General features: G+C 39.3%; 1 protein-coding gene across 1 annotated transcript; it reads left to right on the forward strand.

The window, feature by feature from the left end:
• The first annotated feature begins 21,277 nt into the window (after window positions 1-21,277).
• On the forward strand, window positions 21,278-23,181 carry LOC103981757 (polyamine oxidase 1-like). The gene has a single exon (XM_009398491.3). It carries the CDS (start codon window positions 21,356-21,358, stop codon window positions 23,096-23,098), a length of 1,743 nt encoding a protein of 580 aa, XP_009396766.2. The 5' UTR covers window positions 21,278-21,355; the 3' UTR covers window positions 23,099-23,181.
• Window positions 23,182-72,089: the final 48,908 nt, after the last annotated feature.

Genomic DNA, 72,089 nt, shown 5'->3' on the forward strand with positions numbered 1-72,089 from the left:
GGTAAACTTTCTTTATGTCTTCAAGCTATCGTAGTTAATCCTACACACTTAACTCAATAATATGGATTATATCAATTAACCCCTCAATACGTCGATCGATCCAGCGGCCCGACGTCCAATCTTCTGACATGTTCCTCCGGCACAACATGATTTTCCTGCTTTAATTGTCTCATCCTGATCGAAGCATCCCGCGTCACTCAAAAATACAGATTAAATCATAAACACATATCAAGTCGTTTCATCATCAAAATATGAGATTCAATAATCTCTCCCTTTTTGATGATGACAACCACTTGATAACGGAGTTAACCTTAACTCCCAGAGTTTAAACAAACTCCCCCTATCAATATGCCATATTGATAGAACTTAAATTCAAACTGAATTCATGTCATTGCAATTATTCATCATGAATATTTGCAATACATCATCATACATAACATGATTATACTTCTCCCCCTTTGTCATCAATAAAAAAGAGAAGTTCCACTATCATGTATTTGGAAATACAAGTTCAACGCATTGCATGAAAAACATAATATTCATTTATATTATCATGCAAGTTTGCTATCATCATAGATATACATGGTAGTACAATAGCAAGTTTATAATATACAGGCTAGCAAAAAAATTTTAACATTTTAAGACACACAAGCTAGCAATTTTGAGATGTTCAATAAAGCAACTCTTGCTTCTTGAAATATAAGTTTTGCTAGATATGCAAGTTAACTTTTTGCTTCTTGAGATAGGCAAGATAGCACTCCTTGGTGATGTTCAAGATAGCAATTTCTTCTCTTTTGAGAAGTACAATTTTTGTTTTTTTCTTGAATTATGCGAGCTAGTAAATTAGCTTTCTAACATGTTTTGCTCCCCCTTTGTCATTGTCAAAAACAAGGGAAGACCCTTTACGTTAATTTCTAAATTATGACAAAGGTAAATAGCATAGATGAAAATTTAAGTCTTGAATGTCAAAACAATAATTTTATCATGAATATTTCATCATTGCGTGCATCATTATCATACATTAAAGTATTGCATGCATAATACCAAATCATCATATATATTTTTAAAACATATAAACTCATCATTATATGCATGATTCCAAATCATCATTCATATTATTTCAATCATTGTTTCAATCATCACTATAACTCATCATGCACAAAATGTAAAATCATCTAACATAATACAAACATTTATTTTCAAAATATTTATCACTATTTTCATGTATGATAATAAAGTATTCATGATATCAAATATTAAATCAATATTTTTTAAGTATTTATCACTTCATAATTGTTGGTACCAAATATTTATCATTTAAAGCATTCATGATACACATCATATGCAATAAATCACATACATCATCCAAATCATAAATATTTCAAATCATCATGGTATTAATCTATTAAATTACATCCTACAATGCATGATCATAACTTTTCTCATTTTATCATTGTAAACAAGAAAGAATAAGGGAAGAACAAAATGGTGTAAAATATTTTAATTATTTCAAGGCATACAAGTCATAAATCCAACAACATCATGTCATGAAAAGATAAGACCTCTTGAATTACAAAAGACATGATTCATTTTATCAAATCTTTTCTTTTTATAAATAACAAAAATTATAGGTGTACAAAGAAGAGATCGTGATTGAAAAAAATCTCAAGTAGTAAATCCAAGAAATCAAGATCATGATTTGAATACAAACTCATTCAAATTCAAATCGTCAAATTCATCAAAATCTCAACATTACTTTCAAGAGATTCAAAATGGTATATATAGATTTATTATAATAATCATCAAGATCAGTAAGATAGAGAAAATTAATTTTTAAAAAAAATATTTTCCTTTTTTTGGTTGTTTCAATTCATATGATTTTATTTCATTTATGTCAAATAAAAACATGTATCATATTTAAAACTGAAAGTGTAAGATTTATTATGACAAAGATCAATAAGGCACTTTTATTATGGTAAAAATCAATAATCCATAAATCGTAAGATTCATCATGCATAATTTCGAATTATAAAGCCATTAAACATGATTTCAAATCAATAAGCTCAAGTTTTTTGTATGAGAACATACATCATACTTAAAACCGAAAATGTAACATTGCATTATGATAAAATTCGATAATCCATATATTACTTAAAAATCACTATGCATAATTTCGAAATTTATTAAGCATGATCATTATGCATGACATTAAAATATGGTTTCAAAATGTTTAATATTTTCATTACATAATTTCATCATTATGCATCATCATATTTTTCAAATTCGAATATGCACAATTTCAAAACCATACATTTCATTTTTCATGCATGATATAAATAAATCAATCATCATTATGAGCATATCATACATAATATTCAAACATTCATGATACATCATTTTGGCAACATAATCATAGCTTTTCAATTGATGGTATCTAAATGTCAAAGTTCGTTACATCCTATCATGCATGATCATTAACTTCTCATTTGTATTTCATGCATAATTTCATTTCATCACATTAGTAACATCAAGAAGAATTAATTGGATGATGAGATAAATATTTCATGAATACACGAAATTGTATAAAAATCATATCATGAGTGTTTCATGCATTCATATCATCATATTAAGAATATCAAAAAGAATTTTAGTGATGAGATGCATAAATAGTGAACATAAATTTTAAATATCAAGAGATATATTATGATTCTTTTTAAATAACTCAAATAGTGAAAAGAAAGAATCATAATAGACAATCTTGATTTATAAAATAAATTTTCAAGTTATAATTTTCAGAAATCAAGATAAAAATCGTGGTTAGATGAAACTCATTCAAATCATCAAAATCATCAAAATCACTTTTAAGATGATCAAATAGATTCATTAAAGTCAATAAGATAGAGAAAAAGAATTTTTAAGAAAAATATTTTTCTCTTTTTAGTTGTTTCAATTTAAGAAAAATTTGCACTATACAAAAATATTAAGAAAAATTTCATCATGAAAACCATCAAGATTCTAATCATTATTTCAATCTACACGTCATGAGAACAATAAATTTGCACTATAGACAATCTCATGTTTTATCATTCAAGCTAGCATATATTTTAGCAATGAGCAAGCTAACAATTTCCTTTTTCTTTTATAACAGTGATTCAATCATATCATGCGATAAACCTATCATTTTTTAACCGAAAAAGCCACTTTTATTATCGTGAAAATTGATAATCCATAAATCACAAAAATTAATATGCATCATTTCGAAAGAAAACTCATTAAGCATGATCATTATTACTTCAAATCAAACATGATTTCATTTATTTTTAAAATATTCATCATGATAGGAAATACAAGGCAAAGAAATCATTAAACATACAGGATATTCATCAATCATGGTTTCATTGAGAATAAGGTATTTTTAACCAAAATCATTTTGTTATTTGTTGTAGTCATGCATTTTTCTATTTAGGTGAATCTATCTTTTCATGCTTAGTTTTTCATACAAAAGTCATGCATCATCATTAAGCATGATATTAAACTTCTTAATATTTTCATTAAGACATCAAGCAAGGTTTCAATCAAAATCAAAAATCATCAAGATACACATTTTTTCTTCTTAAGAAAAACATACATATGATCATTAGATTTAAATCTAATATTTTGTTCCATTAACATAAAACATGCAATTTTCAAGAAAAATGATTATTCAAAAAAATAAAATGCATCATGGGAAACATCAAGTAATTTCAAAATAAATTAAGGGGGGTTCGATTACCTCATCATTGAATGCCGTTGAGGCGTAGTTTGCCACCTCGCCTTTCTTGATTTTCTCCTCGGAGGAGCTTGATTCATCCCAATTTTTGTTCTTCTTCTTGCGTTCAAAGCAAGTAGTTTCTTTCTTTTTATTTTTTAATTTTTGTTTCATTTGTAGTTTAAGTTTACCACCACTTGAGCTTATGCTCGAGTGGTCTTCATGTGTTCTATGTCTCAAATCCTTCCTGTCCTTTGGAAGGTTGTTCTCGAGTTCCCTTTTTGTCATATTGTTCATTTCGTAGGTCATTAAAGACTCAATTAGTTCTTCGAGTGGAAATGTTTTAAGATCCTTGGCCTCTTGAATGGCTGTAACTTTTGGATCCCAACTCTTTGGAAGAGATCTTAAAATTTTAGTTACTAGTTCAAAGTTAGAAAAATCTTTACCAAGAGCTTTGAGTCCATTAATGACATCCGTGAAACAAGTGTACATGTCTCCGATGGACTCACTTGGTTTCATCTGGAAAAGTTTGTAAAAATGCACAAGAATGTTGATTTTGGTCTCTTTCACTCAGCTAGTGCCTTCATGAGTGACCTCAAGAGTTCTCCAAATATCAAAAGCCGAATTATAAATCGAAAATGATTAAATTCATTTTTGTCAAGGGCACAATATAAGGCATTCATAGCCTTTGCATTTAGAGAAAACATCTTCTTCTCTAAATCATTCCAATGGTTCATTGGAAGAGAAGATATTTCAAATCTATTTTCGACTATGTCCTATAAATTCAAATTGAAAGAAAGTAAAAAAACTCTCATTCGAGTTTTCTAATAAGTGTAATCCGTCCCATTGAAAAAGGGAGGATGAATGAGAGAGTGCCCCTCTTGAAGGCCGTAAAGAGTCATTTCTCTTGGGTGTTAAACCAACTGAGAAATAACGAGACTCTGATACCAATTGTTAGGATCGGAGCGGCACTAAGAGGGGGGGGGGGGGGGTTAAAACTTGTAAGTTTGAAAACGATTTCATAAATACGTAGAGATTTTGATTCGACAATGAATGACTTGGTGAAAGTAGCTCAAGTAAAGTGAGAAGATAAAAACCAAAAGCTTGCTGCTATGTAAATAACGATTTAAGAAAGGTATGTTAGGATCTGAGCGGTACTAAGAGGGGGGGGGGGTGAATTAGTGCAGCGGTAAAGTACGATAAACTTTTGATGATTTAAACACTTTCAGAAACTTCGTATGATAAAAACAACGTTTCGTTTGAAACCGTGTCGATTACATTTTAACTTGAATAGATACGTAAGGAGACAAAGAAGTAGAGCATTAAAGTGCAAATGGTTTACAGTAATATAAATGACAATAAGTAAATGCAAACTAAAGATCACGCCGATTTTAAAGTGGTTCAGTCAAATGACCTACATCCACTTGCGAGGCCCCTCTTCGATGAGGCTCCCACCTTCCACTAGCAAATCTCTTGAAGGGGAAGGGTAAATACCCCTCTTATAACTTTTTACAAGCGGTTCACTCTCTTACAGATTTTCAGCAAGAAAGAAGGAGGTGAACACTAGCAAATTGAAAACAAGACTAGCTAAGACTTTTCTAAGACCTTTCTCTCAATCAATTGCTTCTCAAAAAGCTATAATCTCAGCTAAGATTTGAGGGGTATTTATAAGCCTCAAGAGGATTCAAATTTGGGCTCCAAAATTTGAATTCTCTTTGGTTCCCGATGCTGGCGGTGCCGCCGCCTGTCAGTGGCGGTGCCACCGCCCAGCTCTCGAGTGCTGGGCGGTGCAACCGCCTAGTCTGGCGATGCCACCGCCAAACCCTTCGGTTCACTAGTTGGGCTTCAAATTTAGCCCAAACCAAGTCTAATTTTGGGCCCAATTGGCCCCTAACCAGAATATAGGATTATCTCTTAATCCTAATCCTAATTAGAAGTGAACTACATAACTAAAAACATCCTAAGCAAGTTTTCAACCGTGAACGTCGAGTCTTGTTCCGGCGAGCTTTCCGACGAACTTCTTCCGACGGACTCCCAGCAAGCTCCCGATCTTGTGATGACTTTAACGAGTAGCCAAGCCTTCTCGGTGATCTCCGTGAACCTCCGACGATCTCTTCGGCGAACTTCCGAAAATTTCGACAGGTTCCCGATTTCTTCTCGGTTGGTTCCGGCAGCATCTCCAACGATTCTTCGAACTCTTAAACGTCCATCGAACTTGACTCCGGTATCCTTGCTTTGTGTTATCGTAGTTAATCCTGCACACTTAACTCAATAATATGGATTAGATCAATTAACCCATCAATTGATTTTATCATCAAAATCCGAGATTCAACAATCTCCCCCTTTTTGATGATGACAATCAATTGATGACGGAGTTAAACATAACTCCCCCTATCTATATGTCATATTATGAGAAGATAAAAACACTTAAATTCCATCCCATTGAATTCAAGCATAAACCGATAAGTTCTAACCGTAGAACTTATCGTTATTCTCATTAAGCATTAGTAAATACGAAACTTCGATGAAAATCATTTTTAAGTCGAATGATAAGGGATGATTTTTACTACGATAGGAGATAAAGATTTTCAACATGAATTTCATGATATAGATGTAAGGCATGCTTTCAATATGATCAATCAATCTTGTGATATTCTCAAGGATTTTGCAAGGCATTTTGCAAGGCATATAAGACATTCATATCACATAAGCTTTTGCAATTCATATAAGTCATGCTATCAAAATGGTACAAGTCATCACTTTTCTCCCACTTTGTCATCAACAAAAAGGGAATAAGACTTGAAGCACATAATTTGTGATTATAACATCAAGAATTCAGCATTGATCATACAAAAATTTTATTATTTAAAATTAAGTATGCTAAAATATTTACGTAAATTTCATCTTAAAGGAAAATTCAGCATTCATCCATTTTATCAAATCTCTTCTTTCTATAAATAACAAAAATTGTAGATGTACAAGGAAGAGATTGTGATAAAAAAAAAAATTTCAAGTAGTAACTCTAATAAGTCAAGATCATAATTCGAATACAAATCCATTCAAATTCGTCAACTTGAAACTCATAATCAAGTCATCAAAATCAATTTCGAGATTCATAAAATATCATAAAATCATTAATCTTGATCAGATGGGAGCGGTGTTTGACTCAAGATAGGATAAGATAATTTAAAATATCATTTAGAATCGAAAGAGAAGGATCAGATTCATTGAGGAACGGAGAGAGGATGAAAACCTTTCGGAAAATCCATTCAAACAAGTTTATTCTTAGGGACAATTTAACATACCTAATTCCCTTCTAATGAATTCAAATTGGTCTTCATTCAAAGCTTTTGTAAATATATCTGCTAATTGATGCTTTATGTCAATGAATTCTAGAACAACATCATTGTTAAGGACATGATCGCGTATGAAATGATGTCTAACGTCGATGTGCTTAGTTCTAGAGTGCTGAATTAGATTTTTAGTAAGACATATGGCACTAGTATTATCACATTTTATGGGAATGTTTTTAAAGTGAATTCCATAGTCTTCTAATGTATTTTTCATCCAAACAACTTGTGCACAGCATGCACTTGCAGCAATGTATTCGGCTTCCGTCGTAGATAGTGCAACTGAATTTTGTTTCTTGGAAGTCCAAGAAACAAGTGCATGTCCTAAAAATTGGCATGTTCTGGATATACTTTTTCTATCTATCCTGCATCCGCTAAAATCGGCATCTGCATAAGCTATTAAATCGAATTTTTTATATTTTGGATACCACAATCCTAAATTTGGAGTTCCTTTAAGATACCTAAATATTCTTTTAACACTCTTAAGATGAGATAATTTAGGATTAGATTGAAACCTAGCGTAAAGTCGTACACTAAACATAATATCCGGTCTAGTCGCAGTGAGGTAGAGTAGACTACCTATCATTCCCCTATATGTTTTTTGATATAGATTTTCACTATTTTCATCCATATCTAACTTAGTCGTAGTACTCATAGAGGTATTTATTGCATTTGAATTATCCATGTTAAATCGTTTTAACAATTCTAATGTATATTTAGATTGGTTAAGAAATATACCATCACTAAGTTATTTGATTTGTAATCCTAAAAAGAAAGTTAATTCACCCATTAAACTCATTTCAAATTCATGACTCATACATTTGGCAAATGATTCACATAGTGATTCATCCGAAGAGAAAAAAATAATATCGTCAACATAAATTTGTACAATAAGAAAATTATTGTCAAAATGTTTGATAAACAATGTAGTATCAACCTTGCCTTTGGTAAAATTATTTAAAATAAGAAAGGAACTAATCCTTTCATACCAAGCTCTAGGAGCTTGTTTCAAGCCATAGAGAGCCTTAGTCGATTTGAATACATGATTAGGAACAAGAGAATTTTCAAATCTGGGAGGTTGTTCGATATATACTTCTTCAGAAATAAAACCATTCAAGAAAGCACTTTTGACATCCATTTGAAATAGTTTAAAATTATTACTACTAGCATAGGCAAGGAGCATCCTTATGGCTTCTAATCGAGCCATGAGAGCGAAGGTTTCTTCGTAATCGATACCTTCTTCTTGGTTGAAACCTTTGGCCACTAATCTAGCCTTGTTTCTAACCACGATACCATTTTCGTCTTGCTTGTTTCTAAAGACCCATTTAGTACCAATGACTAAATGGTCACTAGGTCTAGGAACAAGCTTCCATACCTTATTTCTCTCAAATTGATTCAATTCCTCTTGCATTGCAATAACCCAAAAATCATCTTTTATGGCCTTGTCAATGCATTTAGGTTCGATTTGAGAAAGGAAGGCGGCGTTAGCACAAAAATTCTTGAAAGAGGAACGAGTTTGAACCCATTTTGATGTATCTCCTATAATTAGCTCCTTTGGATGAGCATCTATATACTTCCATTCCTTGGGTAAGGAAATTTCGGAAGAAGGTGCATCCAAGTTGCTATTTTGAGGAGGGGGTTCATTTAAATTCAAATTATCAAAACCAAGATCATCATCAAATTCATTTTTCTTTAAATTAGAAATTTCATTAAAAACTACATGAATAGACTCTTCTATTACTAAGGTTCTTTTGTTAAAAACCCGAAAAGTCTTAGAAACAGAAGAGTAACCAAGAAAGATGCCTTCATCGGATTTAGCATCAAATTTTCCTAAGGCATCACTTTCATTCAAAATAAAGCATTTACAACCGAAAACTTTAAAATAGGAAATATTTGATTTTTTGTTATTCCATAATTCATAGGGAGTTTTTGATAGGGATGGTCTTATTATGACCCTATTCATGATGTAGCAAGCCGTATATTTGGGTAGACTATGTTCATTTAACATTGTTCTTGCCATTTCTTGTAGGTTTCTATTTTTTCTTTCAACTACTCCATTTTGTTGAGGATTCCTCGGAGTGGAGAAGTTGTGATTGTATCCATTAACTTCACAAAAAATTTGAAAGTCATGGTTTTGAAATTCGCCACCGTGATCACTCGGAATTGATGAAATCATGAAACCTTTTTCGTTTTGAGTGAGTTTACAAAATTTAGAGAAACACTTGAAACAATCACTTTTGTGAGCTAAGAAATAGGTCCAAGTGTATCTAGTATAGTCATCCACAATTACAAATGCATATTTACTTCCTCCTAGACTTGTCATGTCAATTGGTCTAAATAAGTCCAAATGAATCAATTGTAATGGTCTAGTGGTGCTAATTTGAGTTTTTGGTTTGAGACTAGTTTTTATTTGTTTACCTAGTTGACATGCATCGCATACTTTGTCCTTAATAAACTTTATATTTGGAATTCCTCGCACTAATTCTCTAGATGAGATCTAAGATATTAGTTTCATGCTTGCATGGCCTAGTCTCCTATGCCAAAGCCAAGCATCATCATTTAAAGCGGAGAAGCACATTTCATTACTTAGTTCATCAAGGTTGATGGTGTAGACATTATTTTGTTTTAATGCAATTATAGTTATGTTATGGTTTGGTTTTTCAATAATACACATATTTGATTCAAATCTAACGATATAACCTTTATCGCATAATTGACTAACACTCAAGAGATTATGTTTCAATCCATCAACTAGTAAGACATCATCAATAGAAAATTTTAATTTGTTACCTATGGTTCCCTTGCCAATGATTTTGCCTTGGTTGTTGTCTCTTAAGGTGACGTACCCTTCTTCTTTACTAGTGAGCATAGAGAAATGAGATGGATCTCCAGTCATATGTCTTGAGCATCCACTATCTAGATACCATCTCTTGCTCCTAGCTTGTGATGGTGTATGTTTCTACAAGAAGGGATTATTTTTAGGTACCCATTTTCTTTTGGGTGCCTTAAAAACTGATTTGAGTTGTTCATCATATTGCATAGAATTGATCATGGTTCCTTTAGGAACACAAATTAGTTTGTTCGGACTAATTTTCTTGAATCGACATTTATAAGTTTTATCTCCATATTTGCAACAAAAGTTGCAATTGCTTTGGTGTTGAACATGTAAGATAGGGCCTTTAATGAAGGTGGTTGGATTTTGGTGAGGACTTCTCACAAATCCGATTCCACTTCTTTTAGGAACGTGACCCTTATTTGTAAAGATCATGTTTAAAGACTTGCTACCAACCTTGAATTTCTTCAAGGTGTCCTTAAGTAGCAAGTTCTCCGTTTGGATAGTTTCTATATCATGGCATTTTATACATGGAGCTAAACTATCATGATATTCAGTCTTTAATTTATCGACATTACAAGTGAGACTATCATGCTCCTTTTTTAGCAATTTGTATTTTCTACTAATTGTCTTACATTCATCAAATAACTCATGAAAGGCATTTAATAATTCATGATAAGGTAAATCTGCATCAATTAAATCCGTTACCTCTTCTCCGATGGCCATTAGGGCATAATGAGCAACTTGCTCGGTGTTGGACTCCTCTTCTTTGGACGCGCTTGAATCATCTCACGTTGCCTTGAGCGCCTTCTTCTTTGATGTTCTCTTTTTGGCTTGAGAACAATCGTTCTTGTAGTGTCCCGGTTTTTTGCACTCATAGCAAATCACTTGGTCCTTCTTGTGTTCGAATTTATTTTTTGAATTATTTTTAAATTTGTTCTTTCTTAAATATTTTTTAAATTTTTGAGTCAAAAGTGTAATGTCATTGTCACTGTCCTCATCACTTGATGTTCCTTTCAAGTGATCTTCTTGTGATGTGAGTGTCATATCCTTCCTGTTCTTTGGAAGGGGGTTCTCGAGCTTGTCATGAGCTTGACATGTCATTTCGTAGGTCATTAGAGACCCAATAAGTTCTTCAAGAGAGAATGTTTTAAGGTCTTTAGCCTCTTGAATTGCCGTAACTTTTGGATCCCAACTTTTAGGGAGGGATCTTAAGATTTTAGTTACTAGTTCAAAGTTAGTAAAATCTTTACTAAGAGCTTTGAGTCCATTGATGACATCCGTGAACCGGGTGTACATGTCTCCGATGGACTCACTTGGTTTCATTCGGAAAAGTTCGTAAGAGTGCACAAGGATGTTGATTTTGGACTCTTTCACTCGGCTAGTGCCTTCATGAGTGACCTCAAGAGTTCTCTAAATATCAAAAGCCGAATCACAAATTGAAACACGATTAAATTCATTTTTGTCTAGTGCACAAAATAAGGCATTCATAGCCTTTGCGTTTAAAGCAAAAACCTTCTTCTCCGATTCATTCCATTCGCTCATCGGAATAGAAGATTTTTGAAATCCATTTTCAACAATAGTCCAAAGCTTGAAATCCATGGAAATGAGGAAGATCCTCATACGAGTCTTCCAATAAGTATAATCCGACCCATTAAACAAAGGTGGACGTGTGATAGAATGACCCTCATGTATGCTAGAGTAAGCCATCTCTCTTGGGTATCAAACCAAATATGAGAGTGAGCCTAGCTTTGATACCAATTGTTAGGATCTGAGCGGCACTAAGAGGGGGGGGGTGAATTAGTGCAGTGGTAAAGTACGATAAACTTTTGACGATTTAAACACTTTCGGAAACTTCGTACGATAAAAGCAACGTTTCATTTGAAACCATTTCGATTGCATTTTAACTTGAAGAGATACGTAAGGAGACAAAGAAGTAGAGCATTAAAGTGCAAATGGTTTGCAGTAATATAAATGACAATAAGTAAATGCAAACTAGAGATCACGTCGATTTTAAAGTGGTTCGGTCAAATGACCTACATCCACTTGCGAGGCCACTCTTCGATGAGGCTCCCACCTTCCACTAGCAAATCTCTTGAAGGGGAAGGGTAAATACCCCTCTTACAACTTTTTACAAGCGGTTCACTCTCTTACAGATTTTCAGCAAGAAAGAAGGAGGTGAACACTAGCAAATTGAAAACAAGACTAGCTAAGACTTTTCTAAGACCTTTCTCTCAATCAATTGCTTCTCAAAAAGCTATAATCTCAGCTAAGATTTGAGGGGTATTTATAAGCCTCAAGAGGATTCAAATTTGGGCTCCAAAATTTGAATTCTCTTTGGTTCCCGATGTTGGCGATGCCACCACCTGTTAGTGTCTGACACTGACAGTGGACTGGCGGTGCCACCGCCCAGCCAAGCGGTGCCACCGCCCTGCTCTCGGGTGCTGGGCGGTGCAACCGCCCAGTTTGGCGGTGCCACCGCCAGACCCTTCGGTTCACTAGTTGGGCTTCAAATTTAGCCCAAACCAAGTCTAATTTTGGGCCCAGTTGGCCCCTAACCAGAATATAGGATTATCTCTTAATCCTAATCCTAATTACAAGTGAACTACATAACTAAAAACATCCTAAGCAAGTTTTCAACTACGACCGTCGAGTCTTGTTCCGGCGAGCTTTCCGACGAACTTCTTCTGACGGACTCCTAGAAAGCTCCGGATCTTGTGATGACTTTAACGAGTAGCCGAGCCTTCTCGGTGATCTCCGTGAACCTCCGTCGATCTCTTCGGCGAACTTCCGAAAATTCCGACAGGTTCCCGATTTCTTTTCGGTTGGTTCCGGCAGCATCTCCAACGATTCTTCGAACTCTTAAACGTCCATCGAACTTGACTCCGGTATTCTTGCTTTGTGTTATCGTAGTTAATCCTGCACACTTAACTCAATAATATGGATTAGATCAATTAACCCATCAATTGATTTTATCATCAAAATCCGAGATTCAACAAGGTAAACACTTACACATTCAAGGAACACACTAATTTAAAGTAGTTCGATCAAAATGACCTACATCCACTTGTTAAGCCTTCTTCGATAAGGCTCCCAACTTCCACTGGCAAATCACTTTAAAGGGGAATGACAAATACCCCTCTTACAACCTTTTACAAGTGGTTCACACTCTTATAGATTTTCAAAGAGAAAGAGGGAGGTGAACACTTAAGCTATTAAAAATAAGACTTGTTAAAATCTTTGCTAAGGCTTTATCTCAATCTCTATCTTCTCAAAGGTTGTCTTCTCTGCTGAGAATTGAGGGGTATTTATAGGCCTAAAGAGGATTCAAATTTGGGCTCCAAATTTGAATTGCTTTTGGGTTTCTCGGTGCTAGTGGTGCCACCGCCTGTTAGTGTCTGACACTGACGGTGTATTGGCGGTGCCACCACCAGACCTCTCAGGTTCTGGGTGGTGCCACCGCCTAGTCCGATAGTGTACTAACGGTGCCACTGCTGGACCTCTTGGGTGATGGGTGGTGCCACCACCTGGACTTTTCAGATCACTAGTTGGGCTCCAAACTTGCTCAAACTAGTCCAAACTCGGGCCCAATTGGCCCCTAGCCGGGTTATAGGATTAATTATTAATCTTGACCCAAATTATATGCAAACAACGAAATTAAGACATAGCCCTAAGCAAATTTTTAACCGGCAACGTCGAGTTTCCTTCCGACGAGTTTTTCGATGAACTTCCGGCGGACTTCCGATACACCCTCGGATTTCTTCCGGCGGACTCCTAGCATGCTCCCAGTCTTGTGGTGAGTTCAACGAGTCTTTGGCAAGTATCCGAACCTTCTCGGTGATCTTTGCGAACCTCCCACGATCTTTTTGGCGGACTTCCAAAAACATCGGCAAGTCCCCGATTCTTTCTCGGTTGGTTTCGATAGCACTTTTGACGATTCTTCGTACTTTCGGTGGACTCTCGAACACCCATCGAACTTGACTTCGGTAAACTTGCTTTATGTCTTAAAGCTATCGTAGTTAATCCTACACTTGTAAAACAAAACTTCGATCGAGACAATTAATCATAAGCAATTAATTAAGTTGTCCGGCATGTCATTGGTCCCTCGACGCTTCGTCCGATTCTTCGGCACATCGTCCTCTCTTGCGGCCTATTGCCTAATCGGCTAGTTGACTCCACAACTCTGATATCCTTGGCACAATCTCCACTCTTCTTGGCCCGATGCCCGAATCCACGGCCCGAAGCCTTTTGACAATGTGTCGACCGATCCATCGGCCCGACGTCCAATCTTCTGACATGTTCCTTCGACACAACATGATTTTCCTGCTTTAATTGTCTCATCCTTATCGAAGCATCCTACATCACTCAAAAACACAGATTAAATCATAAACACATATCAAGTGGTTTCATCATTAAAATATGAGATTCAACATATGATACTCTTATCATAATTCTACATGGACTCTTATACCCTCTCATCCCACACAAAATATCATTGGATGTAAGTGGGTCTTTCGAATTAAGAAGAACCCAGATGGATCAGTTGCCAGATATAAAGCACCTCTAGTGGCCAAAGGATTTCATCAACGTCCTAGTGTTGACTTCATAGAGACATTTAGTCCCGTTGTTAAACCCACAACAATCTGACTTATTTTAAGTTTAGCATCTCAAAAGGTTAGCATTTATGCCAACTTGATATTAACAATATCTTTTTACAAGGGACTTTAACTGACAATGTCTTTATGTAGCAACCTCTTGGCTTCATCCACCCTCAAAATCCAAGGCATGTTTGTAAACAACAAAAAGCTATTTATGGATTTCGTCAAGCTCCACGAGCTTTTCATACTAAACTTAACTCATTTTTTATATCAATTCTAATTCTGATACATTGTTATTCCTCTGACAACAAAATGGAGCCACAATATACCTTTTGGTGTATGTGGATGATATTATTGTCATGGGCAATGACCCCTTAGAGACTCAGACTTTCCTAAAGCAATTGGCCAATCAATTCTCTCTAAAAGATCTAGGAACCTTGAGTTACCTTCTGGGAGTAGAAGCAACATTTACATTTTCAAGTCTCTTCCTATCACAAAAAAAGTATATTCAAGAGCTATTATCCAAGACAAACATGCAGGATGCAAAAGCGATTACAACTCCCCTCTCTACTAGTGAATCACAAGTTATATGATGGAAGCTCTTCTATAGATTCTACTCAATACCGACAAGTCCTTGGCTCCTTACAATACTTGGCTCTCACCCGTCCAAACATCTCATTTGCAGTCAATAAATTATCATAATTCATGCATCGACCATCTACTACGCATTGGTCTATGATCAAACGAATTCTGCGATATCTTAAAAGCACACTCAATTATGGTCTTTTTTTCTGCAACAATGCTCCACTCCATCTCCATGCCTTTGCTGATGCTGACTGGGTAGTAAACTTTGATGATCGAACATCCACATCAGGGTATATTATTTTCCTTGGAGCTACTCCCATTAGTTGGAGTTCTAAAAACTAAAAGACAATCACATGGTCTACAACTGAAGCTAAATATCATGTCATCGCTGCCGCCACTACTGAACTCAATTGGATCACAAATCTGCTCAAGGAACTCAACGTCCACTCCGCCATCACTCCTACAATATATTGTGATAATATTGGAGTTACCTACCTATGTGTCAATCGAGTGTTCCGCTCCCGTATGAAACATGTTGCTATTGACTTTCACTTCGTGCGAGATCAAATTGTCTGATATCAACTACGTGTTTCTCATGTGCATAAAACTGATCAGCTAGTATACTCACTCACAAAGCCTCTCGCTCGGAAACTATTTTCATTATATCGGTCCAAGATCGACATCCTTGATAGAAGCTCAATCTTGCGGGACCATGATAGCAGATAAGATTTTCTTAACTGCATAAGGAAATCTCTAATTAGTAAAGAAAAATCCTTTCTGCTGTACAAATAACCATCAAGTTCACTATCTCAAACAGTAATTATATTCTATATTTTATCACCTAATACCAATAATGCTTAGAACAAAGTTCAGGAGTTATCCGTATCAGCAATCTGCCAAACACAATGCAAGAAACTATATCTGTCATCATAGATGATGATGATGAAAAAACTGAAAGCGGCAAATACCAAAATAGAGATAGTATGAACATTATATCCCAACGAAAATCGAAGATCAAGTTGTTATACAGGTAGAAACTTATTTTACAGTAAATTATAAAATTTTTATGTATCCCGAGAGCAATCATATGCTAGAAGAATGAATGATCTTAACGATCTACATTCAAAACTAAATACCCAAATATTACAAGAGAGGGAAAGAGAGCTCAAAATATAATTGGTTGGTATCTTCGGAATACATTTTTCTTTCCTCTGGTCTTCATTAAACAAATTATGAAGGATCAAACATGATAGTTCCAGACAATTGAGCTCCGAAAAAAGAAATCACCGGACATATTAAAAAAATAAAATCTTGATCAGTTATAAATTCTTTGCATCAGTAAGGAAGCACATGTGAATTAAGGGGCCAAGCTTCTCGTAATACGTGCTCCTTTAACGATACCTTTAGGTAAGATTCGTGATTGCACCATGATGAATCTTGCCCCACTAAGTCTCTTTTCTAAATTAAGATACAAGGAGTTGGCTAATGCTTTTCACGTTCTTAGGATGATGACCTTAATTTTTTTAATAATTAATCAATTCAAATGACATCGATAAGACGAAAGATACTGTAATTGTCTTTTATGTATCACTTCTTTAATCAGGTTGTCGATCACTTGCTTTATAGCCGCAAAGAGTAAAGAGTCTTTAGATGAGACAGTAGCGGTTTCATAACAAAGATGTGCTCTCTTAGGTTATTATTATACCGCAAGTTGAGTGATGCTCATAGTGCATCACGGGACGCAGCGAAGGGGCCCGCTCCCACCTGCAACACTAATCATTTCTGGCACCCAACACCGGAATATACATGAAAATGCTGCAGGAAGATTTCGTTTTGAGTCATGGATCGACGAGCATGAAACCAGAGACTAGATGGAGGCACCAACCGAAGGAGATAACAATATTTATAATCATCACTTACACTTGAGCGTCATTAGTAGACCACGGATGATCGAGAGGAAAGTGAAAAGGAAATTTGAAATTTCACCAATACTGGAAAGTCTTTACAGAACAGTGACGGAAGAGAGAAATTAGATGTGAAAGATGTTATAAATTGTTTAAATTAAAAAGAAAAAAAATTTCTTTTCAAAAGATTTATTTGAAAAGATGTTTTCTTTTATAGTTATTTTTTAAGTTATTTTTCAAACGTTGTATCTTTTGAGAAAATATCTATAAATAGATATTTGAGGATAAATTATTTAAGACATCTTTTTCATATTTTTTTTCTTTACTCTTCAAGTGATTGAATTAGATATTTTCTAATTTCTCTTTGAAGATTCTTTATTGTTTGCTCAATACAGATCTTCCAAATGCTTGTCATATCCACTAAAACTATTTGCATCAAACTCATAGTAATCTTATTGAGAAGAGGGTGCAAATATTATTTTTAGGAAAGTATTTATGCACGTTTCAAGCATAAATATCTTTCCTAAAGTATTCTTGATCTTGTGTTTGTTATTTGTTTCCATAGTGTTTTTATCCTCTTCTTTGCCGTATTTTCCCAACAATCTAAAAATAATATTTGTGAGTTTATATAAATTCATTATGGAGGCCACAAATATCATCAAATTATTGAATCAAGATTTTGTTCGTTTGGATCATTTTGATGGAATGAATTTTACCCATTAGCAAGATAAGATGAAATTTATGTTGACTGCTTTGAAGATCTTTTATGTGCTTGATCCAAATCCTCAACCAATTCCTGATCCAACCGATGATGACACTGATGAAGTCAAGGCTGAACAAAAGAAAAGAATCGAAGATGAAGTCATGTGTAGAGGACACATTCTCAATGCTCTTTCGGATCGGCTTTATAATCTTTATACGATGGAACAATATGCAAAATCAATTTGGAATGCCTTGGAATTCAAGTATCATGCCGAGGAGGAAGGTACAAAGAAATTTTTGATTTCTAAATATTTTGATTACAAGTTTATGGATGACAAGCCATTCTTGGTACAAGTGCATGAGTTGCAGGTCATTGTTAATTAATTGAAGGCTGAAAAAATAGAACTTCCTGAACCTTTTCAAGTATGGGCTATAATAGCCAAGTTGCCTTCATCTTGGAAAGGGTATAGGAAGAAGATTTTGCAGGACTCCAAGGATATCACTTTGGAGCAAATTCAAAAACATCTTCAAATCGAGGAGGAATCGACGATGAGAGAAAAGAGTGAGAACTCTTTCGGTAATATAAAAGCAAATGTTGTGAATCAGCCTAAGAATTCCAACAAAGGCAAACAAAACAAGGAAAATCATTTTGGCCCCAAAAGGGATCAAAGAAAATTTAAGAAGCCAAAGAATGGATGATGTTTTGTTTATGGAAAACCTAGTCATCTTGCTAGGGATTGCAGATTTAAAAAAGGGCCAGAAACTGGAAGTCAACTCTATTGAGGGAGATGATAATATAATCGTTATGGTGAGCAAAATGAATATCATATTTGGTAAGGTTTTTGGTTGGTGGTACGATACTTGTGCTACCGTCCATGTTTGCTATGATAAGGCACTCTTCAAGACTTACAAAGAAGTCATAGAAGGGCAAGAGATTCAAATGGGAAATGAAGTTCATTCTAAGGAGATTGGCAAGGGAAATGTAGAACTCACTTTCACTTCAGGTAAGAAAGTCACTCTTACTAATGTTCTTCATGTACCGAATATGAGTAGAAATTTAGTAAGTGGGAATCTCCTTAGCAAACCTATAATTAAATCTGTATTTGAATCCGGGAAGTTAATTCTATCCCGTAATGAAACTTTTATTGGAAAAGACTATTCTGCTGAGGGAATGGTCAAATTATCTATTGTTGACAATGATTCTAAATTTAATAAAGATGTTGCTTCTATTCTATTTATATTGTTGATTCTAATTCATTATGGCATGATAGATTAGGACATATTGGAACTAGCACCATTAAAATAATGGTTAAGTGTGGCTTAATAAATTATCATTTTGATGATCTTAATAAATGTAAAATTTATGTTAAATCAAAGATGATGAAGAAACCATTCAAAAGTATTGAAAGATATACTAATTTGTTAGACTTAATATATTTTGATATATGTGAATTAAAAGGCATATTAACAAGAGGAGGTAATAGATATTTCCTTACTTTTATAGATGATATGTCTAGATTCACATACGTGTACTTATTGAAACATAAAAATGATGCTTTTAATGCTTTTAAGGCATATAAAGCAGAAGTTAAAAATCAATTGGGGAAGAAAATTAAATCTTTAAGAAGTAATAGAGGAGGAGAATACTTTCCTAATGAATTTAGCTTGTTTTGTGAACAATATGGCATAATTCATGAATGTTCAGCACCTAGAACACCTGATCAAAATGGATTAGCAGAAAGAAAAAATAGAACTTATCTAAAGATGATTAATGCTATGTTGTTGTATGCTAAATTATCTTATAATTTGTGGGGAGAAACTTTATTAGCTGCATGTCATATCTTAAATAGAATTCCCTCTAAAAAGAATAAAATCTCTCTATATGAGTTATAGAAAGGAAGACAACCTAATATTGGTTATTTTAAAGTGTGGGGGTGTCTTGCATATTGTAAGAATTATGATCCTTAAAGGACAAAGTTGGGACCTAGAGGAATCAAATGTACATTTATAGGCTATGTATCAAATAACAAAGCATATAGACTTCTTAATTTGAAGTCTAATATCATAATAGAATCTCGAGATATGGAGTTCTTTGAACATTTAATGACTTTAAGTAATAATGTTCATCCTCCAACTAGTGAAGAGTCACTAGTGGAGACATCTCAAAAGGTTGGTGAGCAACCTAATATTCCTTTGATTGGACATCAATCAAGTTCATAAGAGGTTGGAGAGCAATCTCATAAATTAAGGAGAAGCACTTGTGTACGAAAAGCAAAAATAATTCCTCTTGTTTTACAAGTGGAAGATGATCCATTCACCAAACCTCTTACAAGAGAAGTTGTAAGATCAACATCAAAATGGATGAGGCTAAAACTCCTTAAATAAAAGATCCGCTAATGATAGCAACCCTACTCAACATTATGAAATGAGTAATGAAGAGTTCAAAGGGTAAGAATAAGTCATTGACATGTGGAGTGGTTTAGCACTTTAAAATATTTTACGAGTCCTATCTAAAGATGTTAAAGTGCTGGTAATCACCGAATGAAGGTTGAGTTGATTATACTCTTAGTGAAGTTCAGTCAAGTTAGGACAAGTATCTCAAAGAGTGATAAAGATACTATAAGAACTTCACATATATGAACTTAGAAGTGGTGCCGCTTCGATTGAGAGTTGGAGTTTTCTCTCATAAAAGTTCATGAACTTGGATGAGCCCAAGGCAATATTAGGGCTGAGCGAGATTTTATGAGGAATACAAGGATATTGTATTTATGTGTGTGGTATCACCGGTGTTGTCATTAGGAATAACAAATTCAAAGCTTTTATGCTATTTGAGATTTCGACTTCACTTTGTGATGCTTACACTAATGTAATATTCAAATAAAAAGATATATTATTTTATTCATAAATACTATTTAATCACTTGGAGAAAATTTTAAATTTGAATAAGTGGGAGATTGTTATAAATTATTCAAATTTAAAAGAAAAAAAATTTCTTTTCAAAAGATTTATTTGAAAAGGTGTTTTTTTTTTATAGTTATTTTTTGTAGTTATTTTTCAAAGGGTGTGTCTTTTGAGAAAATATCTATAAATATATATTTGAGGGTAAATTATTTAAGACATCCTTTTCATATTCTTCTTCTTTACTCTCGAAGTGATTGAATTATATATTCTCTAATTCCTCTTTGAAGATTTTTTATTGTTTGCTTAATACAGATCTTCCAAAGGCTTGTCATATCCACTAAAACTATTTGCATCAAGCTCATAACAATCTTATTTAGAAGATGATGTAAATATTATTTTTAGAAAAATATTTATATATATTTTAAGTCTAAATATCTTTCCTAAAATATTCTTAATTTTATATTTATTATTTATTTTTATAATATTTTTATCTTCTTCTTTGTCGTATTTTTCCAACAAAAGACACCCGGGTTGGTTTTGTGACTACGGGTTGGTTTTGTTAGGCACCATTAGAAAGAGTTCACGTCTGCTTGGACTAGTGCCGTATTCTTTTATCCCCTTGCCACCCGCAGTCCACAGAAAAACCTCGCTATAGAAAAGGAGAGCCTCGTCCCATTCGATTCCCCCTAAATTATTTGATCCCTCTCTCTCTCTCTCTCTCTGTCGCGGACTTGATGTTGCCTTGCATTCTGGTCCATTTTTGTTATGGCCTAAAGTTATATGCTCGGCCGCTTCTCTGTCACGCCTGCCTCCTTGTTAACCTTGCTACACACCCCTTTGTTTACCGACGAGGGAGGATGGTGATGAAGAAGCCCCGCATCGTGATTGTTGGGGCGGGGATGGCGGGCCTCACCGCCGCCCACCGCCTTCACGCCGCCGCCTCCGGTGACCTATTCGACCTGTGCGTCGTGGAGGCCGGCCACCGCCTCGGCGGCCGCATCCTCACCTCCGTGTTCGCTGGTGACCGCGTCGAGATGGGTGCCACCTGGATCCACGGCATCGGAGGTAGTCCAATCCACGCCATCGCCCACGACATCGCTGCCCTTGCCGGTGACCGTGAACCCTGGGAGCGCATGGACGGCTTCCCCTCGGATCCCCTCACCGTCGCGGAGGGTGGAGCCCTCGTTGACCCCTACGTCGTCGTCGATCCCGTCACCTCCCTCTACCGCCGACTTATGGACTCCGCGAGGGCGGGCGACGCCACCGTGGACCCAAAGAGACCCGGTGTCGGGCCGTTCCTACGCCACGGCCTCCAAGAGTACCGCTCCTCTCGCGGCGGGAGCAGTGGCTGCGGCGAGTGGAGCCTGGAGGAGCTTGAGGAGTGCGTGTTCGCGATGCACGAGTTCATGGAACGGACATGCACCTCGGCCGACGACCTCAATGAACTCGACTTGGCCGCAGAGAGCGAGTACAGAGACTATCCCGGGGACCAGATCACCATAGCCAAAGGGTACTCGCAGATCGTCGAACACCTCGCGTCGGCCCTTCCCCCGGGCATGATCCGCCTCGGTCGGCGTCTCCGGCGCATCGAGTGGTGCTCGGACGGCGATGGGGATGGCCAGCCGGTGAGACTTCACTTCGAGGGGGAGCACTCGGCCATGGCGGCGGACCATGTGATCGTCACGGTCTCGCTGGGGGTGCTCAAGGCCGGACTAGGGAAGGGAGGCGGGGATACGAGCGGCGTGAAGTTCTCACCGCCGCTCCCCGCGTTCAAGCAGGAGGCCATTGAGCGGCTGGGGTTCGGCGTGGTGGATAAGCTATTCATGGAGATCGAGGGCGACGATGGGGGTGGAGGATTCCCATTCCTCCAGATAGCGTTCGCCCACGAGGAAAGGGAGGGGAGAAGGCGCGTGGCGGGGATACCGCGGTGGATGAGGAGGACGGCGTCCATCTGCCCTATCTACCGCGGCTCGCGTGTGCTGCTGGCGTGGTTCGCGGGGAGGGAGGCCCTGGATCTGGAGGCGCTGCTGGACGAGGAGATCATCCGTGGGGTCCACGCCACGCTCGATGCCTTCCTTCCGGCGGATGTCACGTGCGGCGGCGGCGACAAGGTCGATCGGCGATGCAACGAGAGAGGAGCGGCATCGTCGCCCCCGAGGATCGCGAGGGTGAAGCGAAGCGGATGGGGAAGGGACCCCTTGTTCCTGGGATCCTACAGCTACGTGGCTGTGGGATCGAGCGGGGCCGATCTGGATCTGATGGCAGAGCCGCTGCCACGTCTGTGCGGGGACCCGAAAGAGAAGGAGGACAGGGGCGCTAGTCCTCCTCCTCCCTCTCCCCCTCCCCCTCTACAGATACTGTTCGCCGGGGAGGCGACGCACCGGACGCACTACTCTACGACGCATGGGGCGTATCTAAGTGGGGCCAGGGAGGCTAATAGGCTGCTCCAACACTATTGCTACACATCAGCAGCCTAGCATAGCCCCAGCTCGCTGTGTTTCGTCATTTTTATTAGTGTGTTTGCGAGGGATGGGTTACAATAACAAAGCTACTTTCTCCATCGACTCGACTCAACTCTCTTTTTCATATCCTTCACCATCAAAGGATGTTGCGCTTATCGATCTCTCCTACTACATCATTCTCTTAAGTTGGATGGATCTGACCTTGCGCTGGAAACTCTAGCATTTTCATTATCTTAACGATTTACAATGTTGTCATCGCAAATTTAAGGTGTGCGAGTTGTTTACACAAAAAGAGTGACTCCCTCGAATCGAGATATATATATATATATATATATGTCACATCTATCGTCGGTAGCATTGTAAGCTACGTTTCCATGTCAACTAATCGAATCGAGTGACCAATACGAATGATACAATCTCACTGCAATGGAATGTGGCAGAAGACCGGGGGGGCTCTTTTCTTTGAGGCATCCATACGCGGACAGCTAATGGGGGACCACCGAATCAAATGGCTCTATCTAAGTCCGGGGTGGGTGTGAATAGTACGATAGGATCCGGCTTGCTCAGCCGGCTAACCCGTCTTTCTAGATTGAGTCTTCCAAGCTGGATTCCAATCCAATACAACCATCAATCTCAGTTCCCAAAAGACATGGCTTGTTGCTAACACCAACGTGGCGCATCTATTTCAAAATCAGGTTACGGCTTGGAGGTTCTACACCGAAACAACGAATGGGCGTCTCTGTTTTGTTTTTCTTGTTTCGTTTGATCATTTCAACATGACTAGACCTTTCATTACTATAGTCTCTAATATTGTGTTGGCAAGTGTACCACATAAGACGGAGATCTGAAAAGACGAATGAAACCAGACCTAACCTCTTTTCGACCCACTGGAGAGATTTCTCTCTGCATCTCTCGACAAGAACTTAGATGATGAGCACTTAGATTTGATCCAATCAATTCTCATAATCTCAACCCATCCCATAGATGGTTTTTAGATTAATTAAAAATTAACATTGAAACGTAATATGTAGTTCCAAAGTTTTGTTTTTGATTATTCAGAGTAGATAATATATATGCAAATTATTTACACACAAAGAAAGTGTGGGATAGTATTAGTAAAACCGCTTTGTGAGGCCATGGTTTCGGTGAAAGCGGATAGTAATTCCTTTGACTGATTCTTTTGTAAAGAAAACACTAGATCCTACTTTAACCATGAGCAAGTTGTTTTTGAAAATATTTAGAGGACGAAAAATTGAAAGATATCTTCCGAAAGAAATCAATTCGAGAAAATGCATTCCGAAATTTTCATATATATATATATATATATATATATATATATATATATATATATATATATATATATATATATATATACTGTTTTTCCGATCGCTGACTTGATTGGGCTCTCAATCGACACACCAAACGTGGGGTATTAGATATCATCCATGAGTTCATTATATAGAGGTTCTTGCAACCCATCCAAATAGTTATTATTGACTTACAAATCTTCAATGTGATTGCAGTGACTCTAAACAAAATCATTGATCAATTAAAATAATTACACATAATGATTTGACCTTTGCAAGTCATCACAGATATTATTCTATGAAAGGATTTTTTTTTTTTTTATGCAGAGAGGCATGTTTCGTCGACTCTTTCATCTTTAAAATTTTTACTCATTTTCTTTCTCTTCTTATTTATTTATTTATTTATTATTTATTATTATAAATATTTTAACCAAAACATCTATGGAGATATGATTATGGACACCCCTTCGTTTCTTGGAAAATCACCCACTATGAGTTTTTAAGACTCTCAAGTTCTTAATTCTCTCTCACTTGATCATTGTTGTACTAATTTATCCTCTTTGTATTCTTAATATAAATATAATAATTTAACCGGTGATCTTATCATGTTATTTTTTTTACATAATCACCCTAAATGGCAGTCTTGAAACTACAGTGGATGCTCAACTACCTTGCTAAAGCGCGTTGCAGTTAAGTTCATTTTGATTAAAGAGATACAAATTGACAAAAAAAGAAAAAAACGTCCGTCCTCACAAACACGTTCAATTGAAGTGGTAAGTAACTAAACTGTGTGACGATCCCGTCGGTCTGTTCTTCCAGCTCCGTTTGCAGCAAAATCAAGTGAGAACTGACCCACTGAAGGCTGCGATTGTACAGCTTCCTACACGTACATCCTAAAAGATCTGGATACTACAAAATCAATTGAGCAGTAAAACTAGCGTTGCATGCAGTAAACAGGACGTCGTCACCTTTCTTGGTTTCAACCCCACGCAATCACACAAGCCGAAACAAAAGCAGGGATCTGCCGGCCCCACAGGCCTCGGTGTTTTGGACCTTTCCTGTAGGGAACTGACACTAAGGTGACCGAACGTGACGTCGCAGCGGAAGCTTTGTTTTTATGAGGATGAACGTGAGGCCCTGCTCGTTCTCCGTTTAAGTATCTTTATCATCCGTATTAATCTTTAGGTAAGGTGATGTGCATGTGAGAAAACTAATTATTATTATTATTATTATCATTATTATTATTATTATTATTATACGATCAAGCCGGAAGGTTTGGTTTGGGGGAGCACAAACCTGGAGTTGCGCATGCTTCGGTCGCAGTGGCTCTAGGTTGCGTGGGGCCGCTGCATGCATGATGTTGTCGGAAGTATGGACCCACCATCGACAGCCATTACATCAGATCTTGGAATGCCCACCTTTCATAGCAAATAGTGCCAAACCAATTATTAAAAGACAAGCTTGTTAACAAATGGGTAAAATTACAAAATAGAAGTCCACTTCCCCGTCGTCTATATTACTAATTGCATATGGGTACAACCGCGTGGAAACAGTCCAAGATTGCACAGATATCATCAAACCACGTCAATGTAATCGGCCCCCATCAATGAATTTTTTATGAAACTTGGTGGTAGAATTAAGGAGCGTAGACCAGAGCTCTGGCCCTCAATCACCCCTGAAAAGTTTCAGGGTTCACGTGGCCTCACACGCATCTCCAACTGACAGACGTCCCCATTCGTGTCTTGGTAAAAAAAAACAAAAAACCCCAAGAAAGAGGCAGAACCACGTAAAACATGATGCGTAAAACGTCCAAATTCATAGAGATATCAGTTTTGAACCTTTTTGTTCAATTATTGCATCGAATGGAACCCCTGTCTTCGCAATAATCACTATAAAAATTGACTCGTTCATACTAAAAGATTTGGTCGAGTTATACAAAATAACAAGAAGCAAAATCCTACAGGATTAGAATTTCACTGTCACGTTATAGGCAGTCGACGAATTAACCACCACTTGCCTGTACCAAGCAAGTCTTAGCGTCTTGAAGTCAACTCAGGGAAGTGACCGAACCAATCCTAACAGATATGCGCCTTAGCACATTGAGTAGTTCAAAAGGATACTTGCTGCATGTCGGGACGGCCATATTAATCCCCCCTAGGCATCATATTGTGCCATTAAGGTGCTGGACATATTGCACAAACATAAAGACTGCGTACGTGAACTTAAGATAAGCTAAGAATTGTTATCGATACACGAATCACGGTCAGAAGTTTGTCGCCAATAGCAGTATTTCTTCCACCTCTATCTTTTGGACACAAGAAATTAAAAAATAATTGTTTATGACCTTAAAGCAATTACGTTGTACAATGTTCGTATAAATATTGCAGGTCGGTTTCATTGTGCTATGAGTAAAATAATCCTGTCAAGGATCTAAACGAAAGGCGTTGTGCTCATATAAGAAATTTGTAAATGCCGAACTGGTACTAATATATGAAAAGAAGTAAACAAACCCATGACCACTTAAAATAAGAACAACCAGTCTTTCATCTAAATTCTAAGGATAGAGTTAGTTGGCAACTACGTACAATAACTCTCTGCTCAGTTTACAAAAAATCGGCAACTGAATATTGATTTATTGATGATCTCCTGCCCAACTGTTAAGAGTCAAAATGAAAGTATGAACCCTTTCTATTGCTGAAATAACTAAAAATTCTATTGGAATTATTGCTGAAATAACTAAAAATTTTATTGTGGTATCTGTGCAAATTCTGACTCATCACTTTCTCGCGAGGTTGGGATCCATATTCCTTCCTTTCCCTATATATATATATATATATATATATGACATTTGTGGATAACAAGAAGAGAATTAGTAGTTGAGGAAAATCCTCTCTATTACCATGTATAAATAGCTATCAAGTTCACTATCTCAAGCATCCTTAGTAATTATATTTTATATTTTATCATGGTATCAGAGCTATAGCCATTTTCTTCTCGGCTGAAGCATCTCTATCCGCCAACGCCACCCGCAGCTGTCGCAACAAGGAAACTCGCTGCTCACGATGTCGGACTTCGTGGGCATCGTACGTGTCGTCTTTCTTTCGGACCAAGGACTCAACAACCTCCTCCGGGCTACAAAGAACGATCGGAGAAGTAGTCGCTTCACCACTTGTTGAAGACCTGCGCCCTCCCCTTCGCCGTCTCATGCCGTGGGTTCTCGGTGTACCGCCTTGGCAACAAAGGCGTTGGCCACGCTGTCTTCTTCCACCGCAGCGACGCTTCCACCGCGGGTTCCCTTGCTCCACCACCACCACTACTTCCCGAATAGGGCAACTCATCGATTCCTCTTCTTGCGCCACCATAGCTTCCTCTTCGTCCCCTTCTTCCTCACTACTCCGAGTGCTCTCTACCTCAGCAGCTAACCTCGCATCCCAGTAGTAGGGATCGAGATAGGCGATGGACGTGTGTGGGGTGATGTCCACGGAGCCGTTCTTCTCCTTGACTCTATAGTTGGCCATCGGACACATCTTTGATGCTGTCGATCTCTCACATTACTCCCAGATCTCCAGCCATCACAGCAAAGCACCAGATCTAGTCAATCCGACGACTTCGAACTGCTACCTCGGAGTTTTTCTCTCCTCTTAAAGTGACAGCCTGTGAACAACACCAAAGCTGTCATCTTCATCAAGCTGTGATCAGCATCGATCGCAGCCCGTTGCCTTGCTGTCATCTACATCAAGCTGTGATCTACATCGATTGCAGCCCACTGCCTTGTTGTCAACCACCCCAAGCATAACTCTCGGGCAGCATAAAATAGCTCTTCACCGTCGATCCTCAGCATCTGTAAAGAGCTAAACACATCCAATAAACAAATTACTCATTCCAACAGAGTTCAGCATTGCTGCAGCTCTCTTCAGCATTGCAAACCGTATTGCTGTCCTCCAGTAGATCTACAAAACTATAGCAACTTAGCCTCCGACTGCAGCGACCCTTCTACAGCTGACTACTCCCTCATATATACGTATCTTCAAATGTCTTCATCGTCTATCTCTAATACCCTAGTTGTTGTCCCTGCAGGGAACCATATCACTTCTTAATCTACATGCCTTATCACCGTCAATGCAGTAGCACTCATTTCATTCAAGTTATAAAAAGGTGGCAACTATGCATCTTGGCGGGCACAACTTTCTAATCTTCTATTTGGATATGATCTCCTAGGCTATGTTGATGGCTCTCTCCAGTATGCACCTGCAATGGTCAACATCCCAGGAGTGTTGAATCTCATATTTTGATGATGAAACCAATTGATAAGTGTTTCTGATTTGATCTGCGTTTTGAGTAACGTAGGATGCTTCGATCAGGGAGAGACATTTAAAGTAGAAAGAATCATGTTGGGCCGAAGAAACATGTTAGATGATTGGACGTTGTGTCGAAGGATCGGTCGACATATCGACAAAGGCTTCGGGCCATGGATTCGGGCATCGGGCCAAGAAGAGTGGATATTACACCAAGGATATTGGAGTTGCGGAGATCATTTGGCCGATTGGGCAATAGGCCCCAAGAGAGGACGATGCAAATAAGAATCGGATGAAGCGTCGATGGACCAATGACATGCCAGACAACATGATTCATGCTTAGTATTAATTGTCTAGATCGAAGTATATTTTACGTGTGCAAGATTAACTACGATAGCAAGGAATAAAGCAAAATGAACTCTGGGAGTCAAGAACGCGATTTCGTTGGGAGTTTGAGAGTTCGTCTGAAGACTAGAGATCGTCAGAAGTTTTGTCGGAATCAACCGAGAAGTCAAGGAGCTTGCCAAAGAAGTTCGTCGGAACTCGCCAAGAAGATCCTTGTGAAGTCTAGGAGCTTGCTGGGAGTCCGTTGGAACATTGCCGAGAGATCGTCAGAAGTTCGCCGGAAGATTGCCGGAAGCTCGCTGAAAGAAACTAGACTTACAGGCTTGTTTAGTTTAGGAAATGTCTTAGAATTCGTAGTTAGCACATAATTTGGATTGGAATTGAGCCAACCCAATTAGGAGCCAGTTGGGCCCATGTAAGAATTGTATTGGGCCCAATGAAAAGGCCCAAACAGTGCCCCAAGAGGTGAGACCATTGTGGCATAGTCTCCAAGACTATGTCAGGCGGTGGTAATGCTAGTCTGGGCCGCGGAACTGCCCCTAGTAGGGTGTTAGGTAGTGGTACCACTAGTCTGGGTAGTGGTACTACCCAATGGCAGGGAGCCAGGCGGTGGTACCGCCAGACTAGGCGGTGGTACCGCTTAGTGCAGTGTCAGTGTTAGACTGACACTAGCGGTGGTACCGCCCAGCACAGGTAGTGGCTCCACCCGAACCTAGGAAACCTGGGATGAGATGTTTTTAGGCTCCAAGTTTGAATCAACTTGAGGCCTTTAAATACTCTTCTCATCCCTAGTTAAGATACACAAGCACAAAGAATTTAAAAGTAAAAAACGCTGTTGCAATCACTAAGTTTAGAATTCTGTTTAGGAGGAGTGAGTGCTTGTAAAGGTTATCTCATAAACCCGTGAAAAGGAGAAGAGGGGTGTAAAAGATGGTTGGTCTTCACCTATTGAAGGAAGATCGATAGTGGATGTCGGTGGCCTCGACGAAAGAGGAATCGGTGGAATGGATGTAGGTCACGACGATCGAACCACTATAAAAATCTGGTTTGCCTTTACTTTGAACAATTTACTTTAAACTATAAATTGCCTTCCCATTACTTGCTATGCTCTTCCATACGCTTTTAATCTAAGCATATTTCTGGAATCAATTTTCAACGTATGAAGAATTTTCAGAACCGATGTTTTTACCACTACACTAATTCATCCCCTCCTCTTAGGGCCGACTTCGTTCCTAACAGTTGGTATCAGAGCCTCATTTTTCATATTTAGTTTAACACCTAAATAGAAATGGCTCTTTTCGACTTTCAAGAGGGTCACTTTCTCATTCGTCATCCCTTGTTCAATGGGACGAACTACACATATTGGAAAACTCGAATGAGTGTTTTCTTGCTTTCGTTGGATTTAAACTTATGGAATATCATTGAAAACGGATTTCAAAAGTCTTCTACTCTAATGAAAGAATGGAATGATTTGGAGAAGAAAACTTTTTCCTTAAATGCTAGAGCTATGAATGCTCTATTTTGCGCCTTAGATGAAAACGAATTTAATCAGGTTTCTACTTGCGAAACGACTTGCAATATATGACATACTCTTGAAATCACACATGAAGGCACTACTAGAGTTAAATATTCTAAAGTCAATCTTTTAATGCATAATTTTAAACTTTTTTGAATTAAACCGAGCGAAACCATTGTTGACATGTACACCTGTTTTACGGATGTCATCAATAGTTTAAAAGCTCTTGGCAAATGCTTTTCTAATTTTGAACTCATTAACAAGATTTTACAATCACTTTCTAAAAATTCGGATTTGAAAACAACGGCTATTCAAGAATCAAAAAATTTGAATACTTTTTTGATCGAAAAACTTATCGGGTCTCTAATGACCTATGAAATGACGTGCAATGTATGTGAAGAACTTGAGAACCACATTCCAAAGAACAAAAAGGATTTTGAACTAAGAACAATCGAAGACCACTCAAGCATAAGCTCAAGTGATGGTGAACTTGAACTCATCACTATGAAATTTAAAAAGTTCATGAAACAAAAATTAAAGAACAAAAAGAATGCAACTACTTACTATGAACGCAAGAAGAGGGAAGCACTTTGTGTTAGGATCGAGAGCACTAAGAGGGGGGGGGGGTGAATTAGTGCAGCGGAAATCTTACAGCGATTAAAAACCAAAAGCTGCGTTCGTTCAAAAACTATTATGATGCAAAAGCAAATTCTCAGTTTGTATCTAAGTGCAGTTTGCGTCTAAGCGCAGATTGCGTCTAAGCGCAGTTTTGCGTCTAAGCGCAGATTGCGTCTAAGCGCAGTTTTGCGTCTAAGCGCAGTTTTGCGTCTAAACTCAGATTTACGTCTAAATGCAGATTTACGTCTAAACGCAGATTTACGTCTAAACGCAGTTTTACGTCTAAACGTAGTTTTACGTCTAAACGCAGATTTACGTCTAAACGCAGTTTTACGTCTAAACGCAGTTTTACGTCTAAACGCAGATTTACGTCTAAACGCAGTTAGACGCAGATTTACGTCTAAACTTTGAAACTCGTTTGTATACTCGCAGAAGGCAGTATGCAGTTGAAACCAAGACGTAAACGTGAACTGAAATCTGATGATTGAGCGAAGAAAGCCGATTTACGTCTGAATGCAGTTTTACGTCTAAATGTTGAAACTCGTTCGTAAAATCGTAGAGGACAGATTGCAGTTATTAATAGGATTAAAATGTAAGCGTAAACTGCAAGGAAGCTCGTTCGTAAAAGCACGAAAAACAGTTCTGCAGAATCAAACGTAAACGTAAACTGTAATGTATGAAAATACGAGTTTACGTCTGAATGCAGATTTGGAAGAACAGCACTTAGAACTTGTTCGTGAAAGCGCAGAGAGCAGTAGTGATGAGGGAGGTTTGCAGTAATGATAAAGTGCTCGAAAGTAAACGCAAACCAGAGATTTAGAGTGGTTCGGTCAGCCTTGACCTACTCCACTTTTGGCTTCCTCCACCGATGAGGTTGCCGACGTCAACTAGGTGCCTTCCTTCAATGGGCGAAGGCCAAACTTCCCTCTTACAATTTCTCTCCTTTTGACAGGCTTAGGAGACAACCTTTACAGATGTTTTCTCTCCTCTCTTTACAACTCAAACTTGAAGAACAGAAGGAGGAGGAAAACTAGCAGTTTTGAGCTCTAAGAACCACTGAAAAGATCAAGATTTCGGGTCAGTTCTTGCTCCATTCAGTGCTGAATGGGTGGGGTATTTATAGGCCCCAACCCAATTCAAAATTCGAGCTCAAAACGATCAAATCGATCAAATCCCAGAATTCTGGGATCAGGCGGTTGCACCTCTCGACTGGAGAGGTGGCACCGCCTGGCAGAGCTCGAAGACTGAGCTCTGCCGATTGCTTCTCTCTGCCAGAGCTCGAAGACTGAGCTCAGTGGTTGCATCACCTGGCAGAGCTCGAAGACTGAGCTTGGTGATTGCATCACCTGGCAGAGCTCGAAACTGAGCTCGGTGGTTGCATCACCTGGCAGAGCTCCAAGCTGAGCTCAGGCTGATCCACCTCTCTGCCAGAGCTCGAAGACTGAGCTTGGTGAATGCATCACCTGGCAGAGCTCGAGACTGAGCTCAGGCTGATGCACCTCTCTGCCAGAGCTCGAAGACTGAGCTCGGTGGTTGCATCGCCTGGCAGAGCTCGGAACTTGAGCTCTGGCGGTGCAACCTCTTGGCTGGGGCGGTTGCACCTCCCAACCCCACAGCCCAGGCGGTTGCACCTCCTGGCTGGGGCGGTTGCACCTCCCAACCTCGCAGCCCTGGCGGTGGCACCTCCAGGCTGGAGAGGTGGCACCTCTTCACTATTCCAGCTCACTTGGTTTGGCTCCAAACTTGGTCCAAACCAGTCCGAACTTGGGCCTAATTGGCCCCTACTTGGGTTATAGGATTAACACCTAATCCTAACCCTAATTAACGTGCTAACTATGAATTTAAAGACATTTTCTAAGCTATTACAAAGTCCGCAAGTCAAGACTTCTTCTAGCGAGCTTCCGGCAAACTTCCGGCGGTCTTCCGATGAACTCTCGGAAACCATTCTGCGGACTCCCGGCAAGCTCCTAGACTTCACGATTTGTTCTTAGCGAGTTCCAACGAGCTTCTTCGGCAAGCTCCGATCTTTCTCGGCGAGCTCCGCGAACTCCCAACGAATCTTCGGACTTCCGTCGAACTCTCGAACTCGCAACAAATCCTTCGCGCTTGACTCCGACACTTTGTTTCGCTTTATGTCTTCATCGTTATCATAGTTAATCCTGCACAACAAAACAAAACTTCAATCGAGACAATTAATCCTAAGCAATTAACCAAGTTGTCCGACATGTCATTGGTCCCTCGACGCTTCGTCCGATTCTTCGGCGCATCGTCCTCTCGTGCAGCCTATTGCCCAATCGGCCAGTTGACTCCGCAACTCCGATATCCTTGGCACAATACCCGCTCTTCTTGGCCCGATGCCCGAGTCCACGGCCCGAAGCCTTCTGTCGATACGTCGACCGATCCACCGGCCCGACGTCCAATCTTCTGACATGTTCCTTCGGCACAACATGATTTTCCTGCTTTAATTGTCTCATCCTGATCGAAGCATCCTGCGTCACTCAAAACGCAGATTAAATCATAAACATATATCAAGTAGTTTCATCATCAAAATACGAGATTCAACACTTTGGTATGAATCGAGCTCCTCCGAAGACGAGGAGAAAATCAACAAAGGCGAGGTGACAAACTACGCCTTAACGACTTTCTACAACAAGGTAAACAACTCAAACGAAACTCCTTTAATTTATTTCGAAATTATATAATGCCTTTCATGAGTTGTTCTTAAATTAGTTTAGAATAATTATTTTTCTTAAAAATTACATGTTTAATAAATAAAAATACAAAAAATTAAGAATCATGCTTATCTTGTTAGTAATTTTGAAAATGATAATGAAAATTACATGTTTTATGTTAAAGGAATAAAATGTTATATTTAAATCTAATGATAATCATGTTGAATCTCAGATTTTGATGATAAATTTAATTGTCATTTGTTATCTAATCCATATGTTGAGATAAGTGTACAGGATTAACTATGATGGAAGAAAGACATGCAACAGGAGTTGCACCGGAGTCAAGACCATGATCATGTTGGGGGTTCGAGAGTTCGACGGAAGTCCGAACGATCGTCAAAGGTTCTACGGGAACAAATCTGAGAAGTCTAGGAGCTTGCCAAAGAAGCTCATCGAAACTCGCCAAGTGGATCATCGCAAGTCCACGAGTTGGTCGGAAGTCCGCCGGAGCATCGCTGAAGTTTCGTCGGATGTTCGCCGGAAATTCGCCAGAAGCTCGCTGGAAGAAGCGATTGACGCACTAGAGCAAGTTGTAGTAAATGTTGAATCTCGGATTTTGATGATGAAGTCAACTGTCATTTGTTGTCTAATCTATATGTTGAGATAAGTGTGTAGGATTAGCTACGATGAAAGTTAGACATGCAGCAGGAGTTACACCGGAGTCAAGACAATGATCACGTTGGGAGTTCGACGGAAGTTCGGACAATCGTCGGAGGTTCTGTGGGAACAAATCCGAGAAGTCCATAAGCTTGCCAAAGAAGCTCATCAGAACTCGCCAAGTGGATCGTCGAAAGTCCAGGAGTTTGCCGGAAGTCCGCAGGAGCATCACCGAGGGTTCATCGGATGATCGACGGAAGTTCGCCGAAAACTCGCCGGAAGAAGCGATTGACGCACCGGAGCAAGCTGCAGAAATTGTCTTAGGATTTATCGTAGTTAGCACTATGATTAAGTTGAAAATGGGAGGTGATCCCATTAGCTTAATCTTGGGGCAATTGGGCCCTTGAAAAACCCAAATTGGGCCGAATGGATCAACCCATTCGGACCCTGATTGCTGTGGGAGGTGCAACCGCCTAAGCCAAGAGGTAGCACCGCCTGGGCTAAGTCTCCCAGGGAGACTGGGTGGTGCAACCGCCCTAGCCAGGAGGTAGCATAGCCTGGGCTCAGTCTCCGAGCGAGACTGGGTGGTGCAACCTCCCCTAACAGGAGGTAGCACCACCTGAGCTCGGGCAAGCGGTGCAATCGCCCCAGTTAGGAGGTGCAACCGCCTGAGCTCTGGCAGAGAGGTGCAACAGCCCCTGACAGAGGTGGCACCGCCCAGAGGCTCAGTCTTTGAGCTCTGCCAGGCAGTGCAACCGCCCCAGTCAGGAGGTGCAACCGCCTGATCCCGGAATTTCGAGAATTGACAGTTTTGAGCTCCAAATTTGAACTGGGTTGGGGCCTATAAATACCCCACCCATTCAGCACTGAAAGAGCACAACTTACACTCAAAATCTTGATCTTTTTCAATGATTCTTAGAGCTCAAAATTGTTGTAAATGCCAAAAGTTCTCCTTCCTCTGTTCTTCAAAGTCTTGAGTTGTAAAGAGAGGAGAGAAAATTTCTGTAAGGGTTGTCTCCTAAGCCCGTCAAAAGGAGTGAAACTGTAAAAGGGTGGTTGGCCTTCGCCTATTGAAGGAAGGCCTCTAGTTGACGTCAGTGACCTCGTCGGTGGAGGAAGCCAAAAGTGGAGTAGGTCAAGATTGACCGAACCACTCTAAATCTCGGTTTGCATTTACTTTGAGCATTTTATCTTTACTGCAAACCTCCTAAATAGCTACTGCCTTCTACGCTTTTATGAACGAGTTTCTAAGTTCAGAGCTTTCTGAATCTGCGTGTAGACGTAAATCAACTTTTTCGTACGATCATTACATTTCAGTTTACGTTTACGTTTTGATTTCAATCATAACTGCAAACTGCCTTCTGCGCATTTATAAAACGTATCTCAAAGTTCAGTATCTTCAAAATCGACATTTAGACGTAAACCGGTTTTATCGTACGAACGTCGCATTTCAGTTTGCGCTTGCATTCTGATTTTCATCATAAACTACAAACTGCCTTCGTAGATTTACTTTAACGTCATCTCGCTTAATCTTGAGTTAAAGTAATCTTAGAATCGGCTTTTACATCAAAATCGTTTTTATCGAACGAACGCAGCTTTCGATTTTAATAGTTGAAAGATTTCCGCTGCACTAATTCACCCCCCCCCCCCGCTCTTAGTGCTCTTGATCCTAACAATTGGTATCAGAGCGGGGTTAACTCTCAAACGGATTAAAACCCAAGAGAGATGGCTTATGCCGGAAACCAAGAGGGCCATTCTATTACACGTCCACCCATGTTCGATGGGACGGAGTACACCTATTGGAAGACCCGAATGAGGATCTTTCTTATTTCTATGGATTTTGAACTTTGGAATCTTGTCGAAAACGGTTTTTCAAAGTCTTCTCTTCCAATGATCGATTGGAATGATTTGGAGAAGAAGGCTTTCGCTCTTAATGCAAAGGCTATGAATGCCTTATTTTGTGCACTTGATAAAAATGAGTTTAATCGTGTTTCGATTTGTGAAACCGCATTTGATATTTGGCACACACTCGAAGTGACTCATGAAGGCACAAGTAGAGTGAAAGAGTTAAAAATCAATCTTTTGTTACACTCTTTCGAACTTTTCTGGATGAAACCGAGTGAGACTATTGGCGACATGTTTACCCATTTCACGGATGTCGTCAACGGTCTAAAAGGACTCGGAAAAAGTTTTTGGATTTTGAGCTCGTAAATAAGATTCTAAGATCCCTTCCTAAGAGTTGGGATCCTAAAGTCACTGCTATTCAAGAGGCGAAAGATCTAAACAACTTCCCTCTTGAAGAACTAATTGGGTCATTAATGACATACGAGATGACTTGCAAAGCTCATGAAGAGTAAGAAGACATCCTTCCAAAGAACAGGAAGGATATGACACTTAGAACTTTGGAAGATCACTTGAAAGAAAACTTAAGTGATGAGGACTGTGATGATGACTTGGCACTTCTAACAAGAAAATTTAAAAAATTCATTAAAAGAAACAAGTTTAAGAATGACACAAAAAATAAACTTGAACCCAAGAAGGACCAAGTTATTTGCTATGAGTGCAAAAAGCCGGGACACTACAAGAGTGATTGTCCCCAAGTAAAAAAGAGAACAACAAAGAAGAAGGCGCTCAAAGCAACATGGGATGATTCGAGCGCGTCCGAAGAAGAGGAGTCCAACACCGAGCAAGTTGCTCATTACGCCTTAATGGCCATCGAAGAAGAGGTAACGAATTTAATAGATGCAGATTTATCTTTCGATGAATTATTAAATGCCTTCAATGACTTATTTGATGAATGCAAAATTATTGGTAGAAAATACAAATTGCTAAAAAAGGAGCATGATAGTCTTATTTGTAATTTCGATAAGTTAAAAGCTGAATATCATGATAGTTTAGGCTCATGCATAAAATGCCATGATCTAGAAACTTTCCAAAAGGAAAACTTGCTACTTAAGGACACCTTAAAGAAATTTGAGGTTGGTAGCAAGTCACTGAACATGATCCTTGCAAACAAGGGTCACGTTCCCAAAAGAAGTGGAATTGGATTTGTGAGAAGTGCTCACCAAAATCCAACCACCTTCATAAAAGGCCCCATCTTACATGTTCGACACCAAAACAAATGCAACTTTTGTTGCAAACTTGGACACAAAACGCATTATTGTCCATTCAAGAAAATTAATCCGAATAAATTAATTTGGGTTCCTAAAGGAACCATGATAAACTCTATGCAACATGATAAACAATGTAGATCTATCTTTGAGGCACCTAAAAGCAAATGGGTACCTAAAAATCATCCTTTCCTGTAAAAACATAAAAAATTATAAGCTGGAGCAAGAAATAATATTCTGCTCCTTGGATTCGCGACCCAAGATCCAAAAAGAACTCGCAATGCTCTCTAGCCTAAATAACGAATGAAGATTAAAAATTTTAAATCACAAAAGCGATTTAGATACAATCCTATTTGATTTTTCAGAATTAGAAACACATGATTCACATATCCTCTGGATTTTCGAAGCCATCAATTTCATTCGTTTATAACTTTCGAATCCAACTCTATAACATGAACTGACTAAGTTTGTCATGAACTTGCAAGGCTTATCAACTTGAACAAACTATCACAAACATTTGTACGACATTGAGAGTATGCACGTCAAAAGATCTATCTTGATCATGCAAAAGTTCTTATCTTAAAATGAAAACTCTTACGTAATTACGTAAGTAAAGTTGATTGCTCTAAATGAAAATTTTTCTCAAGACAAAAACTCTCAAATCATATCACACTGCGATCAGAACAAGTGCTCACCGCCTGCAGGCGGTGACACCACCCGAACTGGAGGTAGCACCTCCGGTTGTCACGTGTTGCAAGCGGTTGCACCGCCCCAGACAGAGGTGCAATCGCCCGCAACTCTGCCCTTTTTAACCCAAGCTAGGGCTGGCGGTGAAACCGACCCCAACTCACTCCCTTCCCTTCTTTACTCTTCCAAAGCTCCTCAATCCCCATTTCTCCCCTCATAGCATCCCAATTACCTCTCATTTCGGAGCAAAACATTAACAATCCTTCCCTCTCTTGAAGATCTCACTAAGGTATTCTCTAAGAAGCCCTTAAATTCTGTTTTCTTTCATTTACTCTTGCTCATCACAACTCTTCTAAAACAACAGTAGTTATGGGATCTAGAGGATCCTCAAGGGACAAAGGAAAGAGGAGATTAGTGGAAGATTTTGATCTCACCCTTTTCGATTCAAAATACCATGCTGAAAAATTTTCCTCTTTCGAACTTAGGAGTGTCAATAAGGGAAAATATGTAGATTTAAATGAGCTAAGAGACTTAGAGACAATCCAATGGTTTGCAAACTTAGATCTACTCCCTATCTTACAAATTAACGAACCCATCTATCCAAGACTTGTTAGATTGTTTTACAACAACATACAAGTAGATGAAGAAGAAAGAATGTCTACCTATCTCTTAGGACAACACATCTCCATTATGGATAAATTTATTTGCGACATGATAGGCATTCCCATAAAAAGTAGAGGACTTTACTTTAGAGGATCATGGGATGATGAAGCAGTTGGAACAACATATATTGAAGCTTTAGGAACAATCTTTGCCAATCCCAACTTAGCATTTGTTCCTAAAAGTTGTGAACATCTACTGCCTCTAAACACTAAGGTACTTCATTATATCCTAACTAGCATTATTCTCCCTAAACAATACCATCATGATGAAGTAAGCCAATTAGAATTAGGAACTATGTATTTGATCATGAAAGGACATGACATCTGTCTTGGTTATCTTATCCAACAAAACATGTTAGAACTATCTAAGAAAGACATGATGCTCCCATATGGTGGCTTAATCACTAGAATAATGAAAGCCTACGATATTCTAATACCGCCAGAAGAAGAAGTAATAAAGGTAGATAGGTTCAGCATAATAAATAAAAATCTACTTCACCGATTAAGATGTTTTTATAGAAACGGTAACTGGGTTAGAATGCCTAGAAGAACCGATCCCCCTCAACCTGAACCAGAACTGGAAACACCAGTCTTTAGGGGTACCCAATCTCCTCCGATCTATCCCTTTGAGGAAACACATCCATTTGAGCAAACTCATACATCATTTGTCGAAGATATTGGGATTTGGATGGACTGATTCGAACAAAGATAAGAACGACTTGAACATCGACAAGATCAAATCCTATCTGAGCTGCAGCAAATTCATCGACAATTTGACTCTTTATTTAGGCACTTTAATTTTCCACCTCATGAATGAGCTTGTATGAACACAATCATCTGTTGTTGTTAACTCCTTATATTACTCACCATGATGGGCTTTGCCTTGATCCTTGATATGGTTACCTGATATATTTTTCTTGTGAGCATATGCAGAGTTACAAACATCTTTCATTGTTTATCTCGGATTTTACATTGAAACTAAATATTTTGAAAACCTTGTGCCTTGATTTTCATGATAAATATAATTTGAGAAAGTGATACACCAATGCAATTGATAAGTCATGACATTGCCATGATATTGATACTAAACTAGCTGATATTTTACAAAATCTCTAAGTGAAGAACAATTTAATTTCATAAGAAGAGAATTAGGAATGTTGATGTGTCCGAATACATAAACTAGTTAAAATTATCTTTCGGACTTTATTGAATGATCAAATCACTTGATTGCCCTTACATGCATAAATAACATGTTAGAAATTATGTGTTGAATACAAAAATATTTTGTCTTCATTTAAAAATCTGTCTTGTCCGAATGCATGAAAGAGTTCATTTCATTTTCGGATTCGCTTAATAATTGGAAAGATAAGAATCAAATTTTCTCGTACACTCTTATGAAAAATATTTTTCTGAAATGGATTTGATGAAATGATTCCATCTTGAAATATGGATGATAGTATTTCTATTTATAAAAAGTTGTTTCACATATCTTGACTCAAAGCAAACTCACAAATAGCATGAATCAAAGCAATCAACATATCATGTTTTCCTTTATGTGCTTGAACAATTAATTTCCTATCATTTAATATTAGAAATAACATGAATCAAGTAAAGGCATGAAACAATCATCGCACTTATGCTCAAAATTTACTTGTATTATTCTCCTGGTATCACAACTATCATGCTTTTTGTTGATGACAAAGGGGGAGAAATATATGAATTGATGCTATAAACACTGATGATATGCCATGCTTGCATCACCAAGAGATATATGAATAGATGCTATGATTTGCATTATGCCTTGTATCGTGTCAAGATATCAAACAAAAACTTGCATCGTAATTTTATGAGTTGATATCTTACCGTGTGATGAAATGAAATGTGTACATCATGTAATGATATCAAAATCTTACTTCACAGTTTTACATGTTGATATCTTACAATATGATAAATTGCTACTATTACCATCATTCAAACTTGTAAAGTAAAATTTGAAAATGAATGTCAAGCCTTGACATCATCTTCAGAGAGATACATCATGATAGGAATCATGATGGGAATATTGATAAGTTCAAATGATTTTAACTTATCAATATGTCTCTTGAATTCTTAAGGTTTTGAATTCAAGAATGACTTATCTCAAGTATGGCATATAGACAGGGGGAGTTAAGGTTAACTCCATTATCAATTGATTGTCATCATCAAAAAGGGGGAGATTGTTGAATCTCGGATTTTGATGATGAAGTCAATTGTCATTTGTTGTCTAATCTATATGTTGAGATAAGTGTTCAGGATTAGCTACGATGAAAGTTAGACATGCAGCAGGAGTTGCACCGGAGTCAAGACAATGATCACGTTGGGAGTTCGAGAGTTCGACGGAAGTTCGGACAATCGTCGGAGGTTCTGCGGGAACAAATCCGAGAAGTCCATAAGCTTGCCAAAGAAGCTCGTCGGAACTTGCCAAGTGGATCGTCGCAAGTCCAGGAGTTTGCCGGAAGTCCGCAGGAGCATCACCGAGGGTTTATCGGATGATCGACGGAAGTTCGTCGAAAACTCGCCGGAAGAAGCGATTGACGCACCGCAGCAAGCTGCAGAAATTGTTTTAGGATTTATCGTAGTTAGCACTATGATTAAGTTGAAAATGGGAGGTGATCCCATTAGCTTAATCTTGGGGCAATTGGGCCCTTGAAAAACCCAAATTGGGCCGAATGGATCAACCCATTCGGACCCTGATTGCTGTGGGAGGTGCAACCACCCAAGCCAAGAGGTAGCACCGCTTGGGCTAAGTCTCCTAGGGAGACTGGGCGGTGCAACCGCCCTAGCCAGGAGGTAGCACTGCCTGGGCTCAGTCTCCGAGCGAGACTGGGTGATGCAACCTCCCCTGACAAGAGGTAGCACCGCTTGAGCTCGGTCTTCGAGCTCTGGCAGGCGGTGCAACCGCCCCAGTCAGGAGGTGCAACCGCCTGATCCCGAAATTCCAGGAATTGACAGTTTTGAGCTGAAATTTGAACTGGGTTGGGGCCTATAAATACCCCACCCATTCAGCACTGAAAGAGCACAACTTACACTCGAAATCTTGATCTTTTTCTGTGATTCTTAGAGCTCAAAATTGTTGTAAAGGCTAAAAGTTCTCCTCCCTCTGTTCTTCAAAGTCTTGAGTTGTAAAGAGAGGAGAGAAACTTTCTGTAAGGGTTGTCTCCTAAGCCCGTCAAAAGGAGTGAAACTGTAAAAGGGTGGTTGGCCTTCGCCTATTGAAGGAAGGCCTCTAGTTGACGTCGGTGACCTCGTCGGTGGAGGAAGCCAAAAGTGGAGTAGGTCAAGATTGACCGAACTACTCTAAATCTCGGTTTGCATTTACTTTGAGCATTTTATCTTTACTGCAAACCTCCTAAATAGCTACTGCCTTCTGCGCTTTTACGAACGAGTTTCTAAGTTCAGAGCTTTCCGAATCTGCGTTTCGACGTAAATCGACTTTTTCATACGATCATTACATTTCAGTTTACGTTTACGTTTTGATTTCAATCATAACTGCAAATTGCCTTCTGTGCATTTATAAAACGTATCTCAAAGTTCAGTATCTTTAAAATCGGTATTTAGACGTAAACCGGTTTTATCGTACGAACGTCGCATTTCAGTTTGCGCTTGCATTCTGATTTTCATCATAAACTGCAAACTGCCTTCGTAGATTTACTTTAACATCATCTTGCTTAATCTTGAGTTAAAGTAATCTTAGAATCGGCTTTTACATCGAAATTGTTTTTATCGAACGAACGCAGCTTTCGATTTTAATAGTTGAAAGATTTCCGCTGCACTAATTCACCCCCGCCCCCCCTCTTAGTGCTCTTGATCCTAACAGTAAATGTCTTAAAAAATATCGAAGTTAGCATGTAGATTAAGCTAGGAATGGGAGGTGATCCCATTAACTTAATCTAGGGGCAATTGGACCCTTGATAGACCCTAATTTGACCGAATGGATCAGCCCATTCAGACCTAGATTTCCTAGCCGACGGTGGCACTGCCTGGGTCAACGGTGGCACTGCCCATGAGCTCAGTCTCCCAGGAAAGCTGGGCGGTGCAACCTCCCAGGTCAGGTGGTGGCACCTCCTGGGCTCAGTCTCCGAGCGAGACTAGACAGTGGAACCGCCCTAGTCAGGCGATGGCATCGCCAGAGCTCGGTCATCGAGCTTTGTTAGGCGATTGTACCGCCCAATCTGACGGTAGTATCGCCAGGACCCCGGAAATCCGGGAGATGATATTTTTGAGCTCCAAATTCAAACCAATTTGGAGCCTATATATACCCCACCCTTTCCTGCATGAAAGGGCACTGAAAATCCAATCTTACTCTTTGATTTTTAGAGCTCAAAAGTGTTGTATAAGCTAAAAGTTCTCCTCCCTCTTTTCTTCTATGTTTTGATCTTTCAAGAGAGGAGAAAAATTCTGTAAGGGTTGTCTCCTAAGCCCATCAAAAGGAGTGAAACTGTAAAAGGGTTGTTGGCCTTTGCCTATTGAATGAAGGCCTCTAGTGGACGTCGGTGACCTTATCGGAGGTGGAAGCCAAAAGTGGATGTAGGTCAAGATTGACCAAACCACTCTAAATCTCGGTTTGTATTTACTTTCTATTCTCTATCTTAACTGCAAACTACCTCCATAGCTTTACTTTAACTGTACTTCGCCTAATCTAAGTTACAGCAACTTTCGAATCGGCTTTGATACCGAAATCGCTTTTATCGTACGAACATCGTATTTCAGTTTGCAATTACATTCTATTCTCTATCTTAACTGCAAACTGTCTCTATATCTTTACTTTAATTGCATCTCGCTTAATCACAAGTTAAAGTGATTTCCGAATCGGCTTTCTTACCGAAATCATTTTTATCGCACGAACATCGTTTTAAATTGTTAAAAGTTTTTCGCTGCACTAATTCATCTCCCCCCCTCTTAGTGCTCTTGATCGTAACAATTGATATCATAGTAGGGTTAACTCTCAAACGGATTAAAATCCAAGAGAGATGGCATACGCCAGAAACCAAGAGGGCCACTCTATTACACATCCACCCATGTTCAATGGGACGGACTACACCTATTAGAAGACCCGAATGAGGATCTTCCTTATTTCAATGGATTTTGAACTTTGAAATCTTGTCGAAAATGGATTTTCGAAGTCTTCTCTTCCAATGATCGATTGGAATGAATTGGAGAAGAAGACTTTCGCTCTTAATGCAAAGGCTATGAATGCCTTATTTTGTGTGCTTGATAAAAATGAGTTCAATCATGTTTCGGTTTGTGAAACTGCATTTGATATTTGGCATACACTCGAAGTGACTCACGAAGGCACAAGTAGAATGAAAGAGTCAAAAATCAATCTTTTGATACATTCTTTTGAACTTTTCCGAATGAAACCGAGCGAGACTATTGGCGACATGTACACCCATTTCACGGATGTCGTCGATAGTTTAAAAGGACTCGATAAATTTTTTTTGGATTTTGAGCTCGTAAATAAGATTCTAAGATCCCTTCCTAAGAGTTGGGACCCTAAAGTCACTGCTGTTCAAGAGGCTAAAGATTTAAACAACTTCCCTCTTGGAGAACTAATCGGGTCATTAATGACCTATGAAATGACTTGCAAGGCTCATGAAGAGCAAGAAGACATCCTTCCAAAGAATAGGAAGGATATGACACTTAGAACTTTAGATGACCACTTGAGAGAAAACTCGAGTGATGAGGACTGTGACGATGACTTGACACTTCTAACAAGGAAATTCAAAAAATTCATTAAGAGAAACAAGTTTAAAAATGACACAAAAAATAAATTTGAACCCAAAAAGGACCAAGTTATTTCCTACGAGTGCAAAAAGCCAGGACACTACAAAAGTGATTGTCCCTAAGCTAAGAAGAGAACATTGAAGAAGAAGGTGCTTAAAGCAACGTGGGATGACTCGAGCGTGTCCGTAGAAGAGGAGTCCAACACCGAGCAAGTTACTCATTATGCCCTAATGGCCATCGGAGAGGAGGTAACAAATTTAATCATTTGATGAATTATTAAATGCCTTCCATGACTTATTTGATGAATGCAAAATAATTAGTAGAAAATATAAATTACTGAAAAATAAGCATGATAGTCTTGTTAGTAATTTTGATAAATTAAAAACTGAATATCATGATAGTTTAGCTCAATGTGAAAAATGCCATGATTTAGAAACTCTCCAAAAGGAGAACTTGCTACTTAATGACGCCTTGAAGAAATTCGAGGTTGGTAGCAAGCCTTTGAACATGATCCTTACAAATAAGGGTCACATTCCTAAAAGAAGTGGAATCGGATTTGTGAGAAGTCCTTGCCAAAATCCAACCACCTTCATAAAAGGCCCTATCTTACATGTTCAGCACCAAAGCAAATGCAACTTTTGTTGCAATAATGGACATAAAACATATCATTGTCCATTCAAGAAAATTAGTCCGAACAAACTGATTTGGGTTCCTAAAGGAATCATGATAAACTCTATGCAACATGATAAACAATGTAGATCAGTTTTTGAGGCACCCAAAAGTAAATGGGTACCTAAAAATTATCCTTTCTTATAGAGACATACACCATCACAAGTGAGGAGCAAGAGATGATATCTTGATAGTGGATGCTCAAGGCATATGACCGGAGATCCATCTTAATTCTCTAAGCTCACTAGTATAGATGAAGGCTATGTCACCTTCAGAGACAACAACAAGGGTAAAATCATTGGCAAAGGAACCATAGGTAACAAATCCAACTTCTTTATTGAAGATGTTTTGCTAGTTGATGGTTTAAAACATAACCTCTTGAGCATTAGTCAATTATGTGATAAAGGATATATCATCAAATTCGAATCTAATGCTTGCATAATTGAAAAACCACACAAAAACACATCTATGATTGCATTAAAACAAAATAACATATACACCATTGACAACAATGATATTTGCAATGAAATGTGTTTCTCGGTTTTGAATGAAGATGCTTGGCTTTGGCATAGGAGATTAGGTCATGTTAGCATGAAACTAATCACTCAAATATCATCCAAAGAACTTGTACGAGGAATTCCTCATATCAAGTTCATTAAAGATAGTGTGTGTGATGCTTGTCAATTAGGAAAATAAATTAAGGATAGTTTCAAATCTAAGAATTAAATAAGCACCTCTAGACCCTTATAATTAATCCATATGAACTTGTTCGGACCAATCTCTACATCAAGCTTAGGAGGTAGCAAATACGCCTTCATCATTATAGATGACTATAGTAGATACAGATGGACTTATTTCTTGAAACACAAAAATGAATTCTTTAGATATTTCACCAAGTTTTGTAAACTTGTTCAAAATGAAAAGGGTTTCATGATTTCATCAATCCGAAGTGATCACGGTGGTGAATTTCAAAACCGTGATTTCCAAGAATTTTATGAATATAATGGATACAACCACAACTTCTCTACTCTAAGAAATCCTCAACAAAATGGAGTAGTAGAAAGAAAGAATAGAAATTTACAAGAAATAACAAGAACCATGTTGAATGAACATAGCCTACCCAAATATTTTTGGGCCGAAGTCGTAAATACTATATGCTATATTTTGAATAGAGTTCTAGTAAGACCCTTACTCACCAAAACTCCCTATGAGTTATGGAACAATAAAAAACCCAATGTTTCATATTTTAAAGTTTTTGGGTGTAAATGTTTTATCTTGAATGAAAAAGATACCTTAGGAAAATTTGATGCTAAATCCGATGAAGGAATTTTTTTTGGTTATTCTTCAGTTTCTAAAACTTTTCATATCCTCAATAAAATAGCTTTAATTATAGAAGAATCCATTCATGTTGTTTTCAATGAGATTTCTGAAATCAAGAAAAATGATTTTGATGATGATGTTAATTTTGATTCTTTGAATTTAAATGAAACCCCTTCTCCAACTAGCAACTTGGATGCATCCACTTCCGAAACATCCTTACCCAAGGATTAGAAGTATGTCGATGCTCATCCTAAGGAGCTAATCCTATGAGACACATCTAAGGGGGTTCAAACACGTTCTTCTCTTAAAAATTTTTGTGCCAACGTCGCTTTTCTCTCCCAAATTGAACCTAAATGTATTGACGAAGTCATGAAAGATGATTCATGGATTATCGCAATGCAAGATGAGTTAAATAAATTTGAGAGAAATGAGGTATGAAAGCTTGTTTCTAGGCCAAATGACCATTTAGTTATTGGTACTAAATGGGTCTTTAGAAACAAGCAAGATGAATATGGTATCGTGGTTAGAAACAAGGCTAGATTAGTGGCCAAAGGTTTCAACCAAGAAAAATGTATCAATTACGAAGAAACCTTTGCTCCTGTGGCTAGATTAGAAGCCATAAGGATGCTCCTTGCCTATGCTAGTAATAATAATTTTTAAGTTGTTTCAAATGAATGTTAAAAGCGCTTTTCTTAATGGCTTTATTTCTGAAGAAGTTTATGTTGAACAACCTCCCGGATTTGAAAATAATAGCCTCCCTAATCATGTATTTAAATTAACTAAAGCTCTTTATGGTTTAAAATAAGCCCTAAGGGCTTGGTATGATAGACTTAGTACTTTTCTTATGAAAATAATTTCACAAAAGGCAAAGTCGATACTACATTATTTATCAAGAATTTTGAAAATAATTTTCTCATTGTTCAGATTTATGTTGATGATATTATCTTCGGTTCTATGAATGAATCTCTTTGTGAATCTTTTACTAAAACTATGAGTCTCGAATTTGAAATGAGTTTGATGGGAGAATTAACCTTTTTCTTAGGCTTATAAATTAAACAACTAAGCAATGACATCTTTATTAGTCAAACTAAATATGCTTTAGATCTGTTGAAAAGATTTAATATAGATAGCTCAAAAGCTATTAACACTCCTATGAGCACCTCCACTAAGTTAGAAGTTGATAAAGGTGGAGAAAGCTTCGATCAAAAAACTTATAGGGGTATGATAGGAAGTTTACTTTACCTCACTGCAATTAGACCAGATATCATATTCAGTGTTGGACTTTGTGCTAGGTTTCAATCGAACCCTAAGATATCTCATCTCAAAGCGGTTAAATGAATACTTATATATCTTAAAGGTGCCACAAATCTAGGATTATGGTATCCAAAATCCAAGAATTTTGAGTTAATTGCTTATGCTGATGCAAATTTTGTTGGGTGTAGACTAGATAGAAAAAGCACATCAGGAACATGTCAATTTTTGGGACATTCCCTTGTTTCCTGTTCATCTAAGAAATAAAACTCGGTTGCACTATCAACAACCTAAGCTGAGTATATTGTAGCTAGTGCATGCTGTGCACAAGTTGTGTGGATGAAAAACACCTTAGAAGATTATAAAGTCCATCTTAAAAACATTCCCATTAAATATGATAACACAAGTGCAATATATTTAACAAAGAATCTCATTCAACACTCAAGAACAAAACATATTGATATTAGATATCACTTTATACGAGATCATGTCACTAATCATGATGTAATCATAGAGTTCATTGATACTAAGCATCAACTAGCTGATATTTTTACAAAACTTCTGAGTGAAGAATAATTTGATTTCATTAGAAGAGAATTAGGAATGTTAATATGTCCGAATCCATAAACTTGTTAAGATTATTTTTTAGACTTTTTTTGATTTAATGATCAAATCACTTAATTGCCATGATGATTTTACATAATTACATGCCTTAATTACATGTTGGAAATTATGTGTTTTGAATACAAAAATTTCCATGATAATAAGCATGTTTTATCTTCATGATTGAATTTGAAAATCTATAGCAAAACCTCATCTGAATGCATGAAAGTGTTAAATTTCATTTTCGGATCTTCTTGAACCTAACAATCAGATTTTCTCGATATATTATTCTCTTCCGGACTTAATAAACATATGTCATATCAAGTTTTAGATTCACATCATTGATTTTTTACATATAGAATCAACTAGCAAATGCATCTCTCATAGACTTATCATGTGAAAAATATCTTTCGAGAAATGGATTTGATGATTCCTTCTTATATTTTTTGAAAAATAGTTTACGTGCAAGGATTTGATTCACACACATATCTTGATTCTTGTAAAAATGAAGTGTGCTTTAATATCTTATCAATTTTAACTTCATTCGAGTAAGCTCACAATGACTTTCCTCCTTCATGCAAAAAGATAATAACAAATAAAGAGGAAGAAGCAATGAAAATCATCTCCATGTCATGTTTTCCTTGAGATGTTTGTATAATTGGTATTCTATCACTCATTATTGAAAAATGATATAAACCTAGTTAAAATTTACCTATATCGTTCTCCTTTTTGTTGATGAGAAAGGGGGAGAAATATATGAATTGGTACTATGAGTGCCATATTTGAATAAGAAATATATGAATTGATGCTATGAGTGCCATATTTGAATTTGAATTATGTTAGTACATCAAAAGCTTGTATCGAAATATATGATAAATTGGTGATAGAATTGCTATGATTGCCATATTTGCACTATGGCATATTTGCACTATGTTATTGCCATATCTGCACTATGTTAAGATATATAGAGCATACATCGCAATTCTACAAATTGATATCTTGTCATTTGATGAAATGCTATAAATGCTAAACACTTGAAACGTTTGTATTATGTTAAGATATCAAGAACTTACATCGCAGTTTTACATATTGATATCTTACCATATGATGAATTGCTACAATTGCTATCTTTCACATTTGAAATGTAAAACCTGAAAATGGATGTCAAGCCTTGATATCATTTTTAGATAAATACATCATGATAGGAATCATGATGGGAGTATTAATAAGGTTAAACAATCTTAATGTCTCTTGAATTCAAAGGCTTTAAATTCAAGAATGACTTATCTCAAGTATGACATATAGATAGGGAGAGTTAAAGTAAACTCTGTTATCAATTGATTATCATCATCAAAAAGGGGAAGATTGTTGAATCTTGGATTTTGATGATGAAATCAATTGTCATTTGTTATCTAATCCATATGTTAAGATAAGTGTGCAGGATTAACTACGATGGAAGAAAGACATGCAGCAGGAGTTGCGCTGGAGTCAAGACCATGATCACGTTGGGGGTTCGAGAGTTCGACGGAAGTCCGGACGGTTGTTGGAGGTTCTACGGGAACAAATACGAGAAGTTCAGGAGCTTACCAAAGAAGCTCATCGGAACTCGCCAAGTGGATCGTCGTAAGTCCAGGAGTTGGCCGGAAGTTCGCTAGAGCATCGTTGAAGGTTCGTCGGATGTTCGCCGGAAGCTCGCCGGAAGAAGCGATTGACGCACCGGAGCAAGTTGCAGTAAATGTTTTAAGAAATATCATAGTTAGCATGTAGATTAAGCTAGGAATGGGAGGTGATCCCATTAACTTAATCTGGGGGCAATTAGGCCCTTGATAGACCCAAATTGGGCCGAATGGATCAGCCCATTCAGACCTAGATTTCCTAGCTGGCGGTGGTACCGCTTGGGTTGGTGTGGCACCACCTAGGAGCTCAGTCTCCCAGGAAATCTGGGTGGTGCAACTGCCCCAGTCAAGCGGTGGCACTACTTGGGCTCAGGCTCCGAGCAAGACTGGGTGGTGCAACCGCCCTAGTCAGGCAGTGGCACCGCCAGAGCTCGATCTTCGAGCTCTGTCAAGCGGTTGTACCGCCCCAGTCAGGAGGTAGTACCGCCAAGATCCCGGAAATCTAGGAAAAGATATTTTTGAGCTCCAAATTCAAACCAGTTTGGGGCCTATGTATACCCCACCCTTTCCTGCATGAAAGGGCACCAAAAATCCAATCTTACTTTGTGATTTTTAGAGCTCAAAAGTGTTGTAAAGGCTAGAAGTTCTCCTCCCTATTTTCTTCCAAGTTGATCTTTCAAGAGAGGAGATAAATTCTGTAAGGGTTGTCTCCTAAGCCTGTCAAAAGGAGTGAAACTGTAAAAGGGTGGTTGGCCTTCGCCTATTGAAGGAAGGCCTCTAGTGGACGTCGGTGACCTCATCGGAGGAGGAAACCAAAAGTGGATGTAGGTCAAGATTGACCGAACCACTCTAAATATCAGTTTGCATTTATTTTTTGTTCTCTATCTTAACTGCAAACTACCTCCATAACTTTACTTTAACTGCACTTTCCCTAATCTAAGTTAAAGCAACTTCCGAATCGGCTTTCATACCGAAATCTCTTTTATCGTACAAACGTCGTATTTCGGTTTGCAATTACATTCTGTTCTCTATCTTAACTACAAACTATCTCTATATATTTACTTTAACTGCATCTCGCTTGATTACAATTTAAAATGATTTCTGAATCGGCTTTCTTACCGAAATCATTTTTATCGTACGGACGTCGTTTTAAATCATCGAAAGTTTTCAGCTGCACTAATTCACCCCCCCTTAGTGCTCTTGATCCTAACAAATCATATGTATGTTTTTCAAGAAGAAATAATGTGTATCATGTTGATTTCCATATTGTTTCTCGATTTTGATTGAAGATGCTTCATGTTTAATGAAATCATATTTAATAATTTAATAATGCATAATGATGTAATGGAAATGTTAAAAAGTCTTGGTATCATACTTGACAATTTTATAATTATGCATGGCGATTTGAAGTAATAATGATTTTTGGGTTTATTGAGCTTGACGATTTCTATGATTTCTATATTATTTTTTTATTATAAATAATGAAGCATGGCCTTTGTATGAAAGACTTGAATATGAAATCAATCACAAAATTTGGAACTAAAAGAACTTGAGCTATTTTTAATATATCTATGGTGCTTTCATTAAATGATCCGAAAAGTGATTTTGATGATCATTTTAGATTTGACAATTTGTTTTTATATTTAACCAAACACTTAATTTATTTATGTTTATGACATGAGATGTATTTTATATGGATCATTTTATTCTCATATGATTTTATCGTCTAAAGAAGAAAATTATCATAATGAATCTATGAATCTCTTGGAGTATGTAAAAGATTTTGATGATTTTACATGATGATTTTGGATTTCTTTTTATATAATTCGTTTTAATAATAAGATTATATATCCAATTGAATCATTTTTCAAAATTTATAACTAGGGATTTTTTATGCATGAATCAAGATCTCCCATGTTTCTTTTATTCATTTATAAAAAGAAGAGATTTGATGAAATAAATCATGTCTTGTGGCATTCATGATTTGATATTATTATCTTTCATGACATGATGTGTAAATTCCTTTGTATTTATGGTTGCAAACCTCATGTTATAAGTAGAGTATTGATATAAAAATTATATTCTTTGTTAGGATCAAGAGCGGCACTAAGAGGGAGGGTGAATTAGTGCAGTAGTAAAATTACGTCTTCCAAAACATTTCGTTTCGATAAAACTAGTTTCGTAAAGATAGCTTGAAAGTGCTAGTCATAGGTGCCCAACAAGTCAATCACGTGAGTGATGGCACGTGTGACTTGATACGGAATCGTTTTGCTTATTATATTTTAGCATTTATCACTTTATATTAACTATTGTATATATGCATGTATATATTGTGATGTCCTTGGATCTATACAATGGGAATCGGATTGTGATGAGATCACGATAATGAGACTGTTTCACCTTTAAACACATATCCTAAATAATCCCGGTCATAGGTTACTTGAGAGGGACATCGTGATAACCGGACAGACTGGTGTGCTATATACCTGTCCATATGATGGATACAGCTAGTCTCATTGCTACTCGTGTGGGGACACTAGGGATACAGTATAGGTGCTCATTGGAGAATGAGTTCATTGATTGATCCTCTTACGGAATGCTAGATGGTTGATGATGCCTTATTGTCAAACAACGATTATGTAATCCTAGTGGTGTCTCTGGTCCTTAGACTTAAGACACCAAGGATATCCTATATGAGTGCTCCACTCTTTGATACCAAACTTGTAGGTTTGGATGTCCCATATCTAGTATAGTTAGTCATTGGGAGTGGCAATCGACCTTACGAGGGCTATTGAGTATCGATAGAGGATCATCCACTCTCGGCATCATGAGAGGAATATCCCATGTATTCTTGCTCAGACAAATCCCTTGCTAGGGTCATTCGGATTAAGAGAGAAAGGGTTCTCCAGAAGAATCCAATTAGAGCGAGACTCGAGAAGAAACCATATGGGTCTGACAGCACCATGCCCGATATACGATCTTTGAGATATTAGATGGATGAGGGACTATAGGTATACGGTAACTAAGGACAGACAGGTCCAATGGATTAGATTCCCTTGTATCGTCTAAGGACTACGACGTAGTGGCATAGTACGTCCGTAGTCGATAAGTCCAGTGAATTATTATAGAGATAATAATTCACTAACTTAGAAGGAGTTCTGATAGGTATGACTCATGGTCAGCTCGATATTGGGCCTAGAGGGTCACACACATATGGTAGGCATTGCGATGAATAGAGGTTTGAATATGAGATATCCGCCGGAGCCCTTGTCTCATTGGATATCCAATAAGCTCTTGAATTATTGGATCTTATGGATGAGATCCAATAAGAGCCCATAAGAGATTATTGGATAGAGATCCACTAATCTAAGAGGCTTGGGTAGTTGGATGCAGATCCAATACCCAATAGAGAAGGATCTATTAGGGTTTGACGGGGACCTCTATAAATAAGAGGGACTCAGTGGTTCATAGGCTAGAGTCTTTGCTTGCCTCTCCTATTCTCCTCCCCCTCTCCATCTCAGAGTAGGCCTAGAGTTTTGAGGAGCGTCGTCACAGCCCTACTGTGTGGATCACTGCTAGAGAGGAGGACACTTGACCTCCTTCACCATCTCCTAAAGACCCGCAAGAAAACAGGGATATACGATCTCCCTAGGTAACACAATCTATTCTATATGTAGTTTGTTTCGTGAATTTTTTTACGCACCAATCTTCATATGACGACAAACATCTTTTTGGGAAATTAGGGATTTTGTTTTCCTATTCTTCCGCTATGCATGTGATGTCACCCGCACGATGTCCTAATAGTGGTATCCGAGCCAGGTTGTTTGTGCGAATGATTGGTTTTGAACTGCGTGTGTTGTGTTTAGGAAGAATTTTGACGTTAAATTAATGATGCAATAGACGAAGAAGGGCAGCAATTGTTGCTGCCCTTGCTGCGCTTGAAGATGGCTGCCTGCTTGTTGCCATCTTCGTGCAGGCAGGTCGCCTACAGCGATGGCGCGCAAGGGTGGCACTTGTGGGTGTTGGACCCGCGGGCAGAGGCGCCGCGGGGTAGTGGCGCCTACGGCCGCTGCTTTCGCGAGGTGACACGCCATAGGGTAGTGGCGCCTGTGGCCACTACTCTTGCAGGCAAAACCCCACAAGGGCGGTCGCTCGGCCAGGTAGAACTGCCCGCGGAGGGGGCGACACCCACAGGGGTGCTCGCTCGCGGGGGCAGCGCTACCCACGGGGGCGCCCACCTGCAGGGGCAGCGCCCCGGCCCTGTTGCACATACCGCTGCTGGCAGGGTGGCGGTGGTAGCAGCAGCAGGGATGAGGGAGAGGGGCTTAGGGTTTTAGGCAAAAAGATTTGAGAAATTCTAGTTTCTATCTTTTGTCCAAAATATAAAAATACTCTTAGGAATTTATAAATTCCCTACATGTCCTTGATTTCAGAAAATATTAATTAATTAAAAGGTTTAGTTGATTATTATTATTTATTATTATCTAGTAGTCCTACATGATAATGATTTATACATGTGATGTTTGATGTGTGGACGGATGATCATGGACCGTGTGATGTGTGGACTTGTGATTATTATTATTGGGGTCCGCGAGTCTCCATTATATTTCTCGTTTATTGTCAGGCTAGCGTGCTTATGATTAAGTTGTAATCACATGAGAAGACGTAGTGGGAGCATGGATGTGATAGCAGGACCCACGAGACGGACGATCGCGATGCATGAAGATGCATCGAGATGTTGATGGAACTGACGAGGACGTGGTGGATGATCATGGGGCATGGAGATGCACCGTTGCACACATAGATCTTGATGTGAGTGATTAGGCCTATTGGCTCGGGCCTGATCACATTAGGTTATGATCCATGATCATCTGGTATGATTGCTTATACACATACTAGATATGTATATATATTTACATGCGATGTAGATATATATTAAATATGTATATGTTTGACATTTCATATTAGGAGACCAAATCATAGAAACATCTCTCTCGATAATATTAAGTCGGTAAACGTGAGACAATTAGATTGACCCACATGGCCTTCCATCGTTATAGGTAAGAATCGATTTCCGGTGTAGGTTGAGTTAGTCGAGTCCCTCGAGGCTCACCTATATCATAATTCGCTATCTTGCTTACGACATAGAGATGTCACTAGTGTTCCTGAAGACATGGTATGCTTAGTCGAGCCCTCGAGGGTATATCATCGAATCAGACTCATATAGTAACGATAGTATTGACTTAACCGAGCATCATGGTTAGTCGAGCCCCTCGAGACCATGGTGATTCGGAGGCCGAATAGGATGGGAATCACAAGGAGTTATGATCGGCAAGAGTTGCCTACCTTTTGGGCTTAATGTGATTAGTCGAGTCCCTCTAGGTTATACTAAGACACTGATTGGATCTTGATCCCCACTAGAAGTCTGCCGGAGACTTCCGTTTCATGTGCTGAGGGTGTCGCGTGACTCGCTAGTAAAATAGTGAGAGTATATTAAGATAGAAGCCCATATCTTGATTGTTTATTTTTTACAAAATCTACATGTCATTCAATTCTGCTGCATCTTTATTTTCAGAAAATGACGCTTTCAAATCCCTTATATGGCATACTTGATATCAACCACCTCATTGGTCCAAATTATACGGATTGGCTCCGCAACTTGAGAATTATTCTCACGGCGGATAAAATCACGTATGTCCTTGATACAGTGATGCCTACGCCTGAGGAAGGGGTAAGCGAAGATGAGATCACTCACTATGTGAAGTACATTGATGACTCCACTCTTGCTCAGTGCTACATGTTGGGCTCTATGACTCCTGAGTTATAAAGACAACATAAAAAGATGGATGCCATATCCATTCTCCTACATGTCTGCAAATTGTTTGAGAAATAGGGAAGGACTCAACGATGTGAGATATCTAAGAGCCTCTTCCGTGCTAGGATGACTGAGGGGACACTAGTTCGGAACCATATCTTAAAGATGATTGAGTGGACAGAGAAACTCATAGGGCTAGGAATGGTCTGATAAGACCCTAAAGTCTTATCGTAGGCTTTGATACTAAATGATAAGACCCTAAAGTCTTATCGTAGGCTCTGATACCAAATGATAAGACCTTTAGGGTCTTATCGTGGAAGAAATGGGAGAAATGAGGATGATAATGATCGTTTCGAGGGGATCGGCCTCCTTGATCGCTTCGAGAGGATCGGCCCTCCTTGATCGCTTCGAGGGGATCGGCCCTCCTTGATCACTTTGAGGGGATCGGCCTCCTAGGGTTTGTCCAAAGACAGAATAGTATTTTTCATAGATTACTAAAAAGAAGCAATTACATCCCTATTTATAGAGTTCCACCCAGAGTCCATAAGGAGCAACACAACCCTTTAGGGTCTTATCATTTGGTATCAAAGCCTACGATAAGACCTTTAGGGTCTTATCATTTGGTATCAAAGCGACAATCCTTGGCATTCTCGCTGCAACGAAGCTATCAAAAAAAGAAAAAAAGAGAAACGAAAGAAAGAAAGAAAGAAAGAAAGAAAGAAAGAAAGAAAGAGAGAAGAAGCAGCAACCGCACCACGCACCCCTGCTTCCCCTGCTTCCGGCTAGCCCACCCGCCGCCCGTCGCTGCTCTCCGGCCACCAACCGGCTCTGCCCCACTTCCGGCCAGAGTCTACCGCCCGCCTCCCCTTGCGTCGCAGCGCAGCCGCTCGACCTCTCCTCCTCGGCGATCATTGGTGACGCTGCTCCCAGCCGCGCCACCACCGCTGCCTCTCCACCGCCGCCCGCCTCCCCTTGGGTCGCAGCAGTAGCCGCCGATTGTCGCCCTCCTCGCAGCGACCGAAACAAGGCAACTCACAGATTGCCCTTGTCCCTAGCCGCGTCACCACCACTTTTCCCAGCCGCATCGCCGCCGCTCGATCACCCGGCCAGCGACCTCTTCTCCTCGCGTCCCCATCTCGCTCGAGCGAGAAGGACTGTCGGCACCGCAGCCGCAGCCGCCGGTTGCCACAGCCCCTCCTTGCAGCGGTTGTAGAAACAGAGCTTCCTCTGTTGCCGCAGCCCGCAGCCCCTCGTCGATCGCAGCCACGCCTCGAGCGTCGTCGCCTTCCAGCCGACCCACCACCACTGCCAGCCACCGTGCGGCGACCGTTGCTCGCCTCCCAGCCGCCGCTTCCCCTGGCTCGGGCGAGAACGACCGCCGCCACTCCCCCTTGCTCTGCATCTTTTGTAACCGAAACAGGGCAATCACGGGCAACTCACATCTGCTGCCCTTGTTTCCAGCCGCCGCCGTCGCCTCGAGCGCCATCGCCGTCGCCTTCCAGCCGCTGCTTTCCCGTGCGACGACCATCGCTCGCCTCCCAACCGCTACACCCACTCGCTTCCCAGCCGCTGCTTCCATTTGCTCTGCATCCGTGGTGACCGAAACAGGGCAGTTACCACCGTCGTAGTCGCGGGTCCCCTTGCTGCAGCAGTCGTGGATCCCCTTGCTGCTGCGAACGCCGGTTGCCACCACCGTCGCCACTGCTGCCTAGCCAGCGACGACTCCGCTCGCCGCCTAGCCTAGCAGCCTCCGGTTGCCGCAGCCCTCGTTGCAACGGTTGCAGAAACATAGCTTCCTCTGTTGCTGCAGCCTGCCATGACCCTCGCTGCCTCCTTCTCCACCGCTGTCCCTGCGCTCCGGCCAGCAACGACTGCTACTGCCAGCCACCGTAGCCTTCACCTCAACCCCCTCGATCTGCACCGTTACTGCAGCCCCCTTGCTTTGCATCGTTGCCGCAGCCGCCGGTTGCCACCATTGTAGCCTCAACCCCGGCCGCTTCAACGCCACCTCCCTCTTGTTTTGCCTCCGCTGCTGTAGTTGTCGGTTGCCATCACCGCAGCCTCAACACGACTGCTCGGCGATTGCTTCCTTGGGTCACAACAGCCGCAACCGTCACCTTTCAGCCTTGCGCTCTCATCTCACGTAGTGACACAAACATAGGGCAGCCACTCTTCCTCCAATGCAGCGACCGCAGCACTGCCCTTGGAGTCCACCTCCTTGGCAACTTCGCATCGACAGTGTTGATGCCCTTGATCGACACCAAAAACAGAAGTTGAGATTACAGATTTGCAGTCTTACGCAATGGCAACTGATAACTCGGTGAAAGCTCAAATGGAAGCATTGAAAATCAGAATTGAGAACCGACTGCAAGAAACACTTAATGATTTAAAAAAGAGCCTACTGGAGAGCCTTAGCAAATTTCAACAAAATGGAGGCTCAAGTTCTACGTTGTACAGATCTGAAAATACAGGAAAAGGGCCCCAAGATTATGACACAAATTACTCACACATGAAGATGGAATTTTCGAGATGGAAAGATGGAGATCCGACCAATTGGATCTCTAAGACAGAAATTTTTTTTCGTTTTCACAGAACCCCAGAAGAATCCAAGGTAGAAGTGGGCTCAATCCAGCTCGAGGGAGATGCACTCTAGTGGTACGATTGGTATGAAACTTTCCACAGAGTTCCTTCGTGGGAGCAGTTCAAAAGAGGGCTTCTTGTTCGCTTTGGCCCATCCGAATATGAGAATGTTGATTGCCGGCTCGCCAAAATTCATTAGACTTCTACAGTGTTAGAATATCATAGTTAGTTTGAAAGATTGTCAAATCAAGCTAGAGATTGATCGGACCGACAACTTCTGGATACATTTATTGAAGGGCTTATTCTAGAGATACGGTGTGAAGTTAAGGCTCGTCAACCCCACACTATGATAGCTGCGATCTCATTTGCAAATATACATAAGAAAAAAATTAGCAAGGAAAGATCAGCAAGGGGTTTGTATTATGATAAAAAATGGAGTATGGAGCATCGATGTAAACAAGGGCAACTTCTGATGATTGAACCAATTGGAGAGGAACCGAAAGCTAAGAATGTGGACTCCGATCATGAAGGTATAAATTCTAAAGAAGAGGTTGTACCTACCATATATACAATGCATGCATTGTTGAATCTCGTATTTTGATGATGAAAACTACTTAATATATGTTTATGATTTAATCTGCGTTTTAAGTGACGCAGGATGCTTTGATCAGGATGAGACAATTAAAGCAGGAACATAATGTTGTGCCGGAGGAACATGTCAGAAGATTGGACGTCGGGCTGGTGGATCGGTCGACGTATCGACAGAAGGCTTCGGGTCGTGGACTCGGGCATCGGGCCAAGAAGAGCGGGTATTGTGCCAAGGATATCGCAGTTGCGGAGTCAATTGGCTGATTAGGCAATAAGCTGCAGGAAAGGACGATGTGCCGAAGAATCGGACGAAGCGTCGAGGGACCAATGACATGCCGGACAACTTGGTTAATTGCTTAGGATTAATTGTCTCGATCGAAGTTTTTGTTTTGAGTGTGCAAGATTAATTACGATGGAAGAAAGACATGCAGCAGGAGTTGCGCCAGAGTCAAGACAATGATCACGTTGGGAGTTCGAGAGTTCTACAGAAGTTCGGACGGTCGTCAGAGGTTCTACGGGAACAAATCCGAGAAGTCCAGGAGCTTGCCAAAGAAGCTTATCGGAACTCGCCAAGTGGATCGTCGCAAGTCCAGGAGTTTGCCGGAAGTCCGTAGGAAGCTCGCCGGAAGAAGCGATTGACGTACCGGAGCAAGTTGCAGTAAATGTCTTAGGAAATAATCATAGTTATCACAATGATTAAGTTAGAAATGGGCGGTGATCCCATTAACTTAATCTTGGGGCAATCGGGCCCTTGAAAGACCCAAATTAGGCCGAATGGATCAACCCATTCGGACCTGAAGTAGTGCTAGGAGGTAGCACCGCCAGGGTAGGAGGTAACACCGCCCAGGAGGCAGTCTCCAAGCGAGACTGGGCGGTGCAACCGCCCCAGTCAGGAGGTTGCATCGCCTGAGCTCTGTCTTCAAGCTCTGGCAGGAGGTGCAACCGCCCCTGACAGGAGGTGGCACCGCTTGAGCTCAATCTTCGAGCTCTGCCAGGCAGTGCAACCGCCCCAGTTAGGAGGTGCAACCGCCTGAGCTCGATCTTCGAGCTCTGGCAGAGAGGTGCAACCGCCCCTGACAGAGGTGGCACCGCCTAGAGGCTCAGTCTTCGAGCTCTGCCAGGCGGTGCAATTGCCCCAGTCAGGAGGTGCAACTGCCTGATCCCGGAAATCCGGGAATTGACAGTTTTGAGCTCCAAATTTGAACTGGGTTGGGGCCTATAAATACCCCACCCATTCAGCACTGAAAAAGCAAGAACTAACACTTGAAATCTTGATCTTTTTATGTGATTCTTAGAGCTCAAAATTGTTGTAAAGGCCAAAAGTTCTCCTCCCTCTGTTCTTCAAAGTTTTGAGTTGTAAAGAGTGGAGAGAAAATTTCTATAAGGGTTGTCTCCTAAGCCCGTCAAAAGGAGTGAAACTGTAAAAGGGTGGTTGGCCTTCGCCTATTGAAGGAAGGCCTCTAGTTGACGTCAGTGACCTCGTCGGTGGAGGAAGCCAAAAGTGGAGTAGGTCAAGATTGACCGAACCACTCTAAATCTCGGTTTGCATTTACTTTGAGCATTTTATATTTACTGCAAACCTCCTCGATAGCTTACTACCTTCTGCGCTTTTACGAACGATTTTCTAAATTCAGAGCTTTCCGAATCTGCGTTTAGACGTAAATCGACTTTTTCGTACGATCATCATATTTCAGTTTACGTTTACGTTTTGATTTCAATCATAATTGCAAACTGCCTTCTGCGCATTTATAAAACGTATCTCAAAGTTCAGTATCTTCATAATCGGCATTTAGACGTAAACTGGTTTTATCGTACGAACATCACATTTCAGTTTGCGCTTGCATTCTGATTTCCATCATAAACTGCAAACTGCCTTCATAGATTTACTTTAACGTCATCTCGCTTAATCTCAAGTTAAAGTAATCTTAGAATCAGCTTTTACATCGAAATCGTTTTTATCGAACGAACGCAGCTTTCGATTTTAATAATTGAAAGATTTCCGCTGCACTAATTCATTCCCCCCCCCCCCCTCTTAGTGCTCTTGATCCTAACAATTGGTATCAGAGCCCGGTATTTCTCATTTCGGACTTACACCCGAGAGAAATGGCTCTTCATGGCTTTCAAGAGGGCTTATCAGTTTTTCGTCCACCGTTGTTTAACGGATTGGACTACACTTATTGGAAAACTCGAATGAGAGTTTTCTTGATTTCTATGAATTTGGATTTATGGAATATTGTTGAAAACCGTTTTCAACTTCCCTCTAAACCGATGAACGAATGGTCAGATTTGGAGAAGAAATATTTTTCTTTAAACGCAAAGTCTATGAATGCCTTATTTTGTGCTTTGGACAAAAATGAGTTCAATCAGATTTCTACGTGCGAAACGGGTTTTGACATTTGGCGAACACTTGAAATCACGTATGAGGGAACTAGTAGAGTCAAAGACTCGAAAGTTAACATTTTATTGCATGATTTTGAGCTTTTTCGTATGCAACCAAGCGAGACTATAGGCGACATGTACACCCGTTTTACGGATGTCATCAATAGTTTAAGAGCTCTTGGAAAATATTTTTCGGATTTTGAACTCGTAAACAAGATTTTACGTTCTCTTTCTAAAAAGTGGGATTCAAAAGTAACTGCAATACAAGAAGCTAAAAACCTAAACAACTTACCACTTGAAGAACTAATTGGTTCGTTGATGACATATGAAATGGTGCACAATGCACATGATGAATATGATGAACAAAATCACCTTCCAAAGAACAGGAAGGATTTGGAACTCTGGACAAATGAATACCACTTGAGCGATGACTCAAGTGATGAGGACAATGATGAAATTGAACTTCGAACACTAAATTTTAATAAGTTTATTAAACAAAAATCTAAAATAAACAATAAACTTGAATGAAGGAAGAGGCCAAAGAAGAAGAACATAAAGTGGGATGAATCGAGCTCCTCCGAAGACGAGGAGAAAATCAAGAAAGGCGAGGTGGCAAACTACGCCTTAACGACATTCAACGATGAGGTAATCAAAACTCCCTTAATTTATTTCGAAATTACATGATGCTCTTCATAATGCATTTTCTTTTTTAGTATAGAATTAATTTTCTTGAAAATTACATGTTTAAAAAAAAATGATGAAAATGCAAAATTTACGATCATGCTAGTAGTTTTGAAAATAATCATGAAAAATACATATTTTATGATAAACAAACAAAATGATTTTGATTGAAAATATAAAATCATGATTGATGATATAATGATGTTTTGATACCATGATTTTATTCTATGCATGAGATTTTAAAAATCGTGTTTATTGGTTTTATAATTATGGATGATGAATCTTACGATTTTCGATTTTCACGGTAATGAAAGTGCCTTATTGATCTTTGTAGTAATAAAACTTGCACTTTCGATTTTGAAACATGCTACATGTTTGGCATAGATGAAATAAAATCATATGAACTAAAACAACTAGAAAGAGAAAAGTATTTTTCTTGAAAATTTATTTTTCTCTACCGTATTGACTTTTTCACTAAGAGATCAATAAAATTATCTATGCCATTTTGAATCTCTTGAAAGTAATGTTGAGATTTTGATGATGTGTTCTTATTGAAATTTATTGAAATGAATCGTGATTTCTTGGAAATATAACTTGAGAATTCTTTTTATAAATCAAAATAACTTACTATGATTCTTTCTTTTTGATATTTGAAGTTATCTAAAAAGAATCATAATATGTCTCTTAATACTCATAATTTGTTTACATGATTCGTAAATCTCATTACCAATTCTTCTTGATATTCCTTATGTGATGATATGAATACATGAAATATTCATTAATTTATTTTGATGTATACAAATGAAAAGTTATGATCATGCATGGTAGGATATAATTTGACAAAATGTATACCATCATGATATGAAGCATTTATGATTTGCAATGATGCATGCAATACTTGAGTTTTTTAATTATGATGTGATGTATTTATTGCATATGATGTAAATCATGATTTAAAATGCTATGAGTTTTTACTAAAATGATGTATTATAAATGTTGATTTAATGTCATGAATACTCTAAATGATGAATGTTTGGTATCATGATCAAAATGTTGATAAATAGTTAAAAATTTAAGTATCATGTATAATATGCTCATAATATTGATTGATTTATTCAGTATCATGCATGAATGAAATATAAGGTTTTTTGAAATTGTGCATGTTCGAATTTGAAAATATAATGATGCACAAATAAGATTGAAACCTACCTTTGTCATGATTTAGAAATTAATGTAAAGGTCTTCCCTTCTTTTTGCCAATGACATAGGGGGAGAAAGAGTTGCTAATGTGCATATCTCAAAGAAAAATTTGCTAGCTTGCAACTTGCATATTTCAAGATGCAAGTGTTGCTTTCTTGAATATCTCTAATTTGCTAGCTAATATGATGTATAGCTTGCTATCTTGAACATCACAAGCTTGCCTATCTTGAGAAAGAGTTGCTAACGTGCTATCTTGAATTGATGTAAAGGGTCATCTCAAAGAGATAGCTAGCTTGCACAAGTCAAGAAGAAGCAAAAGTTGTCTTCTTGAACATCACTATCTTGCCTATCTCAACATGCTAAACATGCTAATCTTGCACTTTGCATTGAAAGCAAAATTGCGAGCTCAAACATTGCAAAGGAAGCAAAATTTGCTAGCTTGCAACTTGCATAATCCAGGAAGCAAGAGTTGCTTTCTTGAACATCTTAAAATTGCTAGCTTGCGTGTCTTAAAATGTTAAAAAATTTTGCTAGCTTGTATATTGTAAACTTGCTATCATACTACCATGATGATGAGCATGCCTTATCTTCATGATTATATTTGAAAAAATATGGCAAAAATATGTCCGAATGATTAAACGTGTTAAAATTATTTTTCAAACTTTTTTGATTGAATGATCAAATCACTTGATTGCCATAATGATTTTACACAATTACTTGCCATGATTACATGTTGGAAATTATGTGCTTGAATACAAAAATTTCCATGATAATAAGCATGTTTTACCTTCATGATTGTAATTGAATATCTCTAGGAAAACCTTGTCCGAATGTATGAAAGTGTCAAATTTCATTTTCGGATTTTCTTGATCCTAACAATTAGATTTTCTTGATACATTATCCTCTTCCAAACTTAACAAGCATATGTCATATCAAGTTTAATTCACATCATTGATTTTTGACATATGGAATCATCAAATGCACTTATCATGTGAAAAATATTTTTCGAGAAACATATTTGATGATTCCCTCTTATAAAAGGAAGATATTTTTACATACAAGGATTTGACTCACTTACATATCTTAATCCTTGCAAAAATGAAGTGTGCTTTAATATCTTATCGATTTGAACTTCACATATGACTTTCCTCCTTCATGTAAAAAGATAACAAATAAAAAGGAAGAAGCAATAAAAACTATCTTCATGTCATGTTTTCCTCGAGATGTTTGCATAATTGGTATCCTATCACTCACTGTTGGAAAATGACATGAACCAACTTATGGCATCGCATTTATATTTAAAATTTGCTTATATCGTTCTCCTTGTTGTTGATGACAAAGGGGGAGAAATCTATAAATTGATATTATGAGTGCCATATTTGAAGAATATGAATAGATGTCATGAATGCCATATTATGATGAGATATCAAAAGCAGCATTCATATGAATAGGTGCTATGAATGTCATATCATGTTAAGATATCAAGAACTTGAATCACAATTTTACATATTGATATCTTACCATTTGATAATAGCAAACTTGCATGATGGTAACAATAGATATTATGTTTTTCATGCAATGAGTTAAACTTACATCACAAACACTTGATTGTGGTACTTCTCCTTTTTGTTGATGACAAAGGGGGAGAAGTATGTTGATGACATGACATGTTATGCATAAGTTTATGATGACATGTTGCTTGGATTTTTGAATCCAAGAGTTTCTATCAATATGGCATATTGATAGGGGAAGTTTGTTTAAACTTCGGGAGTTAAGGTTAACTCCGTCATCAAGTAGTTGTCATCATAAAAAAGGGGGAGATTATTGAATCTCGTATTTTGTTGATGAAAACTACTTAATATATGTTTATGATTTAATCTGTGTTTTGAGTGACGCAGGATGCTTTGATCAGGATGAGACAATTAAAGCAGGAACATCATGTTGTGTCGGAGGAACATGTCAGAAGATTAGACGTCGGGCCGGTGGATCGGTCGACGTATCGACAGAAGGCTTCGGGTAGTGGACTCGGGCATCGGGCCAAGAAGAGCGGGTATTGTGCCAAGGATATCGGAGTTGCGGAGTCAACTGGCCGATTGGGCAATAGGCTGCAGGAAAGGACGATGCGTCGAAGAATCGGACGAAGCTTCGAGGGACCAATGACATGCCGGACAACTTGGTTAATTGCTTAGGATTAATTGTCTCGATCGAAGTTTTTATTTTAAGTGTGCAGGATTTACTACGATGGAAGAAAGACATGCAGTAGGAGTTGCGCCGGAGTCAAGACAATGATCACGTTGGGAGTTCGAGAGTTCTACGGAAGTTCGGATAGTCGTCGGAGGTTCTACGGGAACAAATCTGAGAAGTCCAGGAGCTTGCCAAAGAAGCTCGTCGGAACTTGCCAAGTGGATCGTCACAAGTCCAGGAGTTTGCCGGAAGTCCGCAGGAGCATCACCGAGGGTTCATCGGATGATCGACGGAAGTTCGCCGGAAGCTCGCCGGAAGAAGCGATTGACGTACCGGAGCAAGTTGCAGTAAATGTCTTAGGAAATAATCGTAGTTAGCACAATGATTAAGTTAGAAATGGGAGGTGATCCCATTAACTTAATCTTGGGGCAATCAGGCCCCTGAAAGACCCAAATTAGGCCGAATGGATCAACCCATTCAGACCTGAAATAGTGCTAGGAGGTAGCACCGCTAGGGTAGGAGGTAGCACCGCCCAGGAGGTAGTCTCCAAGTGAGACTGGGCGGTGCAACCGCCCCAGTCAGGAGGTTGCACCGCCTGAGCTCAGTCTTCGAGCTCTGGCAGGAGGTGCAACCGCCCCTGACAGGAGGTGGCACTGCCTGAGCTCAGTCTTCGAGCTCTGCCAGGCGGTGCAACCGCCCCAGTCAGGAGGTGCAACCGCCTGAGCTCGGTCTTCGAGCTCTGGCAGAGAGGTGCAACCGCCACTAACAGAGGTGGCACCGCCTAGAGGCTCAGTCTTGGAGCTCTGCCAGGAGGTGAAACCGCCCCAGTCAGGAGGTGCAACCGCCTGATCCCGGAAATCCGGGAATTGACAGTTTTGAGCTCCAAATTTGAACTAGGTTTGGGCCTATAAATACCCCACCCATTCAGCACTGAAAAAGCAAGAACTAACACTCGAAATCTTGATCTTTTTTTGTGATTCATAGAGCTCAAAATTGTTAAAATGGCCAAAAGTTCTCCTCCCTCTGTTCTTCAAAGTTTTGAGTTGTAAAGAGAGGAGAGAAAATTTCTGCAAGGGTTGTCTCCTAAGCCCGTCAAAAGGAGTGAAACTGTAAAAGGGTGGTTAGCCTTCGCCTATTGAAGGAAGGCCTCTAGTTGACGTCGGTGACCTCGTCGGTGGAGGAAGCCAAAAGTGGAGTAGGTCAAGATTGACCGAACCACTCTAAATCTCGGTTTGCATTTACTTTGAGCATTTTATCTTTACTGCACACCTCCTCAATAGCTTACTACCTTCTGCGCTTTTACGAATGAGTTTCTAAGTTCAGAGCTTTCTGAATCTGCGTTTAGACGTAAATCGACTTTTTCGTACGATCATCATATTTCAGTTTACGTTTACATTATTATTTCAATCATAACTGCAAACTGCCTTCTGCGCATTTATAAAACGTATCTCAAAGTTCAGTATCTTCGGAATCGGCATTTAGACGTAAACCGGTTTTATCGTACGAACATCGCATTTTAGTTTGCGCTTGCATTCTGATTTCCATCAGAAACTGCAAACTGCCTTCATAGATTTACTTTAACATCATCTCGCTTAATATGAAGTTAAAGTAATCTTAGAATCGGCTTTTACATCGAAATCGTTTTTATCGAACGAACACAGCTTTCGATTTTAATAATTGAAAGATTTCCGCTGCACTAATTCACCCCCCCCCCCCCCTCTTAGTGCTCTTGATGCTAACATGCATTAGCCGGCTACTCTAACCTGCAAACTATGGAAGTTGGCGAAACTCTGGAATATTAGCCGGTTATAGTTTTGATTGATACTGGTAGCACTAACAATTCTATGGACAGTGAGACTAGTGACCAATTGGCCCATCACATTGAAGACTATAATAGATTCGAAGTAAAGATCATTGATGGATGGATTTTCACTTGTGATAGCAAAGGTTCAAAGATAAAATTGATTATACAGGGCAAGAAGTTTCATGCAACGATTACTACACTGAAAGATCGACTTGTTGCTTACACTCTCAAAAAGTGGAGACCATACTTACTTGATCAATGGGTTGTGATGCGTTGCAGATAGCCTATGATTGAAGTGCTGAAAGAGAAGCTCCCCGAGATTGATGCTGCTCAGCCTTGAGGACAAGGCTGATTTGAAGAGGGAGGAACTGTTAGGACCCTTTTTCTGAGCTTTTGAATAATATTTATTGAGTCTGTTTAGTCCAGTTGTTTATTGAGTCGGTTTGGTTCAGTTAGAGTCAAGTAGAGGTTTATTTAATATTTATTTATTATTAGAGTTCAAGTCCTGATGTACTCTAGGCAGAACTCTATAAATAGGGATGTAACTGCTTCTTTTCGGTAATCTATGAAAAATACTATTCTGTCTTTGGACAAACCCTAGGAGGTCGATCCCCTCGAAGTGATCAAGGAGGGCCGATCCCCTCGAAGCGATCAAGGAGGCCGATCCCCTCGAAGCGATCATTATCATCCCCATTTCTCCCCTTTCTTCCACGATAAGACTTTAGGGTCTTATCAATTGGTATCAGAGCGACGATAAGACCTTTAGGGTCTTATCATTTGGTATCAGAGCCTACGATAAGACTTTAGGGTCTTATCATGGTCCTAGAGGATAACTTATGTGTAGACATTGTGCTTCAGTCTATACCAGATTCCTTTTCATAGTTTATAATGAAATTTAATATGAACAAGCTTGAGGTGACTCTCCCAGAGCTCCTCAATATGTTGAGGGAGGCAGAGAGTCCTATTAAGAAAGAGAAGCCAGTTCTCTATACTAGTGAGACCAGAAAGAAAAGGAAAGCAGAAAAGTCCCTTAAGAAGGGCAAGGGCAAGGGCATACCTGGTAAAGCAAAGTTTGCTAAGAAAGACCCAGGAAAGAATAAAGGTCAGCGCTTCTATTGTGGCAAAGATGGGTACTGGAAGAGGAACTACAAAGAGTACCTTGTAGAGAGAGCGAAACAAAAGCTTGGAGAAGCTTTAGGTACATTCCTGATTAGTCTCCGTTTGTCAGACTCTTATGATAACACATGGGTATTGGATACCGGTAGTGCTTATCATATATATAATTCGTTACAGGTTCTAGCAAAGCCTAGGAGACTAGAGAGAGCTGAGATGGACCTCAAGATGGGTAATGGAGCAAAAGTTACTGTAGTAGCTATTGGCGAGGTCGCCCTACATTTGCCTAGTGGAGCTTTTATTGCATTAGATGCATGTTATTTTGTTCATTCTATTATAAAAAATATTATCTCCATTTCATGTTTGACAATTAATGGATATAAATTAGTTTTTGAGAACAATGGTTATTCGATATTATTAGATGATGAGATCATCACGAAAGGAACATTGCATAATGGTTTATTTATGCTAGACACTACTCCACATATCATGAATGTAAGTATATCTAAGAGGAAACGAGATGTGGTGAACAATGCATACTTGTGGTATTGTAGGCTAGGTCACATCTATGAGGGAAGGATTTAAAAGTTGCTAAATGATGGATATTTAGATCTATTCGACTATGAGTAATATGCAACTTGCGAGCCTTGCCTTCATGGAAAACTAACCAACTCTCCATTTAGTGGAACTAGAGAGAGCCACCAAGCTGTTGGAACTCATACATAGTGATGTATGTGGACCCATGTCAACTCATGCCATTGGTGGTTACTCCTACTTCATTACCTTCACTGATGACTTCTCAAGGTATGGATATGTGTACTTAATGAAGTACAAGTCTGAGGCCTTTAAGAAATTCAGAGAGGATAAAAATGAAGTGGAGAATCATACTGGAAAGAGTATCAAGACTCTTCGATCAGATTGAGGAGGTGAGTACTTAAGTACAGAGTTTACTCAGTTCCTTAAGGACCATGGGATATTATCCCAATGGACACCTCCTTATAGACCTCAGCTCAATGGTGTCTCTGAAAGGAGAAATTGTATGCTATTAGACATTGTACAGTCCATGATGAGTTTAGCTGACCTACCCATCTCATTCAAGGGATATGCCCTAGAGACTGTAGCTTACCTTCTGAATAGAGTTCCGACTAAGTCGGTAGTATACGGTCCATGATGAGTTTAGCTGACCTACCCATCTCATTCAAGGGATATGCCCTAGAGACTCTAGCTTACCTTCTGAATAGAGTTCCGACTAAGTCGGTAGTGTCTACACCATATGAGATATGGAAAGGGAAGAAGCTGTTAGGATCAAGAGTATTAGGAGGGGGGTGGGGGTGAATTAGTGCAGCGGAAAACTTTCGTCGGTTAAAAGACTTTCGTAGGAAAACCATTTCGGAAAGAACTTTAACTTGAGAGCAAATGGAAGTATAGATGATGTAAAGCAACGGAGGCAGTTTGCAGTTAAAATAAAGAGCAGAATGTAAATGCAAACCAAGATTTAGAGTGTTTCGGTCAATCTTGATCTACATCCACTTTTGGCTTCCTCCTCCGACGAGGTCACCGACATCCACTAGAGGCCTTCCTTCAATAGGCGAAGGCCAATCACCTTTTACACCCCTCTTCATCTTTTACTGGGTTTAGGAGATAACCCTTACAAGCACTCACTCTCCTCTCTAAATAGGATTCTAAGTTTAAAGCTAGAGGAGGGATTACACTTATGATCGTAGTAGCATTTTCCCTCTTTTAATCTCTCTGTGCTTATGTGCTTTAACCAGGGATGAGAGGGGTATTTATAGGCTTCAAGTTGATTAAAACTTGGAACCTAAAAATATCTCATCCCGGGTTCCCCGGGCACGGGCGATACCACCGCCTGCGTTGGGCGGTACCACAGCCCAGTGTCAATCTGGCTAACACTGCCCTAGATGGTACCACCACCTGGGGGGCAGTGCTAGGCGGTACCACCGCCTGGCACCCTGCCAGGGTGGTACAACTACCCAGACTAGCGGTACCACCGCCTGACACAGTCTCGAAGACTATGCCACGACGGTGAGACTACTTGGGGCACTATTTGGGCTTCTTATTGGGCGTAACACAGTGATTACATGGGCCTAGTGTTAGGATCGAGAGCACTAAGAGGGGGGGGTGAATTAGTGCAGCGGAAATCTTACAGCGATTAAAAACCAAAAGCTGCGTTCGTTCAATAAAAACTATTATGATGCAAAAGCTAATTCTCAGTTTGTATGAAAGCGCAGTTTGCGTCTAAGCGCAGATTGCGTCTAAGCGCAGTTTGCGTCTAAGCGCATTTTGCGTCTAAGCGCAGTTTTGCGTCTAAGTGCAGATTTACGTCTAAATGCAGTTTTACGTCTAAACGCAGATTTACGTCTAAACTCAGATTTACGTCTAAACTCAGATTTACGTCTAAACGCAGTTTTACGTCTAAACGCAGATTTACGTCTAAACGCAGTTTTACGTCTAAACGCAGATTTACGTTTAAACGCAGATTTACGTCCAAACGCAGTTTTACGTCTAGACGCAGATTTACGTCTAAACTTTGAAACTCGTTTGTATACTCGCAGAAGGCAGTATGCAGTTGAAATCAAGATGTAAACATGAACTGAGATCTGATGATTGTGCGAGGAAAGCCGATTTACGTCTGAATGCAGTTTTACGTCTAAATGTTGAAACTCGTTCGTAAAATTGTAGAGGACAGTTTGCAGTTATCAATAGGATCAAAATGTAAGTGTGTACTGCAAAGAAGCTCGTTCGTAAAAGCACGGAAGACAGTTTTGCAGAATCAAACGTAAACTGTAATGTATGAAAATATGAATTTACGTCTGAATGCAGATTCGGAAGAACAGCACTTAGAACTTGTTCGTGAAAGCGCAGAGAGCAGTAGTAATGAAGGAGGTTTGCAGTAATGATAGAGTGCTAAAAAATAAACGCAAACCAGAAATTTAGAGTGGTTCGGTCAGCCTTGACCTACTCCACTTTTGGCTTCCTCCACCGACGAGGTTGCCGACGTCAACTAGGGGCCTTCCTTCAATAGGCGAAGGCCAACTACCCTCTTACAGATTCACTCCTTTTGACGGGCTTAGGAGACAACCCTTTCAGATGTTTTCTCTCCTCTCTTTACAACTCAAACTTGAAGAACAGAAGGAGGAGGAAAACTAGCAGTTTTGAGCTCTAAGAACCACTGAAAAGATCAAGATTTCGGGTAAGTTCTTGCTACTTTCAGTGCTGAATGGGTGGGGTATTTATAGGCCCCAACCCAATTCAAATTTCGAGCTCAAAACCATCAAATCCCGGAATTCCGGGATCAGGCGGTTGCACCTCTTGACTGGAGAGGTTGCACCGCCTGGCAGAGCTCGAAGACTGAGCTCAGGCGGATGCACCTCTCTGTCAGGGGTGGTTGCACCTTTCTGCCAGAGCTCGAAGACCGAGCTCAGGCGATGCATCACCTGTCCAAAGAGGTTGCACCTCTCTGCCAGAGCTCGAAGACCGAGCTCGGTGGTTGCACCTCTTGGCAGAGCTCGGAACTTGAGCTCTGGCGGTGCTACCTCTTGATAGAGGAGGT

This window comes from Musa acuminata, chromosome BXJ3-4 (assembly GCF_036884655.1).
Source record: "Musa acuminata AAA Group cultivar baxijiao chromosome BXJ3-4, Cavendish_Baxijiao_AAA, whole genome shotgun sequence".
NCBI lineage: Eukaryota > Viridiplantae > Streptophyta > Magnoliopsida > Zingiberales > Musaceae > Musa > Musa acuminata.

Bases quoted from the DNA above. Each gene is read 5' to 3' on its own strand.
- LOC103981757 (XM_009398491.3), top strand. From the start codon at position 21,356: ATGTTGCCTTGCATTCTGGTCCATTTTTGTTATGGCCTAAAGTTATAT.